Source organism: Eschrichtius robustus, chromosome 8 (assembly GCF_028021215.1).
Source record: "Eschrichtius robustus isolate mEscRob2 chromosome 8, mEscRob2.pri, whole genome shotgun sequence".
NCBI lineage: Eukaryota > Metazoa > Chordata > Mammalia > Artiodactyla > Eschrichtiidae > Eschrichtius > Eschrichtius robustus.
Window position 1 is genome coordinate 83312854 of NC_090831.1, and position 71734 is coordinate 83384587.

The 71734-nt window shown below is 43.6% G+C and overlaps 1 protein-coding gene and 1 pseudogene across 3 annotated transcripts; one reads left to right on the forward strand and one right to left on the reverse strand.

Moving 5' to 3' along the window:
• Positions 1-6053: 6053 nt before the first annotated feature.
• LOC137768317 (protein FAM32A-like) lies at positions 6054-20399 on the reverse strand (annotated as a pseudogene).
• Positions 20400-20483: 84 nt separating this feature from the next.
• Positions 20484-46672, forward strand: MTURN (maturin, neural progenitor differentiation regulator homolog). 3 transcript variants are annotated; one of them, XR_011074699.1, is made up of 4 exons: positions 20492-21041; positions 30710-30832; positions 44907-45068; positions 46471-46672. XR_011074699.1 is itself a non-coding variant. In XM_068549236.1 (3 exons), exons 1-3 carry the CDS (start codon positions 20880-20882, stop codon positions 41624-41626), a joined length of 357 nt encoding a protein of 118 aa, XP_068405337.1. In that variant the 5' UTR covers positions 20484-20879; the 3' UTR covers positions 41627-41855. The 3 variants fall into 3 exon arrangements, 2 of the variants coding, with proteins under 2 accessions (XP_068405337.1, XP_068405336.1); XM_068549236.1 differs by lacking the exons at positions 44907-45068; positions 46471-46672 and adding an exon at positions 41555-41855 and having other exon boundaries at positions 20484-21041; XM_068549235.1 differs by having other exon boundaries at positions 20494-21041; positions 44907-46672.
• Positions 46673-71734: the final 25062 nt, after the last annotated feature.

A 71734-nucleotide genomic window follows, 5' to 3' on the forward strand; every position in this document is an offset into this window, starting at 1 on the left:
TGAGTTCCAAATTAGGTTCTTAAAACTCAGATTAGTTCCAACTTAGGCTCTTGAAATTTATAGTAGAAACAATAGTCTTAAAATCTAACACTTTTGATTTACAACAGCCAGGATTTTTGAAAGAAAAAGGAATTTCAAGTTTCCAAAGACTCTCCCCCCATGAGATCAATGCACAAAGTTTATGTTGTAAGCAAGATATTAGAAAGAAATCAGAAGACTAACTACAAGCCTCTACTTCCTGCAGATTAAAGATTGTTCAGATTTTGTCAAAACCATTTTTATTAAAAATAAAAAGATATAAAAAGATTTGGATGCTAGTGAGTTCCTAAAAGAGGCACAGAAGTGTCTGACAGTGAGCAAAGAGCTGTAGAGGGCTGTGGTGCAGAATCAGGTGGCTGGAGAGTGGCTGCAAGGACGTGATGACCCCAGAGCAGATGGAATGCATCGCACCGCGTTGCACCTCTCTCCAGGGAGGTGAGCACGGGCTAAATGCCTCCTCTTGATGGCAAGAAGGATGCCCAAGAAGTCTGGAGATGACACTATGGTGAGAAGGAAATGTGTGAAGATACCCTGAATTGAGTGAAACCTAAAATGCCAAAAAAAACGCTGAAATGACTGAGTTTACCTGGAGCTGAACTTGATTGCTTTTCTGCCATCAGGTGGAATGAGAACTCAAATGTAATTATGTTACAGGAAATAAAGTTCAGTCACTTGCTCACTGGAGTTTGGTGGCCTGTGAAAATCTTGCCCACCAAACTCCGAGAAGTGACCTGAGGGAATTTATTATAAGTCTGTAGGTGGGTGTCTCATGGAATCCAAGGGAAAATGTGTGAGCTGGGCTCAGAAAATACTAGAACCAAGTACTGGAAAACCACTGGGGTCTCTTCTCGGCTCTCATTGCTGCTTCTTTCTGCACATCTACTTCCGTCTTCTCTCTCTGAGGACCAACTTCCTGCACTCCTCCATCCATATGCCAGAATATAGTGGCATCAAGATCCTAAACTATGTGACACAGTTCTAACCACATACAGATTCTAACTTTCTGTCTCTTGGTCTCAATTCCAAATTCTTACACAAGAATCTGATTGGCCCACTTTAATCCCATGTCTGTCTCCCTCAATTCAATCAGCAATGACCTGAAGGCCGTGCCTGTGGTAGAAACATGACTGCTGTGGTCCATCACCCTGGTTCAGGGTGCAGTCCTCAGGGAGCTGGAAATGGCTGTGAGCTGGGAAGACAGGATGATGACTCATTCACTGTGAGGCTTGTGCCTCACTTCTCCCATCTACAAAGTAGGAGGAATAATATCTATAATATCCCTACTTCTAAATGAAGGCAAAGAGAGCTAACATTATTAACTTCTCTCCAGGTGCCAGACATTGTAGTAAGTTAACCAGGTTATCCTAGCTCGTCCTAAAAACAACCTAAGAGATGGGCATTTTAATTTCCATCTTTACAGAGAAGGAAATTGATGTTCACAGAGGTTAAATCTCATAGCTAGTAAGGGGCAGAGCTCAGATCTGAGCCCAGACAGAACCAGTGCTGCAGCGGAGGAAAGAGCTATTTATTAAGATTGAGATAATGTCTGAAAGCTGCGCATTACGTTCTCAGCTATTAATAAATTGCCTGGGACAGGATCTTGCATGGAGTAAATGCTCAGAATTAAACGTCTCATTAATAAGAGCACCTGACTCTTCAGTTGCAGCAGACGTCTTATCATCATGAAGTGTTTGGCTCACATTAACCCACCAAACACCTCTACAAAGTGGGCACCCATCTGCCTTAAGAGATTTCTGCCAAGACACATTTTATTAAAAATGAAAAGGGAGATGAAAACAGAAGCCAATACCGATTTTAATTGTAATTGACCTTCAGCCACCATTTGGTGCAATGGATCAGATTGCTTCTAAAGCTTCCATTGCTGCGTCATGTTGAGGTGTGAATTTGCCTTCTTAGGGGCCTGTTGTCATAGAGTCTTTAGAATGTATCCATGTGCTCTGATCTTTTGACCTCCTGAAGCTAAATAGAACTCTCTTTGATTGGTGCTGAGCTCACACGAAGCCCAGACTCTGCTTGTAAATGTTTGCCAAATGAAAGATTTGTCAACACGTAATGATTAAATCACGTACTGTATTCTCAGCCCTGAGAATATTAAACCTCTAAGGTACAATCCATGCCTCTGAGAGTAAACAATCTTTTCTGTGCAATCAAAAACCTAAGAACTTAGTTATTAGAGAAAGGCAACTCAAAACCACCTTGAGATTCCCTCTTCATACTCACTAGGTTAGCTGTAGTCAAAAAACGGAAAAGAAATGTTGGCCAGGATGTGGAGAAATTATAACCCTCATCATGTAACCCTGGTGAGAATGTAAAATGGTACGGCCGCTCTGGAAAACATTTTGGCAGTTTCTTAATAAGTTAAACATAGAATTATCATATGACCCAGCAATTCCATTCCTGGGTGTATACCCAAAAGAATTGAAAACAGGTGTTCAAACAAGAGCTCATGCACAAATATTCACAGTAGCACTATTCACAATAGCCAAAAGGTGGAAACAACCCAAATGTCCATCAGCTGATGAATGGATAAAAAAATGTGGCATATCTGTACTAAATGGAAGGAGCCAGACACGAAAGACCACAGATATTATATGATGCCATTTCTATGAAATCTCCAGATTTATTTCTCTCTCTATATAATATAAATATTTATTTATAAATAACTATAAGAGGTTTGACCAGAAATGAGGATATCAGTATGAAATGCCTTGTGATTCTACCTGGGCATTCCTTCAGATGGCCTTTCTTCTAAGAGGTGGGATCAGAACATATTAGCTTCGGAGCTGCTGTTGGAAATTGATCCATCTGGTTTTCTAATTGAGTTCAGAAAAGAAATACCACCAGATCCACATATTGATATATCAGAATCCTCATTGCCAAATATATATAAATCATACAAGACCCTAAAACTATTTATGTTATATTTTGGTTACACTTCCCACTGTGTTTTTTTTCCTACTGCGTTTTTAAAATGGTGTTATTATGACTCATGCTCAGTTTCTTATACTCTATGAATCCATCCCCTTCCAAGAAGTTTTTTTCTTTTAACTCATGTTTATCTATCTAAAAGCCTTATAGTTGTAAAGTTCTTTCTTTTTCCTTTTTAAAAAATTGAGATATAATTGACATATAACATTATATTCGTTTTCAGTGTACAACATAATTATTTGATTTCTGTATATGCAAGTATTGTGAAAAGATCACCACAATAAGTCTGGTGAATATCCTTCACCACATGTAGCTACAATTTGTGTGTGTGTGTAATGAGAACTTTTAAGCTCTACTCTCTTAGCAGCTTTCAAATATACAATACAGTATTATTAACTGAAGCCACCATGCTGTACATCCCCAGGACTTATTTATTTTATAACTGGAAGTTTGCACTTTTGACCACACTTTGACCCATTTCACCCACCCCCCACCCCACCCCCACCCCTGGCAACCACCAATCTGTTCTCAGTATCTATGAGCCGTTTTACTTGTTTTTTTGATTCAGCGTATTAGTGAGATCATATGGAATTTGTCTTTCTCTGTCTGTCTTATTTCACTTAGCATAATGTCCTCAAGGTCCGTCCATGTGGTCAAAAGTGGCAAGAGGTCCTTCTTTTTCATGGCTGAACAAAATTCCATTGTGTGTGTATATACATCTGTGTGTGTATGACATCTTCTTTATCCATTCATCCATTGATGGACACTTAGACTGCTCCCATGTCTTAGCTATTATAAATAATGCTGCAATGAACATGAGCGTTCATTTATCTTTTCAAGTTAGTATTTTCATTTTCTTCAGATAAATACCCAGAAATGGAGTTGCTGGATCATATGGTAGTTCTATTTTTAATTTTTTAAGGAACTTACATGCTGTTTTCCATAGTGGCTGCACCAATTTACATTCCCACCAACAGTGTACAAAAGTTCCTTTTTCTCCACATCCTCTCCGACATTTGTTATTTCTTGTTGAGTTCTTCTTTCTTAACAATAGTACCTTGCACTTGTCTGTAAAAAAAAATTACCCTAACTGTTGAAATAGATACCTTTGGGGGTGTCTTCCCAGTTCAGTACCCCCATTTCATTGAGAACGTCTCCATCTCCATGAGGCAACCATGTTTATGATTGATGACCCTGCTTTGCTGGCCACAAATGGACACCTGACCTGAGGTGAGGCAATCAGACTTGGAGGTGAGATTCAGGGATGATTGTGCCTTTTAGCTGGAATGAGGGTTATGGAAACTGAAGAGCAGAAGCTGCCATCCTGGAAAACCATTCTCATCCACATGCCGGGAGAAGCAGAGAAAGTAGACATTTAAAGAGGAGAATGGAAAAAAATAAAAAAGAAAGAGGAGAACGGAACTATGTGCAAAATAAAGGGAAAAGGGGAAAAAAATAATCTGGTTAGCGAGAGAGAGAGAGCAAGAGGGAGGTAGGAAGGGAGAGGGAGAGACAGAGACTGAGAGAAAATAATAGTTCCTGGTAGTTTTCTAGTTCCTGCTGCTTGGCTTTCGTGATGTCCACTTCTGTCCTTGGGTTCTGTGAGATACTCTGGATTTTTGTACAAATTCTCCTGACGTATTTTTCTTTTGCTTAACCTAGCTTGAACAAGTTTCTGTTATTGACTAGGACCGCTAGAACTTACTTCTACATCTTGTTTTGAGCCCCCAAACAGACAAATAAACCTTGATTCCTTCTGAATTAATGAAACACATTTATAGACATTTAAATCTGGAATCATCTAATCCAACCCATTCATTCTACACCACAAAATACTGGTGTCTGAGGAAGTGAAATTGCCTGCCCAAGGTCACACAGTTAGGAGGTGGCAGAGCCAGAAGCAAAACCAAGGTATTTTGAATATCAGTCTAGTGTTCTGTCCGCTAAACAAGGCTGCCTTTTCTTTTTTTTTAATAACTTTTTTGTCTTATTCTGCCTTTCACATATGACAGCCCCAAACCCAACACTTGGTTTTTCTTTTCTGACTTTCTTATTCTTTCAACATCTATGTCAACACACTTCCTCCCAATAGCATATGCAATTTGATCCGCATCTGGTGGGTACACATAGGCCCTCAAAGATCCTGGCTCTCCAGCATGGGAACCTGAGTCCTTCCTTTCAACTGCACCCATGTCTGTCTGTTCTGGAGCTCTGCCTTGGTCCCATCACCCCTGAGGTGTCCTGAGGCCAGGAACGCCAAACACGTTATGTGCCAACTCTGAATAAATACGGGGAGCTGCTTGGAGCCCAGGGTGGAGGGTAAGAAGGCAGGTTGTGTCTGGGTTCCATTACAAAGAATGCTGTGCTCAACTGGCAGTGTCTGCCATGGCAACACCCACTAGACATGTCTGGAATGGGGACATTGGGGGAAGAGGCTACACACTGGCCACAGCTTCAGAAAGGGACAAGACGTACGTTCCATCCTTGCCTTAGGTGGTTGTTCTGTTTCCCAGGCCACATTGTCTCAGTGGTCAGGTGGCTGAGGAGGTAGTCTGAAGGCCACGAAGCTACAGGTGGCTTCCTTGGACCCTGGACGAGAGAGCATGAGCCCCAAGCTAGAGGGAGCTTGGAAAGGCAGCCCCTGCAGGGCCCTACAGAGGTCTACATGCTGCAGGCCACGCTGGCATTAGCTCCTTGTCCTCTGGAGTTGGTTTCATCTAGGCAAAGCCAGCTGGCTGGCTGTCAAAGAGTCAGATGCAACTCGGGGGTAAAAACACTTTTCCACAGCACTTACACAGAAATAACCTTAATCTCTGGGTAAACTTTCCAAGCTAAAAAGCTTTCCTGCTACGTGCTACCGAGAAGTCAAAATAGAGTAAAAGGACAGTCTTACTTTAATCAAGTTCCAGAATGAGGACATACAGCTTTGAGAAGCACTGTCTCAAGCAGAAGACGTAAGGATGTGTGTAAGAGAATATTTCTAGAAAGTGCCAAAGGCACCAAACATAATCCCAACTCTGCCTTCTGCTTCTCCTCGGTGCTACGCCGTACCCCGGATGGGGAGGCTACTTTGTTCAGCTAACTTTAGGAATGTCATAGTGCTCCGTGAGCGTGTCCAGGCATCTGTTGAAGTCTTCTGCTCTCTGCTTGTGGGTTTTGGATGCTTTCTTCGGGATCCTTTCCATTTGCCATTTCTCCTGCTTCTTCTCAGAGGCCACCTGGGCCAGTGTCCGCTTGTCCAGGCTGCGCCACTTCTCCTCCTCGTTTTTGCCCGTTCCCCTCGCTTACAGGAGTTTCGCCTTGTCCTTTTTTTTTTATTTCTTCCGCTTAGTCACTCTGAGCTCTGCGGCGCCTTTCAGCTTCAGGGGCTCCTTTTGGACCTGCTCGTAGGCTTCCACGGCGCCCTGCTGAAGTTTCAAGGCTGCCTTTTCATGAAAACAGTGAGCATCATGCTTGGGGCAGAGAACACCTGCTCCCTATTCTAAATGATCACAGGGGTGGGCAGGTGGTCCAGGCTGAGCATTTGGAGTATCCCAGACCTCTGGAGTCAGCTCTTGGCCCAGGGATGGGCTTCTGCTCCAAGTAGAGCTACTTAAGGACCTTTTAGGGAGAATAATCAGATACTGAAAGCGATGACCTGAATCTCCATTTTCTGAGCTGTGAGACACTAAGGATCATGTGAGCTTAGTGCTGCTAGGGACTTTCTTTTCATCACGAGAAGGCAGATGGCTCTGAAGAACAAGGCCAGCTCAGAGGAAAACAGAACCAAGAGATGAGAAGAGACAGATGCCCAGTAACTTTATTTGAGCAGCTAGAGTCAACCATGCCAAAGTTATTCAACTCCTAAACTTCTCAGTTACCGGACCCTGTGTATTTCCTTTTTGCTTAAGCTGGTTTGGCTTTCTGGTACACACAACCAGGTAAGTTAGAATACCAAAATGTTGACTAGTAACCACTATTTAATTTTATATACTTTGCTTCTTATTTTCATATGCTACAGAGAGGATACATCTTTGGGTCATTATAAATGGAAATTAATTATTGTGGTTTAAAGTTTAATTAATATGAGTTATTGGGACTTCCCTGGCAGTCCAGTGGTTAAGACTCCATGCTCCCAATACAGGGGGCACGTGTTTGATCCCTGGTCAGGGAACTAAGATCCCAAATGTCGTACAACACAGCCAAAAAAAAAAAAAAGAGTTATTGAGGCTACACTAGGAACAGTAACGACAAAGAAATACACCTGTATGTGCTTTTTAAAATTGAGGTATAGTTGATTTACAGTATTACATGTTTCAGGTGTACAACATAGTGATTCACAATTTTTAAAGTTTATACTCCATTTAGAGTTATTATAAAATATTGGCTATATTCCCTGTGCTGTACAATACATACTTATAGCTTATTTATTTTATGCACGGTAATTTGTACCTCTTAGTCCCCTACCTCTATCTTGCTCCTCCTCCCTTTCCTTTCCCCACTGACGATAACCACTAGTTTGTTCTCTTATCTGTGAGTCTGTTTCTTTTGTGTTATGTTCACTAGCTTCTTTTGTTTTTCAGCTTCCACATATAAGAAATATCATACAGTATTTGTCTTTCTCAGTCTGACTTATTTCACTAAGCATAATACCCTCTAGGCCCATCCATGTTGCTGCAAATGACAAAATTGCATTCTTTTTTTATGGCTGAGTAGTATTACACTGTATATATATACACCACATCACCTTTATCCATTCTTCTGTTGATGGACACTTAGGTTGCTTCTGTATCTTGGCAATTGTAAATAGTGCTGCTGTGAACATTGGGGTGCATGTATCTTTTCAAATTAGTGTTTTTGTTTTCTTCAGATATATACCCAGGAGTGTAATTGCTGGGTCATATGGTAGTTCTATTTTTAGTTTTTTGAGGAACCTCCATAATGTTTTCCATGGTGACTGCACCAATTTACATTCCCACCAACAGTGTTCTCGGGTTCCCTTTTCTCCACATCTTCACCAACATTTGTTATTTGTAGACTTTTTGATGGTAACCATTCTGACAGATGTGAGGTGATATCTCATTGTGGTTTCGATTTGCATTTCTCTGATGATATATGATATTGAGCAGTTTTTCATGTGCCTGTTGGCCATCTGTATGTCTTCTTTGCAAAAATATCGATTCAGGTCTTCTGCCCATTTTTATTTTTATTATTTTAAAAAATATTTATTTATTTATTTGGCTGCACTGGGTCTTAGTCGTGGCGTGTGGGATCTTTAGTTGTGGCGTGCGGGATCTTTAGTTGCGGCATGCACGTGGGATCTAGTTCCCTTACCAGGGATTGAACCCGGGTCCCCTGCATTGGGAGCATGGAGTCTTACTGCTGGATCACCAGGGAAGTCCCCTTCTGCCCATTTTTAAATCAGGTTGTTTGTTTTTTTGATGTTGAGTTGTATGAGCTATTTATGGATTATACATTTTTGGATATTAACCCCATATCAGTCATATCATTTGCAAATTCATTCTCCTATTCAGTAGGTTGTCTTTTCATTTGTCGATGGATTCCTTTGCTGTGCAAAAGCTTTTAAGTTTAATTAGTTCCCATTTTTAAATTTTTGCTTCTGTTTCCTTTGCCTTAGGTGACAAATTGAAAAAACATTGCTATGATTTATGTCAAAGAGTGTTATGCCTATGTTTCCTTCTAGGAGTTTTATGGTTTCTGGTCTCACGTTTAGGTCTTTAATCCATTTTTAGTTTATTTTTGTATGTGTTGTTAGAAAATATTCTAATTTCATTCTTTTATGTGTAGCTGTCCAGTTTTCCCAGCATCACTTATTGAAGAGACTGTCTTTTCTCCATTGTATGTTCTTGCCTCCTTTGTCATAGATTAATTGACCATAAGTGTGTGGGTTAAACACGGTATATCTTTCCATCTGTTTGTGTCATCTTCAATTTCTTTCATTAGTGTCTTATACTTTTCCTAGTACAGATCTTTTACCTCCGTAGGCAGGTTTATTCTTAGGTATTTTATTCTTTTTGATGCAATTGTAAATGAGGTTGTTTCCTTAATTTCTCTTTCTGATAGTTCATTGTTAGTGTATAGAAATGCAACAGATTTCTGTATATTAATTTTGCATCCTGCAACTCTACTGAATTCATTGATGAGCTCTGGTAGTTTTTCTTGGTGGCATCTTTAGGATTTTCTATGTATAGTATCACATCATCTTCAAACAGTGACAATTTTATTTCTTCCTTTCCAGTTTGGATTCCTTTTATTTCTTTCTTGTCTGATTGCTGTGGCTAGGACTTCCAAGACTATGTTGAATAAAAATGGCAGGAGGGGGTATCCTTGTCTTGTTCCTGATCTCAGAAGAAATGCTTTCAGCTTTTCACCACTGAGTATGATGTTAGCTCTGGGCTTGTCATATGTGGCCTTTACTGTGTTGAGGTAGGTTCCCTCTATGCCCACTTTCTAGAGAGTTTTTATCATAAATAGATGTACAACTGTAGATGTGCTTTTGTTTTCCAAGGAAAAGGAATAAATTTATCCTAAGGCAGTACTTCTTAGACTTTTTTTGTTTGTTAGTTTCTGGGCCCCTTTGTACACTCATGATTTATTGAGGGCCCCAGCGACTTTTGTTTATGTGGGTTATAACTATCGACATTTACTGTATTAAAGGTGGCAACTGAGAACTTTTAAAAATACATATTGATTCATTTGCCAACAACAATGATTAATGCACTGCATGTTAACATAGATAACATCTTAGTGTTATAATAAAATTAGTTTTGACCTTGCAGCCCCCCAAGATCTGTTCTAAAGTAAAATGTCAGTCTGTTTCAGAATAGGAAAAAGGATAATGAAGGACAGAACTTGGAAATTACATTTTATTTGCCTTAGTTTATAATACTCAAGTCTGAAAAGTAGCTCTGTAATGTGTTAAAATCTTAGCAAAGTTTGCCCAATTTTAGTAGGCTTGTTGCCTTGATTTACTGAGTAATGCTTCAGCCTGCAATGTAAAGGTTATCATTACCTGCTGTGTAACCAAAGATTCTGGGTTTTACCAGCATAATTTCCTGTGCTTTATGTTGACTTTACTATATTCTTGATTATTTAAGGAAGAAAAAGAACCAAGGTTCTTCACTTGTGAAAGAACATAGATTTTTAAAAATCCTGTTACCATCTATGTTTATTTTTAAATGCTTTATTGTGACTCTAATTAAATAGGTAATCAATTATTGTTTCTAAGTCATCCATGATCCCATCTTAATTAAGTATCCAAATATCTTCTGATAAGTTTTTTATTTTATTTATTTTCATTTCCCCAAAAATTAGATCTTAAATTTAGAAAAAGTAAAATAAAATCAGGATTCAGGGCGGGGGGGGGGGCATTCTTTAATTGTAATTAAAAAAATTTTTTTAACCTTTTTATTGTGGTAAAATATACATAATATAAAACTTACCATTTTAGCCATTTTAAAGTGTACAGAAAATCAAGATGTCTTTTACATCTAAAACAATCTTGAGATTCCCTAGAGGACCCCTGGAAGTCACAAAGCCTTGTTCTTTCACCTTATAAAAAGAGAGGCGCTAGATTTGTTTAATGCATTACTATTGTAGGACTTGCATGAGTAGAGTTTTCAGATCAGAAGAGGAGCTCAGTTTTCCCTAGGTTAAACTTGTACAGATAAACTATTGTTAAATAAATATTTCAGAAATGGTATGCTTTCCAGGAAATCCCTGGAGATTTGTCAGTGCCCTGTCTGTCCGTGTTCTGTTTTTATCCTCAAGGAAAATACTGATCAAAACTCTTATGAAATAGCAGTGTCGTGTTTTCCTGTATGTATCAGAGTCCTGGCAATACTTTGCCTGATGACATTCGACAACAACAGTATAGTCTCAATCATAATTTCAGTAATTAACATGTTACCTTGGCCTGGCCATAGTCTTATTTCTTTAATTTGAACCTGGTGTCTACTGGGCCAGTGGTTGTCAAATGGGAATGCACATCAAACTTACCTATGGAGTTTTATAAAAATACAGAGGTCTGGGCCCTACTCCTGAATCTCTTTACTTGCTATTCTTGGTATATTCTTGGTATATTATGTTTTATGATCATTATGTTATATCTCAAGATTTTTCCTCCATAAAATTATGTTTCTCCATTTTAATGAATCAGGTATCTTTGAATGTAAGCTCAATCATTATCCTTAGGGACAGACTTTTTTTTTGCCAGGGGGGTGACGTTATTATCTTTCTTTGACATGCTATAGAAACAACCAAATTTCTGTGGGTTGCATTATTATTAGGCACCCCTCATCAGACCTTTCACATTTGAAGGTTACTAGTTATAAATTAAACATAGCCATTTTAAGTCTCTGCCATCTACAAGTAGTTTTTGTTTTACTCTGATGCTTGCCTGAAGGCTCTGCTGTAAGCTACAGGCCAAATTTTTTTTTTTTAAATAAATTTATTTATTTATTTATTTTTGGTTGCATTGGGTCTTCGTTGCTGCACGCGGGCTTTCCCTAGTTACAGGGAGCGGGGGCCACTCCTCATTGCGGTGTGCGGGCTTCTCATTGCGGTGGCTTCTCTTGTTGCAGAGCGTGGGCTCTAGGCGTGCGGGCTTCAGCAGTTGCAGCACATGGGCTTAGTTGCTCCACAGCATGTGGGATCTTCCCAGACCAGGGCTCGAACCCGTGTCCCCTGCATTGGCAGGCGGATTCTTAACCACTGCGCCACTAGGGAAGTCCTGCTACAGGCCAATTTTGTCTTCAACTAAGAAGGATGGTCTCAGAGTCTTTTCTCAGTATAGAAAAGGACTGTACCCGGTACTTCAGGCTATCAGTGCTTTAAAACTTAGCCTCTAGTGTACATGCTTCTGAGCTGGCATCTCTTAGATAACTTTCATACCATACCAGTGGACAAAATCAAGATCTCCAGGACTGTTTTTAGTCAAGAGGACTACTAACCCAAGGCTCAGGGAACAAGAATTAATTACATAAGACTGAGTGAACTGATGAGAAAAATTTCACTGTGGTTATTTTTTTGGAATGTTGATTTTATTTCAGTGTTCTATATTCTGGTTGTATAAATAAACCCTTTTCTTTCTTCTTAAGCTATTTGTAACCTATAAAATTTAGTAGGTTCTGCTTTTGTAAACTGAAATGGAACATTTAAAAATTATATTTGATCACCACCTATCTCACAGAATTCAGAAACTCTTACTGATTCTCCATGCTTTTCATGGCAATATAATTATTTGCAAAGGCTCAATAAGAATCTGTTCTCCTTACCAGGATACAATTGGATGAATTGATTGTACAACCAGGGCCTTTCCTGGAGTGCCATATTTGAGAATGATGCTTATTTCATCAGATATGACCAACCACTTTTAGGGAGCTAAGGTTGACTTGGCTTACGGAGCTGACGCTTACAAAGCCCTCCTAGGAAAACTGGCTGGTGTCTGGCTTATAGGATCCCAGCCTCACAGGAGGTGAGGAAGGTTACTTCCTGGCAGACCAGGAATCTTAAGAAATTTGGAAGATTTTAAGAAGAAAGAATTTCACCCAAATTTATAGATACTGCAGGCATAATTTGATGGCAAGAGTTTCCTAGCCATAGGAGAGCAAATCTTTTAAGAGATCATTCTGGGATTCCTTATGAAAACTTCAAGACAAAAATTAATTTTGTAGTTGGTCAAATTACTCTGTGGACCTGGATCTTGCCAGTCAAACTTAAGAATAATCTTTCTTTGAGGGCTTCCCTGGTGGCACAGTGGTTAAGAACCTGCCTGCCAATGCAGGGGACATGGGTTCGAGCCCTGGTCCAGGAAGATCCCCCATGCTGTGGAGCAACTAAGCCTGTGCGCCACAACTACTGAGCCTGCACTGTAGAGACCATGAGCCACAACTACCGAGGTCCGCGCGCCTGGAGCCCGTGCTCCACAACAGGAGATGCCACCACAATGAGAGGCCTGCGTACCGCAACGAGGAGTGGCCCCCGCTCGCCGCAACTAGAGAAAGCCCGCACACAGCAACGAAGACCCAATGCAACCAAAAATAAATAAAAAATAAATAAATTTTTTTAAAAAAGAAAAAAAGAATAATCTTTCTTTGAGATTTTTATGATCATAGAAGGAGAGGGAACACTAGGGAACGTTGTGAAAGACTAACATAGACCAAAAGGTTCCTTGGTGTCTTCAACGGAAAATTAAGCATTGTTGGAGAGCACATCCTGCTGAGTTTTCAGGTTCTGTAGTTTGTGCCTTTCCTTGTCTTTGAGCTGTTTTATAGAAAACTGATAGCAATGCAAATAATTTTTCTCCATCGCTATAAAAATTATCTTCAGTGAAATGTAATTGATTATCACCCTGTGGATATTAACCTATTTTGCATCTATTTGTGTATTCATTCCTGATTCAACTATAAAAGTGTAATACTTTGAATTCTCTTTTATAGCATCTTACTAGTTCCCTCACTAATTAAAGAGTTAAATAAAATCTTTGATGTTTTCTTCTCTATTTATATAAGCATCATGATATTATCTTTTAAAAACATTATCCTTTAACAGGAATTTGCCTGTTACATATTTTCCCAGTCCTTTGCTTTCACACTTCCTCTGTTATAATTTAAGTGTGTCTTTTATAAACAGCATATGGATGACTTTTGTTTGACTTATCCTGTCTGACAATCTATGTTCTCATCTGTGGGTTAAGTCCATTCACATTGATTATGAGTACACTTAAACACTGGAATTAGGGGCTTCCCTGGTGGCGCAGTGGTTGAGAATCTGCCTGCCGATGCAGGGGACACGGGTTCGAGCCCTGGTCTGGGAAGATCCCACATGCCGCAGAGCAACTAGGCCCGTGAGCCACAACTACTGAGCCTGTGCGTCTGGAGCCTGTGCTCCGCAACAGGAGAGGCCGCGATAGTGAGAGGCCCGTGCACCGCGATGAAGAGTGGCCCCCACTTGCCACAACTAGAGAAAGCCCGCGCACAGAAACGAAGACCCAATGCAGCCAAAAATAAAAACAAAAAACAAAAAAACAACAGAAAAAAGCACTGGAATTATTTACTCCATCTTATTTTGTGTATATCATTCATTAGAATGATTTTTCTTGGCTTCTGTTCATTCCCACTATCTGTTGGATTGATGGACTTTCTTTGGTCCCCATTTTCCTTTCTATTTGTTTGGAAGTTTCTCATTCTTTCTCTAATATTTAGTGGTTACCCTTATGGCAGAACCTGCTCGATGTCTCTGCGATAGCCATTCTCCCTTTTTTCCTTAGCAATGAAACTGGGAAATAAACCTTGCTGAGAAACTACATTTCTGAGTTTCCCTCAAAGATAGAAGGGAAACAGTACATGAGAAGTTAGTTGGAACTTCTGGGAAGGCTCATTAAAAGAATAATGACAGTTGGCCTATGTTCCTTTGTCCTTCCCTCCTTTGTCCTGCTTGGAATGTGAGTGTGATAGTTGGAACTCCAGAAACCATCATTCACCCTGAGGAAACTTTGAAGATGGAAGCCACACCCTAAGGATAGTAGGGCAGAAAGAAGAGCCCGACCCCTAATGACCAAGGAGTGGCCAAATCTGCCCTGAACTGCCCACCTCCACATTTCATTCATGTGAAACAAAAACCAACTCTGATTTTGTTCAAGTCACTTTAGTCAAGACTTTTATTAGCTGAATGCAATTTCTAACTGATACACCTTAAATTTTTTAACAGGCATACTTAATTTAACAAAACCTAAACTTAATATCTCTACACACATTATAGACCAAGGACCACTACTATCAGAACTTTAGATATATTGTCAAATTTCTCACTTTTTAAAAAACTTCTTGCTGATCTTTGCACTGTCTTCCCCTATTACACACACACTCACGTATTTATTTTCTCAAATTCTTACAACAAGTTCACAAGGAATATACCATTATTGCGTTTTTACAGATGAGGAAATGGGGGTTCACAGGAGTTAGGTAACCTATCCAAGCTCACAATTAATTAATTAATTGTGGCAAAGTCATGATTTGAAGTCTTTCTAACACCCAGACTTCCATTTGTGTCACAAATCTTAGCTGCACTCGTTCTATCAACTACTTTGCTGGTGTTGTAGCTCAGGACAAGCACACTTTCTGTCTGGGGCAAGGCTGGAGTAAAGCAAGCTCTGCTGTCATCCAGATCATTGTATCTTACTAAGTGGACGTATCATAAAAGATCAGTCTGCTAATTTAAGGACAGCAGGTTCCGGTTTAGCAAATTTCCTGGATACATGCCTTTTCCCAGAGGGAAAGCTACATCCTTGTAGGAGTTCTGGAGTAATGCTCTTGGGACACCTCGCTAGAGAATGAGCTAATATAACTAGGTGCTAATAAGCCTCAGCAGACAAATAAAATAAAGGCAGAACTATAATCATGATCAGAAAGGGAAAAGAAAAATGTTAAAACAACCATTTTGCCACCATGAAGTCTGTGTTTCTCTTTCAGCTCCACCAAAGAGATATTGCTGAAAAGGGAGTTTTGTGTGTCATATGGAAAGAAGGCAATGAAAATGTTTAGAAACAGGGAACATGAGAAACTATTTTAGTTGAGAGTAAGGGCAAGGAGGGGAATGACTGAACAAAATAGAATGCCGAGGTGTTTAAATGTATTTTAAAAAATAAAAATAAAATAAAAATAATTTCTCTTTCTTTGACATATATAACAGGAAAATGTTTATCAGGGAATTTGATCAGGTAGACATGCTTTGAAGGCAAATGTAGCCAAATTATGTAACCCGAAGCTTCCTCAGATTCTAGATGCAAAGCCTTTAGAGGGATAACAAAAAGGAAATGATTTTGTAGAAGTTAAGATCGACAGATTCAGAAACAAAATTCAGAATGGATTTTTCTGGCCAGAGGGCAAGAATGCTGAAGAAAATCCTTCTCCTGAGGTTTATGGGGTATTTGGGTCACAGTGACCCATTTATGTAGATTTTTAATTTTTGCCGATCTTCCAATTTAATTTTTTGTTTTTCAAACTCCAGTTACAATGAAACATAAACTTTGGCATAGGCTGAACTCGCCCGACTACCTTCTATTTATTCTCCCTACCCCACTGCCCAGGTGTCACCTCTCCTGAGTGTATTGGGAAGACGTGGGGATGGCTCTCATCCCACTTATGTTGACTTCTTGGGGGTTTTGTCTCCAGATCCTGGAGTCCTTTCACCTCTCCCATCACTGCTGTGACAAATCACACACCACTCTACTGATGGTCACCTCCTGGAGCTTGGTGTCTACAGTCCCCCTTGATACAATGCAACTACCTTGGGTTCAAAGGGTGAATGTGGAACCAGCCACACTTCCCTTTCTGCCTCGTTCCTTGTACCACATGACCACGAGGCTATGTGGATGAAGCAGATTCACCAGATGGTAGGGCTAATTAAATGCACTTACAATGTGGGAGTAAATAAAAGGTAAAATTATATATCCAAGTCAGCCTTACTCACACTAGAATAAAAGCCACAGAGGACTTGGGAACAGGGGTGGGTGGAAGAGTCGGCTGGAGTAGGAGAATCTCGGGTGGGCTTTGCAATTCCGATTAGGGCTCCTGAGACCTCCCAGCCAGCATGGGGTTTGAAGATGCCTCCTCTCCTTAACAACACACATCTCCCAAAGACAGTGTTCAGAGAGAGTAAAGTCTAGATTCCTATAAAAGAAGAGAAACATTTCTCTAAATGCAATGAAGCCTGAACAACTCTCTGCCCACCAATGGGGCTATGGTTTAATTTTCCTTCTACTTCTGAACAATGGCCAAAGGCAAAAAAAAAAAAAAAAAAAAAAAATGAAAGGGGATTCAGGGGTCCTTGATGTTCCTTCAGCCTTGGGCTACACAAAAGACCCGGCTGAAGTTCTGGAATGACCACTGCCCTGTACCTGGAGCCTGTATACATCTCTACACGGGACGCCTCACAGGACTCTGTCCAAGCAGGAGGGAAGCAGAGTGACTTATTGGCTTCCTGTCCAAGCAACTGACTTTTCCAGTTGCATTAAGGAAACCAAGGTTCAAGCAGCCTCTCTGTAGATGCACTTTCCAGGACTAATTTCCACTGCTTTTATGTGAGCACCCTTTCCATAAAATGTGCAAGACTTTTCTCTCTAAACCTGTAGTTCTCAAGTGGGGGTGATTTTGGCCTCCAGGGAACATTTAACAATGTCTGGAAACATTTTTGGTTGTCACAGTGGCAGGGGGAGTGGGGGGGGAAATGCTACTGGCATCTAGCGGGTAGATGCCAGGGATACTGCTAAACATCCAACAATGCAAAAGATAACTGCCCACAAGAAAGAAATAGCCAGCTCCAAATATCAGTAGTGCTGCTATTGAGAAACCCTGCTCCAAATGCTTGGAAAAAATACTTCACATCATCTGTGATCAGTACTCACCATGCTATCACCCTCATGTCACTCCTGAATTTTACTTTTAAAATTCATCAGCTGATCTTCCTACAGATCATTCCCAAGAAGCAGATTAAGAGTAATCATGGCATTTACTGAGTCCTTACTGTGTGCCAGGTTCTGGAAAAAGGACTTTACATACTTTATCTCACTTATTGTCACCATTTTCAGAAGAGAAAACTGAGGCTCAGGGCAATTAAGTAAATTGCAGGTTATCAATACATGAAACTTAAACTCACTGAGGTGGGAATCAACCCAGAACTCAAGTTTCTGCTCTTTAAACTCAATGCCTTTCTAAGGAAACCAACGATGTCTATTAATTTATTGAACAATTGCTTTATACTCAGAATTCTCTTTTTATTTTATTTTATTTTATTTATTTATTTTTGGCTGTGATGGGTCTTTGTTGCTGCTCACGGGCTTTCTCTAGTTGTGGTGATCAGGGGCTACTCTTCGTTGCGGTGCTCGAGCTTCTCACTGTGGTGGCCTCTCTTGTTGTGGAGCACAGGGTCTAGGCGGGCAGGCTTCAGTAGTTGTGGCTCATGGGCTCAGCAGTTGTGGCTCGCGGGCTCTAGAGCTCAGGCTCAGTAGCTGTGGTGCACGGGCTTAGTTGCTCCACGGCATGTGGGATCTTCCCAGACCAGGGATCGAACCCGTGTCCCCTGCATTGGCAGGCAGATTCTTAACCACTGTGCCACCAAGGAAGCCCCAGAGATCTCTTTTTCATCCTGAGAATTTTTCATCTGACAAAAAGTATTTGTTAAATAAATAAAACTTTGTAATTATGGTCATCCATCACTTGGAGCAAACTTGATAGATGGATTTAAAAACACATGTATTTGTATAACTCCCTCCTTTCCAAAAAGAAGAAAAGCTATGTCTTTTATATATTTTAGTTTCAAATTTAAAGAATCTCTCTTCATTTTTGAAACTTCCAGACTAATGCATGTAATGCCTTAAGTGGCAGAACCAGGTAAGACTGCAAGGAAAATTGCTCTATCTTGAGGTGTCCCTATTTAAAAGAAAGAAAGAAAAAAGCAACATTTTGTAACACAACAACGTATTGAATTTTTTTATTCTTGTATCTGTCTCCTTCATTGTCCTGTGTATTAGTTTTCTACTGCTGCATAACAAATTAAAACAAATTTAGCAACTTAAGACAACACCCATTAATTAGCTCACAATTCTGTAAGTCAGAATTTCTAGCACAGCCAAGGCATAACTGAGTTCTCTGCTCAGGGTTCCCAAGGCTGAAATCATGCCATCAGTCAGGCTGAGCTCTTCTCTGGAGGCTCTGCAGAAAATTCACTTTCAAGCTCACTGAGGTCGTTGCAGTTGTAAGACTCAAGTCTCATTTCCATGCTGGCTGGCGGTCAGGGGTTGCTCTGAGCGCCTAGAATCCTCTCCAGGAAAGCAGCCCCCTCCATCGTCAAAGCCATTAGTGGAGAATCTCACTGATGATGAATCTACTTCATGCTTTGAATCTCCAAGAAAAGCCCAATCCCTTGTAAGGGCTCACGTGATTACATCAGGCTCACCAAGGACAATCTCCCTATCTTGAAGTCAACTGATTTGAGACCTTAGTTACATCAGCAAAATCCCTCACAGCAGTACCTAGATTAGTGGTTGTTGGAATAATTGGGAGAACATCTGGGTATACCAGGAATCTTGGTGTACACAGGAATCTTGAAGGTCATCTTAGAATCCTCCCTAGTTCAGTCTGTAAATTCCTCAATGGCAAAAACAGGGCCTTGTGCATCTTTGTCTGGTACTCAATAGATACTCCAGGAATGTTCACTGAACTGAATTGTTTTAAAGGGATTCGGAAATTACGAAGTCGTGAAACTGTTACACATGAGCATTAACTTCCAGGTAAGGACAACTCCCATCAGGAAAAAGATCAGATAGGATGCAATGCCCAGGATGCCTTTAGGCTGATCACTGTCGTGACCTCTTCCTCTACCAAAAGATTAACTGGATTTTCTACTTTCACTATGGGAATACAGCTTTGATTTTATTAAGGGAAGCCAAGGGAAAAAGAATTCCTATCCCAGAGATGTGCAAGAAAAACAACTTTCCAGAATCGCATCTATTCTATTGAGGAAGTGGTGTGTTCAATGGGTTTGTGGTGTCATGAGCTGCCCTTCCCTAGTCTGCCAGCTCTTTGAGGGTGGAACTACATATTATTCATATTTATATCCCTAAGGCTAGCACAGTGCTTGGTTCAGAAGACAAACTTTAAAGATAAAAGCTGATTAAATGTTTGTAGAATGAATGCTATTTAGCCTGTCTCTGCTAGTAGTCATTCACTTCCTGTGGGCCAGGGCTCTGTCCAACGCATTTTCTGCAAGCCAGCAATGCCTGTCTGTTCCCCGGCAGCCAGTGAGCATTCAACAGGTGCACTCTTTGGGCCTTGTACTCTTGTTTTAAAATGTATTTTATTCTCTCCCAAATTAGCAGTTGATCATTTTAGGTTATACAATATGGATTGAAGGTGACTACTATTCAAGCTAGTCTTATAAGGCTTATTTCTAAGAAATATTCAGCTTTATGTTAACACACACACACACACACACACACACACACACACACACAAAAACAAACCCCCAAATCCCAAAACTTTCATCTTCCTTTCCAAATGGACATTCATTTCAGTGTCTAGTAAATGTATTTGTGGGAAACATTTCTTTACGTTAATCAGAGAACAGAGCTGTGATTTCTGAAAAAAAAAGCTCTGTTTCCCTTAGGTTTTCTCAGCTCCTCCATTGCCAGCCTCAGACAAGGTACACGTTATCTGCAATTCTGTGAGCCTCCCTGCGTTTCAGTCGCATTGGGGAAAACGCTTTCCCGGCCTTCCAACGGCAGATAAACGCGATCCAGATAACTCCACTTCACTGCAACCTGGGAGCCGCGGATTTCGGGCCCGCGCTGTGACGTCACCGGGCTCGCAGGCCGCGGCGCGGGCCTCAGGCTCGGCTGATTGGCTGGGGCCCATGACGTCACGGGCCGGGGCGGCCCTGGGTTCGGGAGGGCCCAGCTATGCTCAGGGTTAGTTTTTAAAAAGGTGGGGGTGGAACAGGAGAGCTCGCGGAGCGCCCGGTCCCTCCCGCCGCGCCAGGTCCCGCCCGGTCGCGCCCACCGCCAACCTCGCCCGGCCGCCGCCCCAGCCTCCGGGGCGGCCCGAAAGGGGGCGGGAGGAGAGGCGGAGCGGGGAGGAGCCGGGCGCGGCGCCGCGCTGTCCCTGGTCGCCGCCCACCCCGTTACACACAGCATGTAAACAGTCCCCGCCGGGAGGAGCCCCGGGACTGGAGGGAGCCCGCGTCGCCCGGCCCCGCCGCCTGCCCGAGAGCCCACAGAGCCGCGCGCTGCCCGCCCGGGAGGAGGGCGCCCGAGGAGAGGAGGGCGGGCGGCGAAGAGAGCGGGAGGCGGGCGGCGAGTGAGGAGGCTGAGGGAGCAGCGGGCGCGGCGGGCCAGGATGGATTTCCAGCAGCTGGCTGACGTTGCGGAGAAATGGTGTTCCAACACGCCCTTCGAGCTCATCGCCACCGAGGAGACCGAGCGCAGGATGGATTTCTACGCCGACCCCGGCGTCTCCTTCTACGTGCTGTGTCCGGACAACGGCTGCGGGGACAATTTTGTGAGTGCCTGGGGGAGGGACCGCCGCAGCGCGCGGGAGTGTGGACTCGCGGCCGCTTCCCTGCGCCCGAGCTCCCTCGCCGCGACGCGGTGGGGCGGGAGGTGGGGGGGCGTAACCGGCTGACCGCGGCGCACCCAGCTGCTCCGCGCTCCGCCGGGGGAGCCCTCGGGCCCGGCCCGTTGGGGTCTGCGCTCCGGGTGCGTCCGGTAGGCGGCAGGCAGGGGCGTCCTTAGGATCCGGGGAGCCGGGCTAGAGAGGGCTGGTTCCGGGACGCGACCCCACGGCTCGAGCGCTGTGCTCGGCTTGGAGCATCTCCGGGGGTGTCTCAGCCTCGCACCAGTGCGGGCCAGGGCGCGCGGACCCTCCCCTCCCGCAGGATCCGGAGTCGGGAGCTTCCTACACCCAGGCGTCCCGCCCAGGTGAGGAACCCCGTTACCCTCTAAATGCGCAGACGCAACTCCTCGAGTTGTCCCTGCCAGGGAGAACCCGCTCCCGTCCCCCTCCCCCATGTTATTCTCATCGGTGTTTGGACACAAAGCCTATGTCCACACTAGCGATGCCCCATCTCCTGGACCTTCTTTGCGGAATTACACCTCGGATCTTAAAAACGCACTCGCGCGTGCGCATACACACACAAACACACACAGGCACGCCTATCCCCCTTTCCTCTCGTGCTTCCATTGCTTCTCTGTGAGCTTCCAACGGGGTGTGTGGAGCCCAAGAGGTTCTGTCCAGCTGAGGCGGCGGCCTCGGCCCTGCCAAAGCCCTTCGGTTTTTCTAGAAGAGGGGGAATTTCTCTTCCCCACCCCACTCCCCGCCCTGCCCCAGGCTCGGAGGTACCGGGACCTGGAACTGCGGTGTCCAAAACCTCGACTTTGCATCCTGCGCCCACCTGGGATCTTGGCGCTGGTAGTTTAGGAAGGGGATGTAGAGGGCCGGGGAGTTGGGTTGGGAGGTGCAGAGACTGGGCGAGGATGGCGCTTCATGAAGTGTTTGTAAGGACGAGGAAAAAATAATGGTCCCCAAATGTAAGATGGAGGCGGCTATGGGCTCAGGTTACCAGCCTGAGTCGCCGGCCTGAGCCTGGAGCTGGCGCTGCTGCCGCCCCTGCGGACGGAGGTGGGGCAGCGCCTCGGCGAGGCCTGGCGCTGGCTCCTCAGGTAGGGTGAGACAAAGCTGGGCCGAGGTCCAGGCTGTCGCGCGCCCCTACCACCCACGGGAAGTTCGAGAAAGAGTTAGAGAGACAGCAAGATTGTCTCTCTTGGCCCCAGAGAGATGAAGGCTTCTGTATGACTTGTCGATAAAGCATGCCCCTCCCACCACCTCCACCCCACCCTGCAAAGGTGAACAACCCACCTGGCCCCAGCCCTGCGACACTCTAGAAGAGGGATGGCATTGGGGGACAGCCAGATTTGAGCTCTGGCTGTGTGACTCTGGTCAGATGCATTTTAATGTTTTCAGATGCTCAGTGTACACATCCAGAAAATGGGTATAATACCAACTGCCAAGTGATCAAATAGATAAAGCACCTAATAGTCTCCAGTGCACAGCAAGGGCCCCACAAATTTGGGTCAGAGATCTGGGGTTCCCCAGAGTTTAGAACTTGTCTTTTTTTTTTAATTTTTTTAAAAAATTAATTAATTTATTTATTTTTTATTTTTGGCTGTGTTGGGTCTTCGTTTCTGTGCGAGGGCTTTCTCTAGTTGGGGCAAGCGGGGGCCACTCTTCATCACAGTGCGCAGGCCTCTCACTATTGCGGCTTCTCTTGTTGCAGAGCACAGGCTCCAGCCACGCAGGCTCAGTAGTTGTGGTTCACGAGCCTAGTTGCTCCGCGGCATGTGGGATCTTCCCAGACCAGGGCTCGAACCCGTGTCCCCTGCATTGGCAGGCAGATTCTCAACCACTGCGCCACCAGGGAAGCCCAGAAGTTGTCTCTTTTTTAAGAGCCTCAATTTCTCACCTGTAAAATGAGGTTGATCAGAATGCCTCCATCATAGGTACTTGTGAAGAGCAAGTAAACTATAAGTGTATGTAAGAACACTGTTAACTGTAGTTAAAATAAGTAAATTAGTGTTGTCTGTGGGAGATCATTAAAAAGGGATTTACTCCATTGTAAAAGTGTAAGTAAGCTCCAGGGATATAGTGGAAAGGGCATCAGGGTCCAAGTAATTGCAGTGTTAGGGTTTGATTAGGAGTCCCTTCTAGCCCTGGGCTTCCTTGGACTGCCAGTGACCTTTCCCCCTCTTTATTGTTCGAGATGGGACAAGAATCACTCATGGTTCTGGATTTTATGGGGGAGAGTTCCACACAGCCTTCTTGCTGGCACTGCAGGAGACATATCCAAAGAGAATAAGTAGGTAGAGAAAAGCAAGGCTATTCTCTTGCCTTGAATATATTTATCAAACCATCATTCAGAAACATTAAGTATATCAGGCCTTTTTCAAGGCCACCCATATTATATTTTAAATGTTTTCCCACCTGTATGAGTAAAGTGCTTAAAAGTATTTCTTTTGAAAGTATTCATTCACTGACAATTAAATGAAATAGATAGGGAAGAAAGATAATGGTGGTGGGGGGGAGTAATTCATTGGGTAGACTGGAACTTTTTCAGTTTCTAGAGGCCATAATGGACAAGATGCCAACCACTGGAGTTTTCTTCGCCCAAAACTTCTCCTCTTATCTGTCCCAGGCCAGATTTGTCAAGTGCTGTTTGCCTCTAGCTAAGGGAACTCAGACATGAAATAAATGTCCTACTTCTCTTCTTTTTCTTTTCCCAGAAAAATCTGCTAAACATTAGAAGAAATTTGAGATGAAGGGAATGTAATCTGAAGGATTTAACAATCAGAATATTTACATAGCATTTCTCAATTTACAGAGTGTCTTTATATCATTCATTCATTCATTCAACAGACTTTTATTGAGGGCTCACTCTGCACTTGGCCAGGGCTACATAGAATGGGGCCATTCTATTCATCTAAGAGGCAGAGTGGTATAATGGTTAGGGGCACAGGCTCTGGGGTCAGGCTACTCGAGTTGCACCCCAGCTCCCCACATCTAACTTTGAGCCTTGGGAGAAGTTATTTAACCCCTCTCTGCCATGATTTCCACATCTGTAAAATAGGGATGATATTAATACCTCCCTAGCAGACTTGTTTGGGAAAAGTGCCTAAAGTGGGGGTGATGATATTAGTGGCTCTGGCAGGGTCTCTGCACAGCAGTCCCTCTGGATCTATTTAAAATATAATCCAAGTCATGTTCTCACCACTCCCTACCTCTCCTGAACTGACTTCCCATTATTGCAATAAAACCTAAGCTTTCTTGGCTTCAAGTCACCACATGATTTGTCTCCTGCCACCTCTATGACCTCATCCTGGACCATTCTTTCCCCTTGCTTACTGTGTTCCTGCCACACTGGCCTTTCTGGTCTTCAGACAAGCCAAGCTCATTCCTGCCTCAGGGCCTTTACGTGTGCTGTTCCCTCTGCCTAAAGTGCTCTTCCCCCACATCTTTACATGGCCAGCTCCTTTTTGCCATTGCGGCCTGGGAGAAACCTTCCTGACCACATACTCCCTCCCTCACCCTTTTATTCTTACCATAGCACTCATCAGCACTTGATAGTCCACTGTTTATTTTCTGCCTGCCCCACTAGTCTGTAAGCTTCACGAGAGCTTGTCTTATCACTGTATTGCAGCGCTTGGAACAGTGTCAAACATGTGATAGGCGTTCAATCCATGTTTGTAAGAACGAATGACTAACAGTCTAGTGTAGAAGATAGATGTTAAATTTCAAGAGTGACAGCTTCAAAGACAACTACCACTTACATGCAGTTCACTGTGTGTCAGACTTTGCATATATGAACTCATTTAATCTTAGTAATCTCACAAGCTACTCTGTAATTATCTCCACTTTACAGATGAGAAAAGTGAAGCCCAGCAAGGTTTACTAACCTTCCCACAGCTAATAGATGGTAGAGCAACTTGAACGGTAGCCTTGTAGTGAGTATATAGCACCACAGGAGTGACAACAGGGGACCCAATTCAGACTGTGGGTTCAAGGGCTACTTCTTATTGAGCCTCACAAATATTCTCTAAGGTGGGTATTATTATATCCCCATTTTATAGGTGAGGAAACCGAGGCTAATGAGTTTAAGGGACTCATCCAGGACTATGCCACTAAGAAGTAAGAGAGCCAGGACTTGAGCCAAAGCCCAGAGGGCTGTGCCTTCTGCCATGCAGACTGTACCCCAGGCAGCATCAGGCTGGGGGCTCCAGAGGCCTAGGAACAAGGACTTCTTTTTGTCTGCCCTCTCTTTGGCAGCTCCTGGGTCCCTTGTGCACTCCTTCCCCTTCTTGCTTCACAGGCCATCCTGTCCCTGCAGTCCGTTTCCAAACTGCTGCCCTGATTCAGGTCTCTCTCCATGGACGGCCAAGGAGTTCAGGTCCTGGGATAAAATGCTGCCAGTGCCTTGTGTGTGCTGGAAGTTCAAGGACGCAGCTACTCTGCCTGGCTCTTCAGGTGTCATGGGGAAGTGGCCGACAGCACACACAGGCAGTGTGCTCCCCTCTTCTGCCAGCTCAAAAGGTCCTGAGAGCTCGGTCAGGCTTGAGGAATGGGGTGTTGGCAGCCGCTAACATGCCAGACAGACAGAGGGGCACGTGCTCCTGGGCATGGCAGCACCAGCTGCTTTCCCTCTTCGCCTAGGCCAGGAGAAAGGAGCTCTCAAAGCTCACTGCCCGGCCCCTCCCTGGTGCCTGGGCGCTGCCGACAGGGAGGGGGGTGCTCCCTTACTGTCCACGACATGTTTGGGTCCACAGTTTTGTAGAGTTTAATCCCTCCTCAATGCAAAAACAAAGGTAACAGTTGTCATAGTATTGAAGAAAAATGTTTTATTTATAGAGGGACTATGTGATTTAATTTTATGTGTGTGCCTATGCCTATGTCTTTCTCTCTCCATTTTCGTCCTAGGCATGTCTCTATTCTTAACTATGTGACTAAATAACAACCTTTTCATTTTGGAGAAAGAAAATACAACTTGTTTGAATGAGATTGCATCATGTTTACATGGTGGTAGAGTGGAAAGAAGGCACTTTCTTATTAAATTTAAACTCTCTTCTCAGTTTCCTCTTCTGTCAAATGGGGATAATCATACCTATATCACATTATTATTTGCAGATTAAATGAGCAATAGTGGTAGACTGTAATGCCTTCCACGGTGGCCATGCATTATTCATACAGAGAGATTATTTCAGGGAAAAAGATATGTCCTTCATCATTCATGGGTGGTAATCCTGAGGAGAGTAAAATTCTGCTAATATAAGTTCAAATAGGAGGAAATAAGCACTCATTGGGCCCCTGCCAAATGAGAGGCAGGGTTATCTACAGATTATCTCTTGGAATGTTTATATCCACCCTGTGGGTATTATTATTTTCTGCGACTTACAAAGGAAGGAGCTGAGGCTCAGGTTGAAGGCATGACACCTCTCTTGACATCCTGGCTTTGCCCATTGCTTCCTGTGTGACCACAGACAAGTTGCTTAACCTCTCTGAGCCTCAGTTTCCTCCTTGGTAAAACAGATCAGTGTTTGACACCAAGAGCAGGTGGTAGGTGTGGCCAGCCATGCTCTTCCCTGGGCAGAAATACGTTGGCTAGCATGAGATGGCTTGTAGCTCTTACCCTCTTACACCATCTCTTCTGTGGAGAGCAGTCAGTTGTGCGTTAAGCTGCACCAACTTAAAATGCACTCCCCAGTACTGCTGACAGCAGAAAACCCATGCAGTGAGAGGGAGGCCCTTGGCAATGGTCCTTTGACACAGATACTGAGTCCTGGGAGGGCAACGGGCATGTTCTTAGCTCCCCTGCCACCCCCAACTCTGCCTAAGCACCAGGAAGTCAAGTGCCATCCCCACAAGCGGTAGAACAGTAGGAGCACACAGACTGTGATCAATAAGATGTTTGCAGGATTGAATTACCTTGATGATCTAATTCCATTTTTGGGTAAGCTGGATGTTCTCATCTATACTACAGAAAACAGGCGCTCATTTTCCTGTTTGCAGATGACATTGTTATAATGTCTTAAGCTGGGCGAGCTTTGATAATAAACTCTGACCCAACTTAAAAACAGAAAGAACGGCCACAGATGGTGTGTGCTGAAATCAGAGTTCTCACTGGGGATTTTCAACTCTAAATGAGCAGGAATCTATAGGCTGCTCAAGGTAGGTACAAGGGGGGCCACTTCACTGCAACCCATGCCATCCTGAAAATTGGAGGTGGTTTTAGTCAGTAATGACATTTAGATTTTTTTTTAATGTAACGCCCACCCTCAAATATGTAGTTGGTCAAAGTTCCACTCTGGTTCTTGTTCTCAGATTGCGGCCCGAGAACCAGCAGCAGAAGCATCACCTGGGAACTTGTTGGAAATGCAAATTCTCAGCCCCAGTCCCCATCAGAAACTCTGGGGTAGGACCCAACAGTTGTGTTTTAATTAGCCTCCAGGTGATTGTGATGCAAGCTAAAGCTTAAGAACCACCGCTTTCCCCTCCTTGCGAAGCCTTTTCTTGGCATTTCCCCTATTATAATAGTCCAGGTCTGCGATCTGCCTTGGCTCTAACTACCCTATTGGAAATTCAATACATTCTGTCCCCAGATTTATATTTGCCAGGGAATTACATTGTTCAAAGCCACAGGTTCTCTGACCCCCTGCTATAGTTTTTTCGTGGCCAAAGTGGGTGTTTGGTTACATATGCTTGATATTTGCCAAGTTGAAGGCCTTGTGGCCACGCCCTGTGGTGCAGGACTCTGGGTCTTCAGGTGCCCATTTGTCTTTGTACAAGACTAGACCCCAGATCCTGCTTTCAGTAGCTTCAGCCCAGCCATCGCATGCTCTCTCTGCCTTCCCTTGGTTTTGGAATGGGCCTCTCTATTTTCCTAAGAGGTAACCCTCCTGCCCCTAGTCCCTTTCCTGTTAGTTCTGAAGAGCTGGTCTGTTTTATATGTGGGCACTGCCTCGGGGCACTGATGGCATGTCTTTCTTTGCATAGCATAGGCCTCTGGAAAGCAGTGGAGGCAAATCTGTGTCCCATCCGTGGCAAGTGCCAGGCTTGTTTACCCGGCACTGTTTGTCCTAATCTCTCTTGGTTTTACATTATTCTTCTTCTGTTGTTTCCCCTTTGTCTTTATGTTCTCAACTGCAGACTTAATTTTTAGTTCATCTTATCTTGTATGCTGACTGCCTTGATTAATTGTAGAAGGGGACAGTTTCAATAAATAAAACTGAATACCTTTTATTATGAGATACAATGGATATGAAACAGTTAACATTTAGTAAGTGATGTCTTTTAAGCGGCCGTGTGTACCTGGGCCTGTCTTATTCCAAGCCCCCTGCTCCCTCATGTTTTCATTTGGGCAGAGCTGCAGTTAAAACTCTTTTAAACCACAAAACCAACACTACTGGGAATTCAGGATGAGTTAGACAGCCACGGGAAGGAAATTTAGGCACACTGGACATAAGGCCCTTTAGCAGGTGTTAAGTCTTTCTTCAATATATTCATAAATCAACAATTCCAAAAGTGGAGTAATGAAAATTGTGGCATGAATAATCTCCTCATGAGGCTATAGATGCCCTAGAAACACTCAAACTGAATAAACTGATTACCAAGCAGTGGTGGATACTCTGTGATTCTGTTATTGTTTGAGTGATATACTTTCCTTAGTTTACTTTGTAATTTGAAGTACTTTTTGAAAAAAATGTAGTTAAAAAATAGCCATGCAAGGTTTTCATAGATACACCTGCTTCTGAATGAACTATATCCCAAGTTGCCTTGGATAGTGTTCTCAGTGAAGTCACATAGGGTGTCTGATTTAGCCTTGTGGCAGGTGGAAACCCCTACCCCCAATCCTCCTGCAGATGCAAAAGGGGAAATAGGCGACCTATATCCACCATTTATTGAATATCTACTATTTGCCAGCCAGGCACTGTGCCAGGCACTAAATAAACTTTTTACTTTTTCTCTAATCTTCACAACAAGTCTAGGGAAGGCAGGCTTAAAATTTTCCGTTGTATGGTGCTAGGTGTTAATCCCATCTCTGACTTGGATAAGAATTTGAAATATGCTTGAACTTTTTAAAATTTGAGTTTGAAAATGGGTGCTGAGCTGAACTTATATAAAGTGGGACTTTATTATTTGTCTTGCAGAATCCCCACTAATTAAGAATCAAGTGCAGTAATGGATATAAAAGCACTTTGTACTGTTATGCTTTTGTACAATGCAAGAGACTATTATATAAATGGCATTTCAGAGGCTCAACGACTTTAAGGGCCTCTAATTAATAGGGAATCGTGTTTGAGCTATTCTCTAAGGTTGGAGAATCTAGAAGTTATCTTTATTAGGTCAAGGCAATAGCTACTCTAGAAGTCTGCTGGAATTAGAGCAGCACGTGTCGGAAATGGACCTTCACATCTATGAAACACAGATAATTGGGTGGTAAAGATGGCATATTAGCACCTTGTTATTCTCTCTTGGATCTGAGCAGTGTTTTAAGTTCTTTCTAGTTCCTGGAGATCCTGCAGTGAGAAAGAAGGAAGTGAAATATGTTTATTGAGTGTTGGGCATATGACTTTCTGGGGTGATGCTCTAATCATTTGTATTAATAGGAGGGGGCAAGTGCTTGACATGGACCATTTCTCCAAACTGATCTTGTCTCTTGCTGCCTAGTCCCTGCTCCTTGCTCTCATCTGCCAAATATCTTCCTCTCCTCTGCATTTTTTTCACCAACGTTGAGCTGTCACTGCGCAGGCCCCTCTAAACAGCGATTCTTGGTACCTGACTGATAGCCTGATGTCATCCTGGTAGCTCAGTGCCCCCTCCATTGCTCAGATATGCAGGGGCCTTCTGCATCTACATCTCTCAAGCCTGTTTCTTGGACTTATTCCAGATCCTTGAACATTTATGGGAGAAACTAGCCTAGTCTTAAAGATGTGCTAAAATGGATGTCCTCATTTGGGGAAAAAAAAAAACCACTTGTCTAGCCCTAAGAAAAAATAAAACCTAAATCAGTCTCCTCTTGGTGCGTGTTAACATTGCAAGGTGTTGCTTGGGTACGATGCCCTCTTAAAGCATTTTAAGGGAAGGTGAGCTTTCAGAAAGCCTTTGTTTCCTGGTGACTTAGTGATGACTTTTCTGTGTGTTCTCCTGAATTCATTTCATCTTGAAGTAAATTTACCATCACAGGCTAATCTGAGTAAAGAATATCTCCAAGTAAGCAGTTACAAACTATGCCTAACTAATCCTTCAGCCTTTCTCCTTCCTTTCTCCTTCCTCCTGTTTTAAAACCACCCATAGCTGGCACCAGAAGGGGGGCGGTGGAAATCATGGGTGGGGGAATATTGATCCCAATGCCGCTTTTACTACGTATGAGCAGATTTGATGGAAAATTGAGCAGGTGAGATTATGGACCAGAAGCATGGGGGGTTTCTGCAGGGTATGCGTTTTCTGATCTCCTTCAATGCAAACAAATCAAGAATGACTATATGGATTTTACTCTGGAATGGAGGCCTTCTTCAAATTCACGTAATTAAAGAAAAAAAATCTTCTTGGCTTTGTGTATTTCAAACTGAGTATAATGACTGTGTGTCTTTGTTTTCTCCTCTCCCTTGCCGGCGGGCATGTAGCACGTGTGGAGTGAGAGCGAGGACTGCCTGCCTTTTTTGCAGCTGGCACAGGATTACATCTCCTCCTGCGGCAAGAAGACCCTCCATGAAGTCTTGGAAAAAGTCTTCAAGTCTTTCAGACCTGTAGGTGCCTGCTTGGCTTCTAAAGCCATCTTGTTGTCTCCATTGATTGTGCTTTGAATAACATGGATTGTGGGGAAAGTGGGCAAAACCTGGGGTGACTAATTGTTTTTCTCTTGTCTGCCCTGTGGCTTAAAGATAGCAGCTAGTGGAGAGAGGCTGAGGGCGGAGAGGGAGGGGGAAACGGGATGCGACACAGCTGTTTGTTGCAGGGATGATGGTTATTTCTAGCATCACTTGAGTTAAGAATCTCTGATTGGGTGGGAAGCAAACAGAGCCTTTATGAGACAACTGAGTATTCTGGTTCTCATCCAGTAGACTTAAAACCAAAATGCTTGGAAGTGCTATGGAGGTTCTCTTATGGTAGGAAATTGCCAGAAGGCTATATAAAGGATGTACCTCCATGTTGATGGATATGGAGAAGGAGGAAATTGGATAGTTGTTGTGTTCTTTTCTCTTTTTATGAAGTCTCTTATAGAGAGCTTGCTTTCCCCCAACCCCCTTAGGATTTAGGAATCTGTATGTCTATGGTTAGCTGACAGTTTGTTTCATTATAACTGAAAAACATGTAAAATGAATACTCACCCCTAATTTGAAGACTACTTCTCTCTTTATTTTTAAATTAATTTTGTAAGTGAAATAGGGAGCATTTTCTTTTTTCTTTTTTTTTTTTTAATTTTATTTATTTATGGCTGTGTTGGGTCTTCGTTTCTGTGCGAGGGCCCTCTCCAGTTGCGGCAAGCGGGGGCCACTCCTCATCGCGGAGCGCGGGCCTCTCACCATCGCGGCCTCTCCCGCCGCGGAGCACAGGCTCCAGATGCGCAGGCTCAGCAATTGTGGCCCACGGGCCCAGCCGCTCCGCGGCACGCGGGATCCTCCCAGACCAGGGCCCGAACCCGCGTCCCCTGCATTGGCAGGCAGACTCCCAACCACTGCGCCACCAGTGAAGCCCCTCTCTTTATTTTTATTGGAAGAGAAAGTCAGATTACGTGACATGTGCCCCAAGTTCAATTCCCTGCCCACCATAAATACTCTACATGCTCAGTGTTATTTGCTCTAGGATTTCTTTTTTTTTTCTTTTTTCAAATCTTTTAAAATAGTATCTACTTCTTTCCTGGAATTTTCAAACTTGTCTTTTGCTTCTCTGAACATGGTAGGCTTGGCTGCATAAGAGACTGTCAGATATTCCAGTATTTCAAGGTTTGGGAGTCTGTTCTGTCAGCTTTTGTTACCACTGGTTCACCGTCCTGGTATCTTGTTTCTTTGCGTGTTGGATTATCTCTGCGTGCTTGAAAATTTGTATATTTTTATTTGAAAATTTATATATAGGGGTATATTGAGGCCTAAGATGATGGTACTTTCCTCCAGAGAGGATTTTTATTTGCTTCTGCCAGGGCTAGAGGGGCCCTGTCAGTCAGAGACCACCCTCAATCAGTTTGAGACTTGTGGTTCTTAGAACTCTCCAGGTGATGGACAGTCAGGTTGCAGGCCTGGTTTATTCTGGTTCATCCTTGTTCTGAGAGCAGCCTCAGTCTGTTCAGGCTGATAGAACAAAATACCATAGACTAGGTGGCTTATAAACAAAAATTTATTTCTCATTGTTCTAGAGGCTGGAAGTCTGAGATTAGAGTGCCAGCAGGTCTGGTATCTAGTGAGGGCCCACTTCCTAGACAGATGGCCATCTTTTCACTTGAACTTCACATGGTGGAAGGAGAGAGAGAGAGCCCCAGGGCCTCTTTTATAAGGGCACTAGGCCATTTATAAGGGCTCTACCTTCATGACCTAATCACCTCTCATAGGGCCCACCTTCTAATACCATCACCTCGAAGGTCAGGATTTCAACATATGAATTTGGAGGGGGGAACACAAATACTCAGACCATAGCATAGGCTTTTGGGGTCCTAGCCTAAAGTGAGGATGGTTTATAACAGTTTGCTCCTTTGAAAGGCCCTGGGTTTGACTTTGGTCTCCCTAGCTCTTAGAGTAGGCCAAGAATGCAGTAGAAGTTTCTTCCAGGTCAGCAAATGTCCTTAGGACAAAAGCAGCTTTTTTTGATAGGTTTACCTCTCTGGGTGCTAATTCTCAATGTATTTAAGAAGGCATTTTTCATATTGAATCCAGATTTTTTAGTTCTCTTTGCAAGAGTTTGTCCCGATCACTGTCACTTAATCCATAATTATAAAAAGTGGAATTTCAAGTGGCTTTTGTCACTTTATCTGATTTGTATCATTTGTCCAACCAGTTCTTTTTGTTGTTGTTGTTTGTTAATTTTCTAAGCCTGTTTGGCTTATTCAAAATAGATTTTTGACTTAATGATACTGGTCTATCCCACTTCCATTCATTCAAGATGTATTTACTGAGTACCCAGTAGGCACTTGGCACTCTTTACTGCTCTGTTCCTAGCAGTTGAACTAGACAGATGAAAATCTTAGACCTCACAGAGCTTATATTCTAGTGGCAGAGAGATAAGATAAATGAGTACAACATAAGATAAATGAGTACAGCACATAATGTGTTAGTGACAAGTGCAGAGGAGAAAAAAAACATGAGTCAGGGAAAGGGGGTGAGAAGTGTCAGAGGCACTGACAATTTTGATTAGGGGAGCAGGGAAGGCTTCACTGAGGAGGTAATGTGAGTAAAACTTGAAGTGAGATGTGAGCCATGAGGAGAGCTACAGGAAGAGCTTTCCAGGTAGAGAGAACAGCAAATACGACCACAGAGGGAGAGAAAACCAGTGTTCAGAGAACAAGGAGGGGCTGGTGCGGCCTGAGTTGGGGGGGAGGGGAGGAGCATCGAGAGATGAGTCCGAGGAACCTCAGGGGCTTGCAGGTCACGGAAGGACTTGGGCTTTTTCTCCCGTGTGCTGGGGAGCCGCTGGGGGGGTTTAAACGCAGGAGGGATCTGCTGAGTAGAGAACAGGCTGTGCGGGGGAGGGTGGGAGCAGGGAGCCCAGTGAGGGGGCTGTTGGTTTCCTCCAGGCGAGGCCATCGGTCTTGGACCAGGATGATCACAGTGAAGGTGGAAGAAAGGGGCTGATTCTGGAGATGCCTGAAGGTAGACCCAACCGGACTTGCTGATGGGTTGGAAGTGTGGTGTGGGAAAAAGAAGGCATGGATGACTCCAGAGGTCCTCATCTACTCAGTGAAGGGAATGGTGTTCCTTGACTGAGGTGGGTGAGGCTGCAGGAGGAAAGTTTGGGGGTGGGACTATCAAGAGCTCGGTTATGGACATGCCAGTGTTTGAAATACCTGTTAGACATCCAACTAGAGATATCAAGGCAAACAAAATTTTTTAAAAAAATTGGTCCCCTCAAATCTCAACCCCCCCAGACTATCTAATTGGCAAATGATACTCACTGTGCAGCTGGTTTCCTCAGGGGGGTTCCACTCATTAGCCTGCCACCTGATTCTCTGTATGTGGCTGTCATCTGGGGTGGCAAGCAACAGACTACCTGCAGAGTGGGCTTACCTGCAGAAGGTGAGCGCCCACCAGGACTCCTTTTGCCATCTTGCTTTACCAAGTCTATGGCTGTATTTCAGCAACCAGGCCGCCACATGTAAATGGAAAAAACTGCAGTCCAAAAAATCCAGATGCACAGCTAAAAGCGATTGACTTGGTTGAATACTTTCTTTCAGATCAAGCTGCTTTGTGTCATGGAGACACACAGATTTCATTTAACGCCGTTGAGCTTCCAGAGTTCATTTCTAAAGCAGAGCCTTCCGCCACAGTGGGCAGGGCTGGTGCTCCCAAGGTGGGGCCTTCACCTGGCAGGGCGCCCCCTTTGGTGGGGAAGCTGTCGCGTGCTGGGCACTCTGGCTGGGTCTTTTTGCCTTCGGGAGAGGCTGGTGGCCTTCTCAGGACTAGTGAGAGTGAAATGCACGCAAGCTTTGGGTTTCTCTCAGTCAGGATGTGCCCCAGATCGGATGAGAAGGGAGTGTTACAGACCCAGGTGAAGGACTGCTGGAGATCGGTGGGGAAGCTTTTACCCTCTCCCTCTCCACTGAAGAGTGTATTTCTTCCCACTGGTATTTATCTGTTTTATATAAAGGAGCTTTGGATTTAGAAATAAGACCCAGGAAAGGGGTTGTAGCTGAAAGTATTTGTTGAAGTAACACATACCCAAATGCTACAAGGTTATCACGCAGGTAAGCTTGAGCACCTCATTCCCTGAAAATTTTTGATAATCTGATCAATCTGTGTAGCTCCTTTTTGTTTATAGTTGGGGAAACCACAGAAGGAATATTTTTACCTTCATCTTAGAACAGCCTCATTCATGGCTTTGAATTCTTGCTTTACCTTGGCCAGCCTGTTGCCAGCCCCTACCCTGTGTAGTCTCTCCAGAAAGATAAGGACCTTTCTGTTGACAGCCTTCTGCTGCCTTTTGGGGCATCAGTCAAGCAGGGTCAGTTAACTTTGCTGAAGCCCACGCGTGCCTGCCTGCATGGGCCAGAGAATGGAGTCATCTTCTGGCCATCCTCGGCGATCCTGCCCGCAAGGCTCAGCGTGCCACAGTAGCACTCTCTACCTTTGGACATTGCAATTTTGTAGACTGTGTGCTTTTCCTCCCCTTTCTGTTTGCCTTCTCCCCCCATTTCTGTTTGTCTTCCCCCCACTGAAACAATCAATATCACAAAGTCCATGCCCTACCAAAGAAATCTGTTGTTCGATTCGACAAGAAAAAAATAATTATTCTTTTTGTTATTCACCATGTTACTCCTCCTCTTTTTTCTCTATCTCTTCATCACATGATCAACAAAATGTATGATCATCTGCTATTTGCCAAAGCACCGCTTTGGAGAGTAAGAGGCAGGGCAGGGTGCCTAGTCCTTGCGCTCAAGGAGCTGGCTTTCTGGTAGGAGACAGAGCCACAAAAACGTACAGAGAAACTCCAGGTTACAAAACCGAGCATTTATTTTGGTCTAGACGCTCTGCTAGGTACAGTGCAAAAGAGTTCCATTCCCTGCTCTGCTTACTCCGATCTGCTGGTTCTCTGGGGAAGTGTTTCCTGACAGGATGTCAGTGAGTGTGCACCGACCACAGGGTGTTGGTTGTGGTCCCTTTACCTAGTTATGCAGAATCAGGTTACTACAGTGATGAGGAACCCAAGCTCTGGGGGCAGGCTGCCTGGATTCAAATCCCAGTTCTGTCACTTGCTGGCTGTGTGACCTCAGGCAAGTTACTTGACCTTGCTGTTTCTCAGTTTTTTCATTTGTAAAAGTAGGAAACAAATGATGATAGTTACCTTAGGATTGCTACGAAGATTAAATGACATGATTCTTGTTGGGGACTTAGTGCAGCGCACGGCACAGAGGATAAGCATTGAGTAAATGCTGGCATTGACACGGACGGGATGGGGACACTCGGTAAAATACTGTTGAGAAGTGAGCTCAGTAGTGAAAGCTTTCATAGGACCCTTAGGTTTTTGATGGAGGAAGAAAACAATTTGCTAAGTGATTTCAACACACGCTTAACAGAAGCATCTGGCTAAGATAAGAGATTTTAAAGGGGCAGTGTTGGGGTATTATTGCCAAAAGTTTATCAACACTGGTTTTGGCAAAATAATAATCATCCATTCAGTACCTGAGCCGTACAACTCAGTGGGTTTGAGGCTAGTGCCACAAGGGGGACGAATGGATGCTCCTGTCCCCCAGAGGGACATACGACCAAAGAGCCTCTGGTGACAGGGTTATGGGTGATATTTATTTTCTCTTCTGGATTTTCTAAATTTTCCATGATGTCACAGAAAACATTTATAATCAGGAACTATTGTTTTTTTTTTTAAAAAAACTGCCTTATCTACTATGTGTCATAAGGACTGGGAATATCAGATGTGAGTGGGCTCATCAAGGAACAAAGTGCTGGCAGCGGCTTCACGAGGAGGGGGGACTTGAAAGGGCGAGATCTGGACAATATTGGAGCAGGAGGAGGGCCGGCCAAGAAGAAAGACCAGGAAGGCCCATCTTGGCCCCTTAGCTCAGAGAACCTTAGAGATGTCCCTGGGTGGGGCAAGGTGGCTTAGCCCTGGCCTGGCCGGCTCCCAGCCCGTGTTGTTCAGCCTTAGTGCCCCCATCTTTAAAATGGGGGTCATACATGTTTCTCTGTCTTGTGGATGCATGGGGAGCTTCCAAATCAGAACACAGAGGGCTGTCAAAGCCCAGCCACCCCACTGAGGTTTGTTTCAATTTCCAGCTCATAACTGCTGTTAGGAAATGCTTATTGGGTGGATATGCGGCTCCATGGATGCAGTGGGACAGCTTCCTTCCTGGACTGACCCATATTCTGCTTTACTCCAGGGGCCTCCTAGCTTCTACCTAGTTTTTTTTTTCCTTCCTGCTGGAATGTCATATCCAAATGGTACATGTGTGCAAATGACAGTGCTGTCGTTGCCATCTGTGAGCAGCAGGGTTTATCCATGTCCTGGCACCCGTAATGGCTTCGGAGACACCTGTCACTAGCCTTGATCAATGCGAATTGGAGAATCGTTGGAGTCCTACATTTTTTTCTGTTTAAGTGGCCCTGGATTGACAGTTGCCAGTCATCACATGATTGAGTTAGATAATGAAATAGTGGTTATGGGTCTAAATAATGCTGGCCATGCCATTCATTTTTTCCCTCCATGTTTTTATATCTTTTATTTAGTGATGATTAACAGTCCTTCCTCCCCTCCACCCCCCCACTAGAAAACAGTTCACAAAAGAAGAGAGAACTTACCATTTCCAAGTTAGCTGCAAAACCAAAACTAATCTTTGCCTTTCAGTTCTCTCAAAGCTTTACTCTATTCTCCTGGAGTATTACTCCTTCTCTTACTAGCACTGTGGACATTAGGGTCATGAGGCACCTCTTGCTATGACGATTTTCTGTGCTGTTTTGGTTGATGTTCTTTTTTTTTTTAGATTGGGGTACGGTTGTTTTACAATGTTGTGTTATTTTCCACTGTACAGCGAAGTGAAGTAGAGTTCCCTGTGCCATACAGCAGGTTCTCATTGTTGCTTTGATGGCCCTACCTGGAGTGAGAGCCTGTGCTTCCCCAGGTTTTCTCACTCTGATTGACCCTGGTCCCCTGCCTGGGGTTGCTGTGTGACTCCACGTTTTTTTCTCTTGAGAAACAGAGATCCTTCCACCAGAAAAATTCCCTTAATTCTGTCTTACTGGCATGAGCAAGATTGGTTGTTGTTGTTTTTTTTTTGCCGCTAGTGGCTGGAGAGCCAGGGATTATACCCCACAGGAAAACCCATTGTGACCCAGAAAAAGTGCAATTCTTGCTTCTACTCTTCTAGTCTGGTCAAGAGTCTGGAAGAAGAGAGAGAATCCACTTGTGGGAAGCTGCCCCGGTTGGTCAGAAAGTCTGGTAGGAAAGATTATGCACACGTGTGGGTTTTAATAAAAACACATTGAATTAATACAACATTGTAAATAAACTATACTTCAGTAAAAAATATTGATAAGAAAACAGAAAAAAACCCCACTACATCCAAAAAGAAACCAAAACAAAACCACACACACACACACACATTGAATGTTGACAATTTAAGTTTATCATGGCATTTGTTTTTTGCTCATACGGTGAACATTCAAACCCTTGTCTTTTGTAGAACGTGCGATAGCCCCTAAAATAAGAGGGTACCTATTACTCTTGCTCATTTGGGTCTTACATCAGTCTTGCCACCTACCCCCCCCCCCTTTTTTTTCTCTCTCTCTATTATCGAAAAAACAGACTGACCAGTATCCCATCAGAGGTTTCTTGGTACCACCAGCATCATGGATCATTAAGATAAATCGTGACCAATTCCCCAAATGCTTTAGGGTCTCAATACTCAGAGTGTGGTTTCTGGACCAGCAGTATCCCCGTCACCAGGGAGCTTGTTAGGAAAGCAGAATCTCAGATCCCACCTGAGACCCACTGACTCAGAATCTACATTTTAGGTAGATCCTGGGTGAGTCATACACAGCAAAGTGTGAGAAATGCTGCTTCAAAGAATCCTCTGGAAGGAGCTTACAGGAACCTCTAAAGCCACAGGGCACTTACTGGAAGCCCCGAAAGCCTAGCTGGTTGCCTGTGCTCTCTAGGGCCTAGATACTATCTCCCCTTCTTTTATAAAGACACTCTAGCCCAAGTGTTTTGAGTGAGTGCCACCTTCAGAGACAGCAGATGCTAAGTGCCAACTGAATAGAGCCTCAACTAGTTTATAACACTTTCAAAAAGACCTGGAGTTAGTCCTACAGAAAACTGATACTCTCTTGGGTCTGAAGAGCTTTAATTCTCAAGGGTTGGCGTCTCTACCCGCCAGGTACAACCCTGTTAGGATGGGTGGGCCCCAGTAGTTCTTATGTGATCAGAGACTGTTCTGAAGAAGCAAGACCCTGGGAATGCCAACACTGTTGTCCAGAGTGATCATAAAGATTTTTTCCCGTCAACTGAAAAAAAAATTTACTGAAGTAAGAACGAATGACTCTAAGTTTCAGGAGCAATTTAAATATACTTGACAGGATTTCTTGGCCTGTCTCCTTTCCCTTATAAGAGCGTGTGGGTGCAGTAAAAGCAAGGACTCAGGATTCTTCCCAGTCTGTTTATACTCCTGTTTCTGATATGAATTCTTGACTGTTAAAAATTTGGATCCAGAAATTAAATTTTTTTTTTCCAATCTGGCTATTCAATCTATTCTTTTTTTTCCCCTCCAGTTTTATTGCGATATAATTGACATACAGCACTGTATAAGTTTATGGCATAATGATTTGACTAACATACATCATGAAATGATGATCACAGTAAGTTTAGTGAATATCCATGGTCTTATATAGATACAAAATTAAAGATATAGGGAAAAAAACACCTTTTTTTCCTTGTGATGAGAACTCTTAGGATTTACTCTCAACAACTTTTTTTTTTTTGGCTGCGTTGGGTCTTTGTTGCTACGTGCAGGCTTTTTCTAGTTGTGGTGAGCAGGGGCTACTCTTCGTTGCAGTGCGTGGGCTTCTTATTGGGGTGGCTTCTCTTGTTGCAGAGCACGGGCTCTAGGCACATGGGCTTCAGTAGTTGTGGCACGTGGGCTCAGTAGTTGTGGCTCACGGGCTCAGTAGTTGTGGCGCACAGGCTTAGTTGCTCCGTGGCATGTGGGATCTTCCTGGACCAGGGCTCGAACCTATGGCCCCTGCATTGGCAGGCAGATTCTTAACCACTGTGCCACCAGGGAAGCCCCTCTTAACAACTTTCTTATACAGCATACAGCAATGTTAATTATATTTATCATGATGTAAATTATATCCCTAGTACTTATTTAAGTTATAACTGGAAGTTAGTCCTTTTTTGACTGCCTTCAGCCAATTTTCCCTCCCCTCACCCCTGCCTCTGGTAACCCAGAAGTCAGACTTACCTACCATAAATGAGAATGGAGAAAGAAGTGGGAATGCTAGATTATTACATATCTGTATGATGTCCTTTGGAATCCCAGGCAAATTCTAGCTCTTGTGCTTTTTCTGTTTTCCTCCTCATGCTTCCAAATTGTACGTACTCATAAATGTTGATATTAACATTGCATATTGAATTTTTTTAAGTGTATTACCGAGTAGAAAACATTGAAGGCTCCAGCTATAGGAGCAGCATGGACAGCTGGAAGGATATCTCCCAGGTAGCCTGGCGGTTAGGCGTGCAATGTCTACAACCTGCTGGCCTGGCTTTGAATCCTGCTCTGATGCTTACTGGGCAACTCTGGGCAAATTTACTCAACATCTTCAGATCTTCTTTGTGAAAGGGAGATAATAATAGTACTTACCCCATAGGGTTATTATGAGGACCAAAGGAATTAATGTACAGAAAAGCTGCTTATACAGTGCCTAGCAGATAGTAACTTAACCAATATAAACTATTATTATTGAATCCGAAGTGTGACAAAATTGGTTGGTTCAATGGAATGTAAGCCTGAGAATCTAATGCAGAGGCTGATAGAACTGAGTTTCTTAGTTCTCTTCCTACTTCCTACAGTACTAATTAACAATGAGGCAGTCCAGAAGCAAGCCCAGCAGAAGAGAGAGGAAGCAGCAGGGTCTGGAGACAGTCTACTGATGCAGCAGTAACTCCCCTTGAATAATTGAACTGGCTGTGCTTTAAAATGAGAAGCAAGATAATATAATGTAATTAGATAATTCACATAAGACTCTACAGTTTGCAGACCATGGCCCCATGCACTTTCTCATTGAATCTCCATAGTTTCTCTGGAGTAGAGCAGGTGTCATGGTTCCCACTTTACAGAGAAGGACACTGAGGCTCAGCAAAGGCAGTGGTCCCCAACTAGAGCCCTGGCTTCCCGATGCGAGGTCCGGTGCCATTTCCACACAGCCTCTCAACCAATTCTTCGGATTCTCCGCTAAGGTGCCTTAAACATCCTGACAGCCATTGAGAGCTGCTTCTCTTCTCTCTCCCTCCTTTAAGGACAGGGGGAGAGCAGCTCTCAAATTAGCATCTGAAGATTTCCTGCCAAAGGGAAGGGCCTCCCATGTGGCTGATGCTACAGACCTAGAACTATGTGCTTTGGATTCACATCAAGGTAAGGTACAGAGCTAGGAAGAGGAGAGAAGGGAAGGGTTTCACGCTTGGCTTGCTGGAACCTCTTCTACCAAGCCACCCTAAGCTGAGGAGAGGGTGGGTGTTAAGGGGTACCTACAGTTTGAATCCATGTGAATTATCTAAACGTATTATGAAAAAGAATAATCAATGGCATGTCACTTTAGGACAAGATGGCAAATATGTGGATGCATGCCTCAGCTGCGCCCCCTGTACCCGTGACAGCCATTGCTAACTGACCAGGATCTTTCCCACTGAGCCTCAGAATCCTCCTGAACCCAAGGCTCCAGGCATCCAGTCGGATTTGTTAACTGAGAAGAAACCCACTGACCATTCCTCTTTGAAGGAGCATCCCTTCAGTGCAATGAGGAGTTACATTTACTATTGAATCAATGCATCTTCTTTTGGCATTTAGGTGATTCTGGAGTTCTTGGTAGTGGCAAAAATATATTTTATCAACTATTTAAATGTTACCACTCTTCTGATACTTTCACCTTGCTGTGTCATCTAGCAGCTCTTGAAATAAACTTGAACACCAAAATATTAGTCATCTGTGTTCATTGTAACCAGCCATTTTTTTCCCTCTTTGGAGGCAAACTTTACGTTTTATTCCACCCACTAAGATATGGAAGGGAGACAGTAGTAGGGGAAAGGGGCTTTTCCCTTCTCCCCAGCACACCCGAGATTGGTGCAGACTATGCAAACAAGCTGAGATGCGCCCCTCCTGCCCCTCCCCCCAGTCAGCAGTGTCTCTGAGACAGCTGTGGCCCTGAGCTCTAAGGGGAAGGCACGCGCCTGCAGTTGGCCATGGTGCCCTGGCAGGCCACGTGCATCATATGACCCATAATGCCTGGCAGATGATCTTGTCCTGAGCGTGTTCAGAGGGCTCTCTGAGACCTGCAAGAGTTGTGGTCTGAGAACTTTAGAGTAAAGGTGTTATTTTGATCAGGACTCTGCTTACCCTTTCCTCCTGTAAGCCTTTGGGAGGGAATGGAAAGTGGGGGGGGGGGGGGGGGCGGGGTGGCAGGGCCCTGGGAAGCAATGCAGAGTACATGGAATGGTCCATCTCACTTTGTCCTAATGCAGTTAGTGTTTGGATCATAGGGCCATTCAGTGAAGTTGCCTGAAAATGGTCAACCAAGGGGCTACCATGTGAGAAAGCTTCATCAAAATGCTGTGGGTCGGCATCCCTGTGATGGCAGTCAAGGCCAAGATGCCTGCAGCCTTGGCTTCCTGCCAGCACCAGAGCGTTCGTCCGTATTGATCAGGCCCAGCAAAGGGCACTCACGGTTTCTATCCCAGGACCAGCCACTGTTTCAAGAAAACGTTTACTGTGTATTCATTGTGAATTACCCTGATGATAATTATAGAGCATTTGGAAAATACAAAAAGATAAAAAGGAAAAAATTTACCCATAATCACATTGCCTAAAAAAGTACTCTTAAAATTTGGATATATTTCATTGAAGTCTTTTTTTCTATGCATTTGTGTATACTTTTTAAAAAATTTGTATCATAATGAAAATGCAATTTTTATCACGTTCTTTTTACACACATGAGCACATTTTTTGATATCATTAAATTCAAAAATAGTATTTTAAGTGGATATATAAGATTCCATTTTATGGATGTACCATAATTTATTTAACCATTTTGTTGAACATTTCAGTAGTCTCTATAGTTTTATATGTGTGTTACGACTAATAGCAGCATGCGTTTTTAGAGAAGAAGATGTAGAGGAGAATAGATTTTTAACATCTTGATGGGATAGTCAGCACTGTTCATTGTACCACTGCTGACAGCCCAGATATGTGTGTGTGTGCATAGATATTATGCCTTTGTGTATACATGGATGATACTTAAAAGTAGAGAATCTCCAGGCTCTCCAGTAAAACCTAGTCCTTTGGGCACCAATCCATTGTACGATTGACACTTCCATCTAATAAGCTTATGAAAATAATTATAGAGGTAGCTGGCTCCCATGAGAAATCCGTAGCTACTGTGCTAATTCCTGTTAAGTGCTGTTGAAATTTTTTTATTGAAGTATAGTTGATTTACAATATTATATTAATTTCAAGTGTATAACATAGTGATTCAGTATTTTTATAGATTATACTCCATTTAAAGTTATTACAAAACAGTGGCTATATTACCCTGTGCTATACAATATATTCTTGTTGCTTATTTATTTTACACATAGTAGTTTGTATCTTTGAGTCCCCTACCCTTATCCCTATTTTGCCCCTCCCTCCTTCCCTCTCCCCACTGGTCACCATGAGTTTGTTCTATATATCTGTGAGTCTTTTTCTGTTTTGTTATATGCATTCATTTGTTTTATTTTTTAGATTCCACATATAAGTAATAACAGAGTATTTGTCTTTGTCTGACTTATTTCACTAAGCATAATACTCTCTAGGTCCATCCACGTTGTTGCAAATGGCAGAATTTCATTCTTTTCTACGGCTGAGTAATAATCCAGTGTGTGTGTGTGTGTGTGTGTGTGTGTGTGTGTGTGGTGTGTAACTCCCATCTTCTTTATCTAGTCATCTGTTGATGGAAACTTAGTTTACTTCCATATCTTGGCTATTGTAAATAATGCTGCTATGAACATTGGGGGTACATGTATCTTTTTGAATTAGTGTTCTTGTTTTCTTGAGATATATACCCAGGAGCAGAATTGCCGGGTCATATGGTAGTTCTGTTTTTAATTTTTTGAGGAACCTCCATACTGTTTTCCATAGTGGCTACACCAATTTACAGTCCCACCGACAGTGTAGGAGGGCTCCCTTTTCTCCACACCCTCTCCAACATTTACTATTCATAGACTTTTTGGTAATAGCTATTCTGAAGTTTGAGGTGATATCTCATTGTGGTTTTGATCTGCATTTCTCTCATATTAGTGATGTTGAGCATCTTTTCATGTGCCTGTTGGCCATCTGTATTTCTTCTTTGGAAAGATGTCTATTCAGGTCTTCTGCCTGTTTTTTGATTGGGTGGTTTTTTTGATATTGAGTTGTATGAGTTGTTTATATATTTTGGATATTAACCCCTTATCAGTCATATCATTTGCAAATATTTCTCCTGTTCAGTAGGTTGTCTTTTCATTTTGTCAGTGATTTCCTTTTCTGTGAAAAAGCTTTTCGTTCCATTAGGTCCCATTTGTTTATTCTTGCTTTTCTTTCTTTTGCCTTAGGAGACATATCCAAAAAAATATTGCTACGATTTATGTCAAAGAGTGTCCTGTCTGTGTTCTCTCCTAGGAGTTTTATGGTTTCTGGTCTTAAATTTAGGTCTTTAATCCATTTTGAGTTTATTTTTGTATATGGTGTGAGGAAGTGTTCTAATCTCGTTCTTTTACATGGAGCTGTCTAGTTTTCCTAGCACCACTTATTGAATAGATTGTCTTTTCTCCACAGTATATTCTTGCCCCCTTTGTTGAATTTGGATCCGATGCCTTTGGTTGTCTTCCGGCCTGTGGGCCATTTGGCACTCACAGCTGCTTCTCTTCTCTCCCCTGTAGTTACTGGGGCTTCCGGATGCAGATGACGACGCATTTGAAGAGTACAGTGCGGACGTGGAAGAGGAGGAGCCAGAGGCGGACCACCCCCAAATGGGGGTCAGTCAGCAGTAGACTTCCAAGGGCTCCCACCTGAGAAGGAGAGTGGGCCCTGTGGTACCCGAGGTGGGGTCACAAGCTCCTGGGTTAGCATTTTGCAATAGCACTTCGAAACAGGACGTCTGACTCCCAGCATCCAAATTAAAATGAAATACCTTTTTAACGACCACACGATATCTGGGATGAGCTTTGCTCAGAAGTGACCTGAATTTTACTCCCGTTTCAGTGGGTCTCTATGGAGTTGTCTCGGTAGCCTTTGCCATTTTGAATTTAGAGTCCATTTTGCGGCTGACTGTTCTCTCTTGAGTTTATGTTGGAGAACTAACATTTGCTGACTCAAAAGTAGAGAACTCTGAATGTATTAAGGATATGTTTTGAGTCATCACAGGTGACATTATTGAGAGAAAGCATGGCAGAGAAGAAATGCAGTCTGCACTTTTTATGTACCTTTTAAGTGTATGAAAATGGAAGGTTTTGCTTATAAAGCATGAGTTTTAATATCTAGTCATTAAACTGCACAAGTGCAAATACAAGGACAGAAAAGGAAAATTACTTAGTTTTGGATTAAGAGGGTAAGAGAGGCAAAGAAGCCTTTGTTTAAGTGTTCTGCCATTACTGAGTTACCTAGATATATAGCAACTGGTTCATGGTTAGGAAGAAACATTATTTGCATGTTCAGTTATTTTAAAACATGCTGATTCCAAAGCCACTTTTAAAGTCTAAATAGTGGAGAATATAAATGGGGTGACATAAATTATTGATTTCTTTAAAATGTTTATAAGCCACCCCACATATGAAATGAAACATTTACCTTCTCTCTTTATAACAGGATGGCAACTTGTTAAATCATGAAAACATCCCAAATCCAAGTGCCACTTAAACTTTGAAGCCATAGATGAATTTAATAGGAAAATAAACCAGGATAAATTTTTTAAAAATATGATGGAATCCTTCTTTACTTTCTTAATCTGACTTTTAGTCTTCAAAAAAAAGTCAAGAAAGGATCCCACTGTATAATTTATTTAAAAATTGTAATCAAGTGCTCTGAGGAACCTAACTGCAGTGAAGTTTTAAAGTGGTATGAAGGTGGGAATCTTTTAATCGTGGGTTAGCTTGGTTCAGAAGGGAAGTTTTAATGATCAAATATTCAGACAACTCACAGAAACAACTACTATCATAACTGGAAACACGGCTGTCATCATTTAGCAACACACACTGAGGGGGGAAATTCTTTGCAATGCTAACATGGAATTATTTAAAACATTCATTTTGCTTAGACCCTTCTGCATCTCTGGTTCTAATAAAAGATGCAGAATGCCTCTTTTACAACACTTGACTAAACATAACATCTGGGGTGGAATTGTTTTTAACATGCACACACATGCCTGTTGGGTTGTCAAAATTTTAGATTAAAAAAAATAAAGCAGCAGAGGCCACAGAGTTTACGGGAGTCTTGTATATCTTCCAGGCATGTTGGTGTAAACCTGATTATCTCAACGTTTTCTGTTTAATTGATTGGTGCCGTGAGGAGTACAGCTGCTCGTGGTAAAACAGTGTCCTACAGTTTTAAGTCATCGGGTAGAATAATTTCGTGGTTTCCATCCGTGCTTCAGTACCCATGTTTTTTTCGTTTCTTGGAAAAACATATTAAAGGTTAACTTCAAGTGAAATGAATTTCCTTTGGAGTAGCCTGTTAACAAAACAAACCTTGGGGTTTTATCCAGTGGGGCAAGCGGATTCCGTGCTTTGCTCCCTTGCCTGTGTTCTGATTGGCTCTGAACGTGAGCACAGGTGATTGGGGGCTATGCCTCCCGTAGGTAGAGCCCACGTCTGTAAGCTCCGTGTTCACACAGTAGTCTGAAAGAATGACTTCTGCCACCGAAATGAAGAAGCTTGACTGGCTTGCTCCATTCAAAGGTAAACTGGAATTTTGTACGTAGAGGCTTAAAACCTAAATTTACATACGTTTGAAAATGGAATGGACATATAAAATGTATTTTATGAAAAAAGTGTTTAGGCTTTGACCAAATGCATTGTGGTATTATTACGTGAATGTTTTCTGTTTATAAAAATTGAGCTGAGACAGACTCAGCCATTCAGTGGGCCGAGGAGAAATCTGGCCTTTGTTCTGCCCCAGGGGTAGGAAAGAACATCGCTGTGTGTTACTTATTTTCAAGGCAAAACCCCAAAGGGCCTTGCGAATCGGATTGTTTCCTCTAAAGCTTCGTTTTCTCTGTGCGCATCCCGGCCAGCGCATGCTGACACACATGCACACGTACACACTCACCTGCGCTGTGGATTCTCTGTTTGGGTCGTGGGCGGCATCAGAGCTGGCTCAGTGCAGAGCTTCACCTGGCCGCTCAGGGACGCAGGCAGCCTGTGGTTCTCGTTATGGAAGTGGTTCCCTGGCTAGACGAGTTCCGACTCTCACAACCATGTAAACGCACCTACAGAGAGGCAGTGTGGTGCCACAGGAGAAGCGTAGACCCAGGAGTTAGGAGAGAGACCTGGGTTTAGTCCTGGCTCTGCCAGTGACCACGTACGTGCCCTTGGACAGGTCACTTAACTCGCCTGAAGAAAGGGGTGTTGGCCCTTCCTGCTTGAACCACTGTCCTTCCTTAACTGCCTTACTATGTGTGTGTGTATGAAGAGCAGCAATCAAGGAAACTTTTCGAGAAATGCAAAGGAAATGGCATTTTGAATCTTGCTGTCCTTAGGATCCTGGCCACAGAATGACCTTAGAACATGTTTGTGTTGGTCTTTGAGTGTTGAAACCCCCTCGGGTCTGATGCTTAGGGGCTGATGAGATTCTGTCCTTAGATGAGAGGGTAAAGGGGGGCCCCGGAGATATGGAAAGCATATCAATACTTGTCCCAGTTGGCTGCTGTGCCGTGGAAGGTGCGGATTTGCCTGTGCTCTGACAGACTGGGGCTTTGGAAGTAGGGTAAGTTTAACTTAACTGAGACGGGGAATTCGCATGAAGAATAGCTGGAAGAGAGAGAGATGAGTACTTTGTTGCCGTGTCATCCAGTAGAGAGAAAGAGAAGTAACAGAGAGAAAGTGACTGAGTGTGAGTGTGTGTGTGTGTGTGTGTGTGAATAGGGGAATGGTTGATTGCTTGTTGATCACTGTGGGCTAGCTGTGAAGTCACGCCTGTGATAACGTTCCAAAACCTTGGTCCCAGGTTTGAGTGAATCACAGAGACATTTTTCTAGTGGCTACCTGGTTACTTTCCCTGCCTGATAATCATACCGAGGAGACTTCGGGGAGTCGGAGAGCAGATTCTGGAGGGAGGTGAGACCCCACAGTATGCCTGCCAACACCATGGACACTATGGTGTCCACTCAAGTCTCCCAGGCTCCCAGCAACACAGTGCTTTTTTTCCCCATGCCTAGAACATGAAAAGTCTCTAATTTAGGAATTCTCCTTGTGTCCTGGTGCCAGAATTGAGGTTTCCAGTGTCCTTAAGTGAAAACCCCTCTCCTCTCGTAGTCACTGTGTTTCCACATAGGAGCAGAAACCTTTCCCTAGCACAAGTACATGTCTAAATATTGCTTCTGTTTCATAAGAGCACAAAGTATATGGACCTAGGAGAGCTGTGATACTAGAGCGTCATTGGAATTTATATTTTAGGAATCTGCCTCATATTAAAATATACAAGTTGGGAAGCTGTGGTATGAACAGATCTTATTTCTCCTGGTTTGTGAGACACATAGGAATAGGCAGGACTTAACCTGGGGTAGGAGGAGATGAGTAAGGTAGAATGGGAGAGTTAGGGTCTGATTTTTTACATAAATATAAAGGCAAGAGGCAGTTATCATATAAAATACAAGAGAACTGTCGTCCTGGCTATCTCACCAGGATCCTGCTTTCCTCAAAGGGACTGCTTGCATGTTGAGAGGCAAGGCCTCTGTCGGGGGTGGCTTTGTGGCTTTAAAAATGCCCCCCAGCCAAGGAGACAATGGGTGTCTTGCAAATCTGGTGGAGTTCTGTTCCTCACTAAACCAGCTGCCAGAGAAGCCTGTATTTCCAAAGTGCTGACAGATCTGAAAGGGGCTCCAATCACCTGGCAGGCAGAACGGGAACCAAACTTGACCTCGCTGTTAGCTGCAGAGGAGGCTGCAGATCAGGAATGCCCCAGCCGGCCAGAGGGCAGAGCCCACCTACCCCACCACGCTTCCAGGTTGTAAAAGAGCACAATTAAAACTCAAGTGGATCACAGATCCCTCGTCCCTCTAGTGAGTGTTAACTCCAAAGAGATGTCATTGCCTGATTGCTTAGTCTTCAGATGATCAGAGAAGCCTCAAATTTTTTTGAATTAAAAACTAATCCTCTTCCATAAAGACACAAGCAGTTATCTTGGTTTGGTGATACCAGGTATGGCATGAAAGGCTGAAGTCTTTTAGATTTTATACAGAATAATTCTCAGACGTGCCAGAATGCCGGTAGCCACTGGTATCCGTGGCAACGTGGTGTCCATGGTAAAATATCTATAGCTCGTGTTCATTGGGCAAATTGTTAAATAATGTGTTGTCTTTGGTATTTTTATTTAAATTTGGATTACAAAAATAGAGGACCTATGAGCATTTCATGTTGTAGAAAGTCTACTTAAAGCACGGTATGGCTGAATAGGCCCAAGTAGTTAAAGTCAGGCACCAGGCCACATACAAATAAACATTTAATTTTCTGAGAACTGCGTATTCAAGTTATTCAGTACCACAGAGAGAGCTGACAGTCTGTTCCTTGTAAAACTGCCTTTGCCTGTTTTTTTTTTCTTTTTTGTTTCTTCAGATTCATTTTTTACTTTAAGTACCTTCTGATAGCTAGGCAGATAAGATAGAGAGCAGTACTCTGTACAAATGTCAGCTTTTTAGAGGAGAAAGTAAGTCATCAGTTCTAGGGAAAACCTGAAACTATCTGTGAACCAGTCTTAATTTGTGTAAGAGAGCAAAGTTTAGTGTCTACATAAGAAGCAAAAGCAAGGAATGGTTTGGGGGTTTTGTTTTTTAGGTGAGAAATGTTTCATGCAGGGTGTCTCTGCTTTCTTTGCCTTTATATTTCCTTTCAAAGAAATCTCTTGTAAATTACAAAACTGTGAAATGGGTTGCCAAAAATCGTTGCCCTTCATTAGATGCTTCAGCAGTGTAAACGCGAAATTGAACCCTGTGCACACCTGCTCCTTCCTCTCTCCCCTGAGGGTGAGGATCTCATCCAACGATGTAATTACCATACGCTTGCTATTAAAGAGCCTTCCGAACTCCGCTGCTATTTGCCTCTTGTTTACTTTCTCCACCACGTTTGGTCCTAAAGGACGCCTAACTTGCTATAAAGGAGGGCTGGGAATAGGGACCATGAGCCAGCTTTGTGGTTACTGATGTTGGAGCCTGGCTGCGGGGGGCAGGGGGATGGGGAGGGAGGAGTGATTACAAGAACCACTGATATGATTCAGATGTTAATAATTGATGTATTTGGAGACATTAATCTATCCTGATGCGGTACCTGGTGTTTAGTAATTTTCCACTCTTCCTTCGAACTTTAGATTCTTTCCCGTCCTAGTTAGGAATCCTTCATGGCACCAATTAGAAACCTGTGGTCGTTCTACGATGACATGACACCATTTCCCATTACTTTCCGCCCAATTGTTATTCAGAAACAATGGCATTTAAAAAATAAGTCTGGAGGTTGGTGCTAAGTCCCATTATTTGATCAAGAGCAATTTTCTTTCCCCAAATGAATAGGTCTCCAAAGATTGTTAAATTAGATTTGCAAGTGCCTTAATAGGCACAGCCTAGAGGCTCTTGTGTGTGTTTCAGGTAACTTAATTCGTGCTTCTTCGTTTTCGACATAGGTGTTGTCAGAGATTGTACTGAGTGGTCGGCTGTGTGCAAGCATTCCAGACCTCACTCAGTGTAGGATTCTGACCTCAGCGGGCGGTGACATGGTCCTCCCCAGACAAAGGCTTTCTTACAAGAGAACTCCTTTGTTACTGTTAGTTGAGTGCTCTCACAGATAGACTTTTTTTTTTTTTTTAACTTTGTATTTTATATTGGAGTATAGTTGATTAACAGTGTTGTGTTAGTTTCTGTTGTACACACTGCTATATTTAAAATGGATAACCAACAAGGACTTACTGTATAGCACAGGGAGCTCTGCTCAACATTATGTAACAACCTAAATGGGCAAAGAATTTGAAACAGATAGACTTTTAAAAATGTAAGCTGGCTCCTCTATCTGAGTGCAGGGACTGGTGTTGGAAAGAGCCACTTTCCCCTTTGCAGTGAATCTTTCTCAAATTGGTTCCCGGTGTTCAAGGATCTAGCCCAGTCTCCTCCCTGACTGGCTGTGTGATCACAGGCTTGTCACCAGCTCCCCCTCGCCCCCTGCCCCATCTTTGTTTCCTCATCTGTAAAAATAAGAGTGTGGACTCATTTCCAAGTTCCCTCCAGGCACTAGCATTGTAGGAATGTATCTTGGCTAGTGAGATTAGGGCAGGTGGGAAGCAAAGTTTATAAGGAAAATACTGTCTCAGGAAACGAGGGCTGGGCGACTGACATTGACCTATCTTCTCTAAGGTCCCTTTTAGAAATAAAGACCCCAAAAGAGAGGGATTAATAGACGGAGCACAGAGGATTTTCAGGGATTTTTAGTAGGGAAACTACTCTATGTGATACTGTAATGGTGAACACATATTATAAATGTGTCCAAACCCATAGGATGTACAACACCAAGTGTGAACTATAATGTAAATTATGGACTCTGGGTGATAAGATGTGTCATTGTAGGCTCATCAGTTGTAACAAATGCATCACTACATGGGGGATGTTGAAATGGGAGATGCATGTGTGTGGGCTGGGGCTAAATGGGAAATCTCTGTATCTTCTGCTCAAAATTGCTGTGACCCTAAAACTACTGTAAAAAGTAAACTCTAATAAAAAGAAAAGAAATAAAGATCCCAGCCAAAATAGTGGGTGTATAGTAGCTCCAGTGCTGACATCCCTGGATACTTTCTCCTGCCTTCCTACATGTCCCTTCTTTCTGTGATCAAGAATACAGTATAAAAACTACCACAAAATAGGAATATTTGGGGTGTTTTGCTTAGGGATGTAACAAATAGTCTGTTTCCTTTAGAAACGAGTCTGGTTTTCATAGTAAAGTCAGGCCAGGTGGGATACCCCATTGTCCCTAGTGTTCACTGTGGATGTGAACGGGTTGAAATGAAACAAAGTAAGCAGAACAAAACCCACTACCCAGTGTTTGGACCCTGCCGCGGGGCTGGAGCCAGTGGGCTGGCTGCGTGTGTGCAGGAGGGGCTGGCAGGTAGTACCCCCTCCCCACCCCGTGCTCTCCTGCTGAATCAGGGCGAGGGGCGGGGTGAGGAGCAAACATTCCTTCCTCCCTTGGCGGGCCTGGCCATCTGGTGCTTTGAAAACTCAAGAAATGTGTCCCGAAATAGCTGGCACAGTGCTTTTCCTCTTAGTTTCATAGTGGGCAAATACTAACTTTGAAATACTTTCCTGATCTTTGACCTACGCTTTTCCCTTTTTTTGGAGCAAAAAACAATGACATTTCTAAAAATCTGAGCAGGCAGTAATTAGGGAGGCAAAGAATAAAGTAGGCATTTCCTATTAGGCAACATTTAAAGGAGCAGAGAGATTTTCTCCCCTTTGTTTTCCAGGAAAATATGGCAACGATGCGGGATGTAAAAACCTACAGTAAAACGAAGTTGGTCCTGTGGGATGCTTTTTAATTGGAAGCCTCTAGAGGTCAGCACTGCATAAGGAAAGGGCTTTCTAGTGCTGGGTAGCCTTTTGCCCATTTCCTTGTGGAGCCTTTGGGAGAGGCGTGCTAGCAGACCCCCAGAGTGGCGTGAAAGGAGCGAGCAGCCCAGCTGTGCATAGGAGACGAAGGTGTAGAGTCCCTTCTTTATACATAAACCCTAACATTTGACTCTGGTTGGTTTTCTTCCCTTCTCATCCATCTTTCTCTGCAGCTCCCACACCCCCGTATGTACACACTGTCAGCTCAATAAACATGACTTATTGACCGATCGACGAACCGTGGCATTTAGCTCACTCTGAGAAGGGCTGGGGAAATGCCAAAGAGGAGATGGATGGCACGTTTCATTTTGCTCTGAGCAAGGTGAAAGGCTGCTCTGTGTTCCAAGGCAGCCCGGGATTTTCTGATGATCAGCCGGTAGGCTTTGTGAAGCCCTGTGACTTCCAACCCAAATTCAGGGTGCCGAGGGCGGTGCTGGGACCACAGGTTTCTACTTGGCTGAAATCAGGCTGCCTGAGGCCTGCACAGATCAGGAGTGGGTGGGGAAGGATTTGAGCATCTGTAGGCTATCTGGCCAGAAGTGAGGTAGTTGGGAGCCCCTAAAAACTGGTCGACACTCCTGGGGGCTCCAGGGCACAAGATGCAGTAACAACATGCGGTGATGGCCACGGGTGTCATAGACCACCGCAGGCCAAAGCCCGAACTGGAGGCAGCCTTGGGAGTTCCCAGCGGCTCCCAGAGTTGCCCCAGGATTTCCTTTTGGCCCAAGAAGGAACAGGAAGGCCTTTCCTCCCCTCTCTCCGTGTTGCCCCTTCTGTTCAGGGTTTTTATTTTCTCTGATGAATTAGGTCAAACCCATGTCACAGTCATGGGATTGACAGTTGTCCTTTGCTGGGTGATTTGGCTGAGCCTGGGACACACTCCCTGAGAAGGGATATTGGTGAAAAGGACAGTAAACATGTCACAAGCGTAACGGAAGCCCCTACTCCCCCAAGAAACATATTAACAGTGGCTTAACAGCAGTCTCGCTACTACTGTTAAGTTTCAAAATGATGTTTTTTGATTCTGGTGAGTGTGGACAAGGTCCAAGGTTACCCTGCTCCCCAGCGTTGCTTGCATTCTTTGCAAGTGTGGAACAGCCCGAGGAGGTTTCATTCATTTTGCCATGAAGCAAATAGTGCTGAGTGAATATACCCCAGCGGTGTGCACTGTTACATGCAATAATTTTTTTAAAACAAACGTTTATAAAGCCCCTTCTAAGTACCAGGCACTGTACTAAACTCCTTTTGACTCCTGCAATGCTCCCAACAAAAGGTAGATGTTAGGATTGATACCCTCCTTTTTTTTAATCTTTCTACATCTCAAGGTTTGTGTTTTTTAAATTTTATTCAAGTATAGTTGACTTACAATGTTGTGTTTAATTTCTGCTGTACAACAGAGTGACACAGTTATGCATATATATATTCTTTTTCATATTCTTTTCCATTATGGTTTATCACAGAATATTGAATGTAGTTCCCTGTGCTATACAGTAGGACCCTGTTGTTCATCATCCTGTATATAATAGTTTGCATCTGCTAATCCCAAACTCCCAACACTTCCCTTTCCCCCTTTTATAGATGAGGAAACTGAGGTCCAGAGACATTAAGTAATTTTCATAAGATCACACAGCTGGTAAGTGCTGGAGCTGAGATTCAAACCCAGGCAGTGTGGCTTCAGAGCCCTCTTACCTACTCTCCTCCAAAGTGTGTCATCAGCATCGGTCTTTTAATGAAATCCCTGGTCCTTTTTGCTCAGCATCACAGGGGCCCTACCCTTAAACTTGATGCGGTGAACGCTGCTGGTCTGCATGGTTGCCCGTGCACAGGATGGAATGAAGAAAACTCCTCATTCAGTTTCATCAGCTCTTTGCCTTGCCTGTGACCAGGTTGGCCGTGCTGAGTGGATTGGGATGATAACTGACGCATTTTTTCCCAGTATCCGTGTGGTTGCAAAGATTTGAAAATGCCCTAAAGAACCGGAGCAACAGATTTGTTGAAATAATTTAGTGATTGATAAAATCAGAGGATCCTGAGGCAGGGCAAGGCTGTGGAGACAACCAGCGTGCCCCCCTATCTGGACCCTTCTTCCTAGGTCTTGCCCCCTGAACAAGGCCATTACGGACTCTTCTGAGAACAGAAGAGGCTCTTACAGACTCCTCATGATGAAGCGGCTTTTACTCAAGTTTACTCTGAAATAACCAGGAGCAAAAATTCACTCTGCAGTCAGGCTAGTCCCTGAGAACCAGAAGGAAGCTGTTGTCACCCACTCAGACCTGGTGCCGCGCAGTAGGGCCACAGCACACCCTGATGACTTCAGTCTGTGTATCTCCCCGAACCGTGAGAACACCCTTCCAGCCTGCTTTCCAGCCCTTTCCTTTCCCACGTCCCTGCTGAGGCACTAGCACACGCCCTCAGTAACCCCATCACCGCCGCGGAATTCTCAGGCTTGTCTTGGTACAGTATCATGCAGGAGTGCATGGGAATTGGAGGACACATTTCAAAGACAAATTCCATTCACTTTGAGTCTCACCTGCTTGTTTGGATGACCTCTGCCGTTGTTTCCTCCACCAGTGCAGGAAAAGAAAAGGTGGCCACATCTTATGCCATAAGAAATGTTAGTGCTCCAAACCTACTTTCCCTGCTTCTGAGATCCCAAGTGTCGTCACACAGATCCGTCATGGTTGGGACCCCATGGGTCGTGCATGCGAGCGTGGGCTTGCTGGTGAGTGGCTCCAGGGAGAGGGCGCTAAATCCCGGGAGCGGTGCTTTTCCATTTTCCAAATGATGCTGGGATGCGAGGAAGGAGAGCAGAAAAGGTGAGTCAAAACCAAACCCTTGAGCATACAAATTCTCCAAGGAACATGAAGCTGCACAGGCTCGGAAAGAGGAGGGGATAATGTCACATGGTGATGAAGAAAAGTGGGGGTCTTGGATGGGAGTCTTACTTCCCACATGGCCTTGGTCTTTTAAATCTTGAGTTTCTCCTGCTTAGAAATGTTATGGGCCACTTTGAGCCTTGGGCTGCAAGGGGCTCTAAAAAGACAAACTCTTGTGGAGAATCAACTTTAAACTGGGTCTGGAAAGTGTCCGATCTAACAACTGACTCCAGCAGTCCCTGTTATCAGAAATGGAAATCTAGCAACTGAAGGGACACGAACTACACAGCCTCCCCCAGATGTCACTCTGCAATGGGACGCGACTTTGGTCAGGTGCACCCTGCTGAGGGCTGTCTCCAGGCCTCCGTTTCCCACCGCACCCACTCTCCTTCCATCCCCTCCTCTCTCAGCTCGCCTGACATTGAGCCCTTTATAATTCAAAGTTCATCTAAATTTAACATAGGGATATAATGAAATTCTTTACTAGACAACACCACTACTTCAGAGGCATGTCCTTCATATTTGCAAGCGGCCTTAGCTCAGAGGAAAACCCCTGCATGGAAAGTAACTGTTATTTAACCCGTGCCATTCACTAGCTGGCTTGTACAGTGCCATTAAAACTGGTGATTTGGCTGCAGAATGGGTGATACTTGGTGACAGAGCTAAACTATCCACCTCCTTCCTTCAAAGACTATTTCTGACTCTGGCCAGCTCCTCGGCGACTCCTGTAACTGGTTACAAGAAGGGCTTAGTGAGATAATATGAGTGACTTCGTGCAAAGCTCTCGTTGTGCAGGAAGCACAAACCAGCACCCTTCTTGTGGCAGGCGGGAAGCACCTTCTCCACCTACACCTCCCAAGCTTTTGAAAAAGATCTGTTATCCGTAAGCAAGCCAGAGCCATCATCTTGCTCAAAGCTAATGAACTCATCCAAGCCATCCACGTGGTCCAGTCTCTTTAGAACTCTGACCAAACCTTTGCTTAATGCATGAAAGCTTATTCCCTGAGGTGCCCTTCAAACCTTACTCTGACCCTGTGCTCTTCAGCTCTGGAAAAGCACAAACAAAACTGGCCACATGCTCTTGAAAATTCCATTTGGAAGCTAGTGGTGGTGATTCCGGACAGAATTTTGACAGAAGACAATAAACACTGAGTTCGGTATGCTACTCGCTGCTTAGAGCCCCTCTCCCGGGGACGGTCCTGCCTGCTGCTGAGGGAGAGGGTTACGGATGTGGAGTTGGGCAGAGCAGCTGCTGGGAAATACAATGGCCTTGGTGTGTTAGTTCGTCATCAAGACAATGGCACTCTTGTGAATTCTCTAGAAATAGAACTTTTCATCTGGCACCACAGTGGGCTATGCTTTGGAGCGGTGATGTCACAAGCAGGCAGAAACCAGGGAATTCATCCTCTTGGGCAGGGTGACTAATTCTGTTTCCCAACCTCTGGACATTTACTGATGTCATCCATCTTCTCCAAACCGCACCAGCCTGGGGTGAGGAGAGACTCACAACTACAGACACGAATTCTTGTTTCTGTGGCTCTGACACTTACGTTGGGGATTCTCAGCCCTCCTCAGATTCCTCCCAGATATTCTGGGGTGGGCCTTGTGGTGTCTCATGTGTGTTTGACAAGCTCATTTCTGTGGCACCTGCTGTTCTCCTTCCTGGGATTGCACCTCCCTTCTCAGTACTGCACAGACAAGCTTTCCCGTTGTAGGCCTGCCCTTCTCCCTGTGACTACTGGAGCAGGCTTTGGTTCCCAGGAATGGTCACTCCAGCCGTAGACTTGACCCTTCCGCTTTAGACCCCATAGAAGGTTGAGTGGTGTTTCCCTGCTGTTTCCAAAGATGGGAACAGGGATTTTGGTTTGAGAGAGCTGTATTAAAGCTCTGACACCTCCTCAAAGCCAGGCCACTGGGTGGCAGAACTGGGTTCTGATTGGGACCAGGTTCCCCCCCCCCCCCGTAGCATCTTCTTCCAGTAGGGTCTGTGTTGACCTCAGGGAGCCCCCAAGTCATAGTAACTTGTTTACAAAGACCCAGCTGGAATCACTGTCCAAGAGGATCAGTGAGTCTGGAGTGACAAAAGAATCAGGTTCATTACTTGCTAGTCAAATCAAACCTCTGAGCTGCCTGGACTCACTGTGAAACTGAGCACAGCTGCCTGCGGCGAGGGTCTGCCCCCGTGCTGGTCTGTGATGGCCCCAGGCTAGGGGATTTGAACAGCTGCCTATTGACAGCACCGGTTCCTCTCCCAAGATTATCTTTCCCACCACGCCCACAGCTGGTGCTCTGCAGAATGTATAACATGGTACAGATGCTGTTCAGGCTGCCAGGCAGTGGAAACCCTGAAAAGGACTTCTATTAATAGAGAAGGCATTCCTGGGGCACTCAGACGCTCTCGGGCCTGCTGAGAAGTAGCCAGATTCCCGACAGGCACTGAAGGGCGGGCTGCAAACCCCTGCCAAAGAAAGGCCTTGTTCTGCCACAGACAATGGTCGGGTGGCCCTGGCATGATGTCAGATGAGTTGGCAGCAGCGGCTTGCGCGTTCCCTCTCCAACTTTCCAGCTGAGCTCTGCCAGATCCAGGGAGCCGTATCAGGTTTAGATTTTGGAGAATGAATTGCACCAAAAGCCAAGGACTGTCTAGCCCTAATCGGCAAGTAAGGAAATGGCTGTAAACCAGAGGTTGCTACTTAGTTCTGGCTGCCTGTGTCTTGAGGGGCAATGTAATTGCTCTCCAGCTAAATGCTGTAGCGTGGGCAGCCAGGGCCAGTGCAGTGCAACAGTCGTGGTCAGTCAGATGGCCTGATGGCCTTCCCCAGGGCCTTCCTGGAGTCCCAGCCCCTGGAGGGAGCTGCATCATACAGCTGGGATGTTTCAGTTAAAAGCAGGAAGGGCCAGGCTTCTGCAGGACAGTGATAGCCAGCCTTCAGGTTTTTTGGGTTTTTTGTTTGTTTGTTTGTTTGTTTGTTTAAGGAGATGAAGGCTAAGAATAATTAGGATTTTTTTTTTTTTTTTTTTGGCCACATGGCATGTGGGATCTTAGTTAGCCGACCAGGGATCAAACCCGTGCCCCGCCCCTGAATTGGAAGCGCGGAGTCTTAACCACTGGACTGCCAGGGAAGTTCCAGCCTTCAGGTTTTCATTCATTAGTTAACACTGACCATATGTGAGAAAGCAGAACAACTGACCTGTACTTTCGAGAAACAGAGCCAAGCTTAAGTCCCAGCTCAGCTGCTTACTAGTTGTGAGACTTCAAGCCAATTTAGAAGTTAATTTCTCCAGTGCTCAGATTTTTCATCAGTAATTTGGGACAAATAACCCAATAGAAAAATGAACCAAGGCTACAGAGAGACAATTCACTGAAGAACAAATACAAATGGCCAATAAATACTTGAAAATGTGTTCAAGCTCTCTAGTCATCAGGAAACTGCAAATTAAGACAAGACCTCATTCGTGGCAAATTTTTAAAAGGTTGAGAGTGTCCGGCATTGGTGCAGAGGCATCGTCACACGCTGTTGATGAGGGTGTAAACTGGCTCAGACACGTTCAAAGAGCGTTTCATCAGTTTCCACCAAACATTTCACGTGTAAACACTTTGACTTTACCATCCCACTTCTAAGAATCTATCCTGAAGAAATAATTATGCATATGGACATGGGTGTTCGTTGTAGTGTTGCTTGTAATAAAAAAATGGGGGGTGGGGAGGAAACAATCTGTCCATCAATAACAAAAAGGTGGTAAGTCATGGCCAGGTGAGTGCAGGTAGCTCCGTAGGTTCTGATACGAAAACAATTCTAACATACGTGGTGGGAGAGGAGTGAGGACAGCAGGACAGAGAGAGGAAGATGTTTGCTTTTTACTCTTTTTGCTTAAATCTCCATTTTTGTATCTTTCACAGTATGTATTGTAAGGTTATTCTTCTATCATCCCAGTTCCCTATAGAGGTGTCAGAGCAAGACGAAAGTGGGAGGGCTGCAGCTGGAGCAGAATCTAGAGGACGGGTTTGAAATCAGGAGTTCAGATTTGGACATGCTAAATTTCAGATGCCCATTAGATACAAAGCGGAGATGCTGAGCAGGCAGATGGATAGAGAAGGCTGATGTAGGGTTTGGGAATCACCATCAAAAAGGGGTCCCCTGGGATTCCTGGGCCGTGTGGAGAGGAGTTCCACGAATAAGATGGGGTGGGGGGCCTGGAGCCAAGTGCAGTGGGTACCCAAGCCCTGGATTCCAGTGCCCTGGACACGAATTGATTTCTGCCATGTATTTAAGCAGTCATAGTGTCCTAATCTATTCTTCCCACTCATCGGCATCACTGGCACCATATAAAAGGCTCCCTCCAGCTCATTCTTAGCACTGTTTCCCACTTTTCCTTTGAGTCTACAGCTCTGTCTGGCTCAACTCCTTTGGTGGTCTCTGGGACCCCTAACTTTGTCTTCACTTGACATCCTGTCTTTAGATCCCTGTGCTCCAAGCCCCATGGCTACAGGGAAGCCCTTCCCACTCTTGAGTAATTCCAACCACTCCACTCACCCCCATTCCTCCAGCTCCAGCCCAGGCAAAGCCCAGATCCCTTACTCAGGAGATTTCAACATTTGCACACTTTGGGGCACACTTTCTCATTTAATTCCTCAAAGTCAGACGTATTATCATTTTTATTATTGTCCCTGCCTTTTTGACAGATGAGGAAACTGAGGTTTATAGAGGAGAAATAACCTGCCCAAATTCACCCAGATGGGAAGTGTCTTAGTGTTCTATTGCTGTGTGACAGATTGCCACAAATGTAGCAACTTAAAACAACTCACCGCTATCATTTGACAGTTTCTGTGCTTCAGGAACCTGGGCACATCTTAGCTGGGTCCTCTGCTTCAGAGTCTTTTATGGGCCGACATCAGGGTCAGCCAGGGCTGGGGTTTCATCTGATAGCTCAGTTGGTGAGAATCCACTTCCAGGGCACTCAGTTGTTGACAGAATTCCATTCCTTTTTAGCTGTTGGACGGAGGGCCTCAATTCCTTGCTGCCTGCTGGCTGGAGGCCACTGTCAGTTCCTTGCCGTGGGGGCCTGTGTGATGTGGCTGCTCACTTCATCAGCGTGTGTGGGCTGAGAAGGCACAGAGTGTCTGCTAATGAGACAGAGCCTACAATCTCTTATCACCTAATCTCAGAAGTGACATCTCATCACCTTTGCTATATTTGGTTGGCTAGAATGAAGTTGCTCCCACTCAAGGGGAGGGTTGGCCTAGCAAGGGCATGAATTCTAGGAGGGGGGAGGATGGGGGGCCATCTGAGTCAGCCTGCCACAGGAAGTAACACCTGGGGGTTTAACTCAGGTCTGTCAGCCTCCAATGTTTGGATCCTTCTTTCTGTGCGTGCCTGGATCCTCAGTGCTTGTTCCCTGCTATAACCTCAACAAAAAGGTAACAGTGATATCACCTTCATCATGTGACTCCATCAACTAAAAACTCTTAGCCAGGGATATTGAGTAACCTGAATTTAACAAGCAATAATTGGGACTTTCAAATTAACACACTTTTCTCTTTTTTTTTTTTTTTTATAAATTTATTTATTTATTTTTGGCTGCGTTGGGTCTTTGTTGCCGTGCGGGCTTTCTCTAGTTGTGGTGAGCTGAGGCTACTCTTCGTTGCGGTGCACGGGCTTCTCACTGCAGTGGCTTCTCTTGTTGCGGAGCATGGGCTCTAGGCATGTGGGCTTCAGTAGTAGCGGCGCACGGGCTCAGTAGTTGTGGCTTGTGGGCTCAGTAGTTGTGGCTCGTGGGCTCAGTAGTTGTGGCTCGTGGGCTCTAGAGCACAGGCTCAGTAGTTGTGGTGCACGGGCTTGCTCCACAGCATGTGGGATCTTCCTGGACTAGGGCTCGAACCTGTGTCCCCTGCATTGGCAGGCGGATTCTTAACCAGTGCGCCACCAGGGAAGCCCAACACACTTTTCTAAAACAGTGTTATTTAAAGCTGAGCAGCTTAAGTGATGAAGGGAGGAGCAAATGTTGCCCTGTTATCAAGGCAGCTGATAACAACTGTCGTCACCTTTTTTTTTTTTTTTTAAACAGGAGAGGGGAGAGTGCAATTTTACTTTATTTTAATATTTATTTATTTATTTGGTTGCTCCGGGTCTTAGTTGCAGCAGGCGGGCTCCTTAGTTGCGGCGTGTGAGCTCCTTAGTTGCGGCTCACTGGCTCCTTAGTTGTGGCATGTGAACTCTTAGTTGCAGCACGCATGTGGGAACTAGTTCCCTGACCAGGGATCGAACTTGGGCCCCCTGCATTGGGAGCTCGGAATCTTAACCACTGTGCCACCAGGGAAGTCCCAACTGTCCTCACCTTTTAACGCAGTCCTGCACTCAGAGACCACTGGTAAATTATCTCTGTATGCCCGGCCCGGCAAATTGGCCATTAATGGAACGCTGCCACTCTGGAGAAACAGGTGGGGCAGAAGAGCATGAGGAAAGCAGCCCGCACACGGTCACAGCAGCCTTCTCTGGGAGCCACCTTCTTTCACACCACTGGTGTAGACAGCTTCCAGTCTGTGTGACGGACCAGGGCCCGACTGACGGCTGTAACATCCTTCTGTGATGACAGCTGGGAGAGATGGTTAGTGTCAGCCCTCTCTTCCTGTCTCCCTCAGCCACCGCCATCGCACCCTGAAAACTCCTGGCACGGACAGCTTCTAGCGCTGTGGCTTCTTGGCAGCTTGGACAACAGTCTCGGACATCCCTCTGCTCATACCTGTTTCTCAGGCCGCTGTTGGGTGGGTCTCCTCTCCCCCCTGCATCCCCCTCAGAATGCTCACTCAGTTCCCACGACCCTCATTCGTCTCATCGTCTGTGACCTCTGTCTCTAGCTTGAGCCACATGGACATATTTACTTAATAACTATTTATTAAGAAGCCACCATAGGCCGGATACTCTTGCAGGCACTGTAAAGGAGATAGTGCTTGTATGTGGGTATACATGTACATAGATACCTAGGAGATAGAGGCTAAGAGCATGGCTTTGAAGTCAGATAGATCCTGCCATTTAGTAACAGGAAACTCTCCTTTGGAAAGTTACTTAAACTTTCTGAACCTTAGTTTCCTCTTCTGTAATTTGAAGATCATTATTCCTACCTTGTAGGACTATAGTGAGAATTAAGTGAAATAATTTGTGTGCAGCACTTCGTATCATGCCTAGCACGTGGTAAATACTTAACAATACTTCTATGCGATAGGCACAGGACAGACCATCAGCAGAGATTCCCCATCCCCACCAAACTCTAGGCTCCATGAAGGCTGGGACCACATCTGTCTTGTTCACAGTTGTGTTCTTAGTACCTGGTACAACACTTGGCGCATGATAAGTGCTTTAAAAACATTTGTGAAATGGCTTAATCAATGAATAAGTAATACTGCAGTTAATGACAAAATATTTATCTAGTGCATCTTTCCAAGATGCTCAAAGATCTCTCAATATCATCTAATTCAGAGTCCAGCTTGGATGATAAATAACATGTTTGGCCATTTATTTAGGCATTTGACCAAGGCCCAAAGGGGTAGGCTTGCCTTGCCTAGGACTATATAGTTGAGCTGGCATGGTTATAGGGTTGGGATTCAGATTCTTGTACTCTCAGCTCAAAGTTCATACATATCCAGTATGCTGAGGTCATCTTCCCAGCCTGACTGATTTAGCAAATAGGGAAAAGCCCCATCTGAATAGGGAAAGTTCTAATAGGGAAAAGCCCCATTAGAACTTTCTAATTCCTTGTGACCATGACTCACTTTGGAAGAAACCAATCAGTTGTCCCAGGCCTTGGTCCTGAGCAAATGGTGGAGCAAAAGCCAGCTGCCTTCTACTTGTTAGTCCAAAAGTATGATCTGAACATCCCTGCAAGAGTTCATCCAGTGCCCCCATGGGTGATTCTCCTGCATGGAGAGGTTATCTGCTCAAGTGCGACCAGCAGCCATTCTTGGAGAATGAGAACCAATCTCAGTATCCAGTGACCTGGCTTCTAGTCCCAGCTGCACTAGCTGTGTGACCTTGAACATGTTTCCTTAACCTCTCTGCATTTTTATTTTCTCCCTCAAAAAGGAGGGGTAAGAACACCTTGTAAGGATTTAATGATATGATGTATGACAAAAGGTACCTAGCACAGTTCCCAATGAATACTTGTGCAGTTTGGATTGGAATGCAGGGCAGGCCTGGGAAAATCTTCCTATCCCCCATTTCTCCCCCACATAGTCTGGCCAAATTCCCACTGGCATTTTGGACAAGGGAGTGATTTTTAAGATTTATCTCAGAGCAGAACTCTTGTGTCAAGCACTTAACCTGGAATGGGACTGAAGTATATGAAACTGACAAAGTGGAGCTTACTCATCAGAGCAGAGCTGGGGACAGCCTAGATCCTCGTCTGGGATCTGCCCGTCAACATTTTTCTGTGAGCCCCAAAGCTTCCCAGAACTTGGTTGGAAAACAGCTGAGCTAAAAGTATTCTGCATGGTCCCTGTCAAAGCAATAATAATATCAAGACAATATTATGATATAAATACTAGCTTATTATTATTATTTATTATTACTACTGGCATTTACTGCAGTGGTTTTCAAACTTAGCTTGCGTCAGTATCACCTAGAAATCTTATTAAAACAAAGGTTGTTGGGCCCACACCCAGAGTTTCTGACTCAATAGGTTTGGGGAGGGACCAAGAATGTGCAGTTGTAACAGATTCCTACGGATGCTGATGCTGGCGTCTGGGAACGCACTTTGAGAACTGCTCATTAACTGTGTGCTTTCTGTGTGATAGGCACCTCGCCAGGCACTTTACCGAGATAGTTTTATTTAGTGCTCACAACATTGCTTTGAGGTAGGTATTATACTATTTATATCTCGTATTTACAGATGAGGAAACTAAGCCTTAGAGACTCTTAAGTGACTTGCTCGAGGTCTAACAGCTATTAAGTGGCAGATTCCAATCCAGGTCTGACTCCAAAGTCTTAACCGAAGTTTCACTCTTAACCATGGCATTAAAATGAAAATGCGTTATAAGGGATGAATACACTTATTCCCATACACTGATTTGCGTTCATTGACCCATTAACAAACAAGTTAATGGAATGAACTGGCTCTGAGGGAAAGAATTCAACATAGTTAAGGTTTGATGGAGAACAGAAAAACAACACAGGAATTCCTGAAGGACAGACCATTGTTCATCATGGTCTGCCCATTAAGGGCATCTGGGCAGCCATAAAACTTCTCAAGTCACCTTGGAGATATTTGACCAAGGGAGGTAGACTTGTGACAAAGGATAGAAAACAAATTTCACTTTATTCATTTATTAATTAATTTACAAAATACTTACTGAATGCCTACTCTATGCTGAGTGCTCTTTGGTGCTAGAGGTACAATCGGAAGTAAAAATAGACATGGTCCATGACACTTGGAGCCTACAGACCACTTAACATTATTAAGTCCAGTAACAGTTTTGCCCAAGTCTTGAAATCTTGAAATTCAGCTTTGACCACATGATTATTTTATGTCTGAGCCCATTGATTATGACTCTTACGAGTCTTATTATCTTATACTATTCACTCTGTCCCTTGACCTGGTGAATTTCCATCCTGACTCATGTAGTTCAACCCAATTCTGACATCATGATCTCAAAGGTCTGCCTTCTCAATAGGTGTTTTATTATTCTTGATTATAGACAGGATTTGGCTCGTGTTTGATAATTGGTAACTTGCAAATGTGGCTAATAGGTAGAGGTTTTTAAAATTGGTCTGCTCTTGTGTTCTTACTCATTACTGCTAATTACCCAATGTGTCCAGTATACCACATGGACGCTCAAGGAATGGCCTAATGACGAAATCTGACACACCACATTCAGGTTCAAGAGAACCACGGTCCTGGGAGGGAGGTTGGTGCAGTTCTCCATTCTACCATCCAGCACCTTTCCTCTTAGAGCAGGTTTGAGGAGGCCAGATTAGATTCTGAAGATCCCATGACATTGTTTGATTCCAAGGAAATTTCCCCTGCATCCTGGGCTTAGCATACTTTCTGTGCAAACTCATTTTGAGGAAAACTCTGTCTTGTTCCAATTTAGATTTGCTCACTCTGGCAGTGTTGTGACCTATAAAAAAGTAATAATAGATATGGTAAGTCCTGACAACTGAAAAGCCGAATTTCAAGGAATCATGTGAAAGAAAGAAGAAAAGGAAAGAAAGGAATGTTAGGAAAGAAGGACTAGTAAGAAATCCATGACATAATGAAACGCGGGGTTTTCATAACAAGCTAGAGAAAACCTCTAGGCTGCCCCCTAGAGACGCAATTTCCTCCTATCTAATCTACAGATTTATTTGCATTAAAAGCAAAACTAAATTTAAGCTTCAGAGCAAACACTCAACATTCAGGGCAGACATATGGACTGTTTGCTTTGAATGAGTGGCAGCAGCCAGTCTGATAGAGTTGACCCAGAGAAAAAGTTTAAAAAACAGACTGTAATGCTAGCTGGTGCATGAGACCTATGGGATGAAATAAGTTATTTCAAAAAGAAAAAATGAAAAAAGAAGAAGGAGGAGGAGGAGGAGCTGCCACCCACACATTCAGTTTTTTTTGGTGAATATCAAATTTTTCTCACCAATCCTAACAGACCCACCAGTGATTATTCTTATTTGGGTATTTCCAGTGGAAAAGTATCCGGTTTGTGAAAAGCCTCAGTGGCTGTGTTATGAAGGACACTACTTTCATTTGGGCACAAAATTAGCCTGGGCTGAATTACCCCCACCTGGAGAGTTCCTGCTGCCTACTCATGCCCAGCCCTGCCCTTGCCTTTGGCAGGGTACCCCTCCGGCATGACATTCAGTTTTGGCTCTGTCCCCAGGTTGACTGGCCAGGCCCACATCGGAGTGGGGGGGTGGAGGAGGAGGAGGAGGAGAAGGAGTTGGTAGAGCTGAGTGTTTAAGAGGTCAGGCCCTGGAGACAGAAAGACCTGCGTTCAAATCTCAAGTCGGCCTCCTACTCTATGACCCTGGGCCTCAGGTTCCAATTAAGTCTCTACAGTAACATGGGTTGTTTTTTTTTTTTTTCTTATTTTCAGTAACTTTTTAAAATTGAAGTCTAATTGGTTTACAATAGTGTGTTAGTTTCAGGTGTACATCAAAGTGATTTGGTTATACATATATATATGTAAATATCTATATTCTTTTTTTATCCTTTTCCATTATAGTTTATTATAAGGTACTGAATCTTTACTGTGCTATACAGTAGATCCTTGTTATTTATCTATTTTACATATGATAGTGTGCATCTGTTAACCCCATACTCTCGATTTATCTCTCCCCCCAACTTTGGCAACCATACGTTTGTTTTCTATGTCTATGACTCTGTTTCTGGTTTGTAAATAAGTTCATTTATACTATATTTTTAGATCCCACATATAAATGATATCATAAAGTATTTGTCTTTCTCTGTCTGACTTATTTCACTTAGCATAATACCCTCCAAGTCCATCCATGTTGTTGCAAGTGGCAAAATTTCATTCTTTTTCATGGCTGAGTAATATTCCATTGTACATATAAACCACATCTTCTTTATAACATGGGCTTATAAAGATTCGATGAGATAGTATACACTAAGGGCACAGTCAGTGCCTGGCACAGGACATGTAATCAACAAATGGTACCTGTGATCACTGGCAACCTTGGTCTTAGTATTAGTCTGAGCAGTTTAAAAGAGGGAAGTAGGTGGGTCAAGAGCAATTCTCAGATGAATTAGTACCAGATTATGAAGTTTGTCAAGTTAGTTTCTAAATCCATTATATACTGCTGTCCAATAGAACGTTCTGCAAGAATAGAAAAGTCCTATATCTGTGCTGCCCAATACAGTACAGCCATGTCACATAAGGTATTGAGAGCACTTGAAATTTGGCTAGAGGAAGTGAATTTTCAAATTTATTAAATTTAAATAGCCATATGTGATCTGTGGCTACCATGTTGGACAGCAGAGCTTTTTAGGATTAAAATTGCCATATCTACGTGAGAAAGGGCAAACACTGTCAGGGAGCAGTTAAAGGTAAATATAAGGAAGCATAGAGCTCGTAGGGTTGAAAACATGAGAAAGAACCAAATTTTTAATGAGTGATGAACATCATTCTTATTCTATCCCTTTAGTGTAAAAACAAGCAAAATCTGAACCATTTCTAAATGTTAGATGTCAAACAGTCCGGTTTTTAGAGCTATCTGGCAAATTGTAATTCCACTGGAATAAAAGAGATTGAACTTTGACTCAGAACTTACAATCACAAAATTTGTGCCCTTTGGTAAACAGCCATAATGCACAAATGAGGCAGCGTCAGATCTCATCAAGCAGAGGAGAGTTTCCTAAGTGTCCTTCTTGAAGTACATGTTGAACCTGTACAGGTGAGAGTCATTTTGGGGGGGAAGAGAAAAGAGGAAGCAGTGCTTATGTAACCCACTCTGAGTTGGCAATGAGTTCGCTCATTGACAGCCGAATGAAAGAGCCCTTATGGGGAGAAATTAATAAAGTTGGCATGTTTTCTGTTCCTACTGGCACAGCCAAGGATATAGGTATAAATGGTGTTTGTTCACTAATAACTCAAATGTGTCATAGACATTGTGGGAGAATGTCTAGTGTCTATGGTAAGTTTAAATATTAGGAGAATTATAACCCAGCGGGTCAAGGATCCAAGATGAAAAAAATAATGTTTCAAATATCGCTGCTTTTACATTGCCCTTAATATTTACACGGAGGTCCCACAAAGCTGAAATAAAAGTGGCCCTATATTAAGAATTAAGATATATGGTTTTGAGACTTGGTTTCTGCTGGTTACCAGTTTGGAGTCCTTCAGCAAGTTACTTACTCTGCCTCATGGTTTCCATACATGTAAAAATGGGGTTGAGACTAATTACCTCATGAGATTCTTGCAAGGGTGAAATGGAAAACAATTTGGAAAACTATAAAGCACTCTGCAAATGGAAAGTATTGTTACCATCATTATCGTCATCATTGTTTTGACTTTCTCAACCAATCCTCTGGGGGAACTAGATAGAGCAAGTTGACCACTTTATAGTTGAAGAAACCAAAGCTGAGAGGGGTTAAAGGATTTGCCCAAGGTCACGAAACCATGACCACCAGCATTCTCATCCGGCTGATGAACACAAAGGTTTCATATTTCTTTTGAATCCATTGCTTTAGAAATGCTTAAATTCATGGGATTGTAGAGTTGGAACAGTCAGAGCTGCCTTTAGATTCAGGGAAGAGAGGCCCCTGCCCAGGGCCCTGTGTGTTAGTGTGTTAGCGAGTTAGGTAGTGTGTTAGTTAGTGAGTTAGTTAGTGTTTTAGTTAGCTAGCCTGCCCACTGGACCAAATCCAGCCTGTTTGGGTAAATAACATTCTATGAGAACATGTCCACGCTCGTTCACTTAGGATTATCCTTGGCTGCTTTTGTACTACAAGAGTGGAATTGAGTACAGTAATCGCAGTAGAGACCAAAGCCAAAAATACTTACTCTCTGACCATTTACAGAAAAAATGTGCCCATTCCTGCTTTCAAGGACCCCAATAGCACAAACCACACCAAAAAAAAAAAGTATTAAAGAACACACAGCCGTCCTGTCCCTGGCCATCTAAGGATCTGCACTGGCAGCGGGTGACCCATACCCCTTAATAGCCACTATCATGACTAGCACACCTCAGGCTCCAGACCTCCACATCGGCCTTGTGTCCATCAAAGGAAGGTTTAGGGCTTCTGTGTTCCTGACTCAGGTGGGCACCGCTTTGGGGTGCAAGGACGATTTGAGCTGCCTAAGTACTTAGATAACAGAAATGACAAATCAATTAACTGGTCAGATCCTTCCTCTCAGACAACATAAATGTGGTGGACTCTTGCATAACAAAAGTATCAGTTCCTGGTGCAGCCAGGCATCCTGGCTTCTCGTTGAGTTTCAGTTCCTGGTTCTGGTTCTGGGGGTGCTCAGCTTGGCACGGTATTTACAACAGATGCACGTGGCAACTGGAGAACATTTTGCAAGGTTAAACAACTTACATTACTTTAAGACAATTTTTTATATAGGTCTTGCTATAATGTGAGTGAAATGTGACACATTTGTTACGTTGGTGACTCGATGGACATTGGACACTAGAACCGTGAACAGTATTATTTTTCTAAAATGATTTTATTTAAATAATTTTGACTCAAACTTTTAGCATTCATTGTAATTTGTATTTTGCCTTTGAATCTTAAAGATAAATTTTAAAGTTTTAGAGGACAAATACATATTTGATAACATTTTAAATTTAAAATTTTTTTACATTTATTTTAATTTACATTATTTGATGAAAATATCCTCAAATTTTATATCCTTTGAATACCATTTTGTCTTATCTTTATAACCCTTTGAGCATTAATATCAATGAAATAAGATCCAGGTTTCTCATTTATGATGGTAGTCACACTTTTTTGCTTTTGGCAAGAGAGGAAATAATATGCCTGTCTTTGATTTTTTGTAGTATTTTCTGGGCTTTATTTAGACAACAGATGGGAAAGTGACTGAACAGAATCATTAATATGGTTATTTGTCCCCCATCCCCCAACCTCCCGATAGACATTTTCTATTAGGAATTATGTTGATTCCGTTCTACCTCAATACCTCTGGGAAGCTGTTTCTCAGAAAAAAAAGTTCTCTTCAGTTTTGGGACTACACAATCCTATTTAACTGCATTCCCAGTGGGTTTGGATCTCTTTTTACACTGACTGATTTACTGGGAGACTGATAGTCAGAGCTTCCTGTGGCTGCCAGCACCGAATTCCTTGAAGCCCCTTCTGAGGTTGCCTTTCCCAGGAGGAGGAGGGAGGGGCTGCAGGGCTGGCCTGGAAACTGGGAACCAGGTGGCTTTTGGCCCCTTTGTCCCGAAGACAGCTGCTTCCCCTGGGGTGCCATTAGGACCCGCCATTCAGGGAGCCAAACAAAACCCTGCTTCTCTTGTAGTAAAGAGACACACTTCCAAATCTACCCAGGGTGCTGCTGGAAAACTGGCGTGAGCGGTTTTTAATTACCTAAGTGGGCTCTGGGGCCAAGGCTTGGTTCTGCCACCCCAGTGCCTGGGGGAGCTTCTCACACACGTCAGAGGAAATAATGTATTCATTTGTGAGCTCATTCATTCATTGAACAAATACTGACTGCAGGCCTACTGTGTGCCAGGCACGGCACAACCGTGAACATGGTCTGCATCTTCCTGTGGTGTAATAGGAAACGTGTTTGGGCTTTTTTTTTTTTTTTGTACTGAAGTATAGTTGATTTACACTGTTGTGTTAGTTTCAGGTGTACCGCAAAGTGATTCAGTTATATATATATATATATATATATAACTTTATATATTTTATATATATATATATAATATATATATATTCTTTTTCAGATTCTTTTCCATTACAGGTTATTACAAGACATTGAATATAGTTCCCTGTGCTATACAGTAAGTCCTTGTTGTTTATCTATTTTATATATAGTAGTTTGTATCTGCTAATCCCAAACTCCTAATTTATCGCTACCAATCCCCCTTTCCCGTTTGGTAACCATAAGTTTGTTTTCTACATCTGTGACTCTACTTCTGTTTTGTAAATATGTTCATTTGTACCCTTTCTTTTTAGATTCCACATATAAGCAATATCATATGATATTTGTCTTTCTCTGTCTGACTTTACTCAGTATGACAATCCCTCGGTCCATCCATGTTGCTGCAAATGGCATTATTTTGGTCTTTTTTATGGCTGAGTAATATTCCATTGTATCTGTATACCAAATCTTCTTTATCCATTCCTCTGTTGATGGACATTTAGGTTGCTTCCATGTGTTGGCTATCGTAAATAGTGCTGCTATAAACATTGGGGTGCATCTATCTTTTCAAGTTAGAGTTTTTTCCAGATATATGCCCAGGACTGGGACTGCTGGATCATATGGTAACTCTGTTTTTAAAATTTTAAGGAATCTCCATACTGTTTTCCATAGTGGCTGCCCCAATTTAAAACGTGTTTGATCTCT

What these genes read in the sequence shown, in the direction of transcription:
- MTURN (XM_068549235.1), top strand. Translation starts at nt 20,880, where the DNA reads ATGGATTTCCAGCAGCTGGCTGACGTTGCGGAGAAATGGTGTTCCAAC. An exon ending in ACGGCTGCGGGGACAATTTT is followed by an intron (nt 21,042 to 30,709) that starts GTGAGTGCCTGG and finishes GCGGGCATGTAG; the next exon opens with CACGTGTGGAGTGAGAGCGA. An exon ending in TCTTCAAGTCTTTCAGACCT is followed by an intron (nt 30,833 to 44,906) that starts GTAGGTGCCTGC and finishes TCTCCCCTGTAG; the next exon opens with TTACTGGGGCTTCCGGATGC.